Genomic DNA, 72,089 nt, shown 5'->3' on the forward strand with positions numbered 1-72,089 from the left:
TGCACTAGTAATTCTTCAGAGAGTACTAATTTAAATGCATTTAATTTCGAAACAAAATGAAACATTTCCATGATATATTTTCTGATATTACCATTACCACTATATTTTATTGAAATTAGGTGTATCAAGAGCGTACTTATTTCAGTCGATCTTTTCGTTCTTGACAAACATTTTTTCAATGTCGTAAAGGAACGCCTTGACCGTTGTTCTCGTTTCTGACATTGTTCCTTTGAATTTTTTTGGAACGACTTTTTTAATAATCATCAAATATAAGCGATTTGAATTCTCCCAACTTTTCTTATCTCTCTTTTCATCAGAGGTACTCTAATCTGTAAGAAGTGGTGGGGAATCATTTTTTAACTTAAGGTTGAGATCTATTACTCCAAAAACTATCAAAAAATTTTCTTTTCAAAACTTGAAATTTGTGCCATTCAGCATAGAAATATTATTGATATTGGTAGTAATATTTGTAAGATCATTCACAATTGAATAGAAAATATAAAATAATTAAAATAAACTCACATACACCAAAAAATAATAAAATTTAAATAAAGAGAATCCCATCTCAAGATACTGATATTCCATTAATATTTTATTTTTAGACAAAAATATTAACTTCTAAATGATATCTTGGCTCAATAATAAATATTGATAATAATAACATGTCAAAAATAAATTTTTCTTTGAGTTAATTTATCATTCGCATGAAAAAATTTGAATAATCATCACGTGTTTATTATCACAAATTCACATATAATTTTGTTAAATATTGACCTTCCCTTGAGTCAATTAATATTCATAAAATTACAAGTACGCAACTAATTATATTTTACAAGGCACGAGAATACTTGCTATTATCAAATTAGGGTTCTCTCAAGCTGTGCAGCGCACGTATTGGTTGGCTGAACGGCTGGTCGCTGCCGCCGGCATGGCGGCACCGCTGGGTCCTGGGCTTGAAGGCTATCCACGGCCTTCGAGCAAGACCTTTGCTGATATCGTGGCTGGAGTGTCCTCTCCGACACCAGATCTGGGATCTCTGGGCAAACACCGTGGCGAGCCTGCCCTCATGCTTACGAAACAAGACTTGGCCTCTTTGGCTGCTCCCTACAGCAATGTGTTGATTGGGAGGTTTGCGTATTCTAGGCCGCCAATGGAGACCATCAGGAAATTTTTTGCGGCTGTTGGATTGCGAGGGTCCTGCGACGTCGGACTGCTCGACTCTAAGCATATACTCATTCGCCCTTCTACGGAGGAGGACTACGCTAGGATCTTCCTCAGGAGGACTTGGTTTGTCCAAGCTTCACCCATGGCAATATCCAAGTGGACAATGGATTTCAGAGTTAATCAAGATTCTTCTGTGGCGCCAGTTTGGGTTGCCTTGCCAGGATTGCCTCTTCCGTTCTTTGAAAAGAAATACCTGTTCAAGATAGGATCTCTTCTTGGCCGGCCATTACAGATAGACTCGGCAACCCTCGCTCTCAAAAGGCCGTCGGTTGCGCGAATACTGGTTGAGATTGACGTTGCTTGTCCGCCGGTTAAGAGGATCTGGATAGGGGATGAGGAGGCTGGGCAATGGCAGCAACTGGATTACGAAGACTGGCCGGCATATTGTGGGTTCTGTGAGAAGCTTGGTCACAGGGAGGCTGACTGCTTCGCGAAGAATCCAGCGCTCAGGCCAGCACCTGCAAAGGCCAAGCGGGCCATATATCGCCCCAAGGCGCACACTGCTGAGGGCGGAGAAACTGCGGCAGAGGGGCAGCAGGGAATTCTGGGGGCAGTGCAGGGTGTTGGGGTCCAACAATTGCTACTTCCAGATTCCAACCCTGCTGAGGCGATTCACGGGGTGCAAGCAACAGCGGAAGTGGGGGCGGCGCAGCAGAATGGGATGGATGCAACGCAGGGCGGTACTCTCTTGATTGACCTTCCGCGGGTAGAGACACCGCCACCTCCGGGGGCAGCGCAGGCGCAGCATGATGCTGGGATAGGGACGGTGACCTGTTCCACGGACCACCAGGAGCCATTGGGGGTGACAGAGGTGCCTCCGGTGGCGCATCTGGACGCACTTCCGGTGTCCAACTCCTTTGCCGTCCTGGGCATGGACCTGGTTCGGCGGGAGGGCGGCTTTCTTTCTGCTGGGCAGCTTCCCTCTACTCCTCCGAGCGCCAAACCTCTTCGTCGGAGCAAATCATGGGACAACAGGACGGGGGAAGCCGCTCTCGCTTCTGGTTCGCTGCCACTTCAAGCGGGCCTGAGCTGCCACTTGCCTCAGGCAGCGCAGCTGGAATTGCCAAAAGGAGCGGTGATTGATGCGAAGGACATTGAGCTTCTCAACAACCTCTCTAGGAAATCTGGACGGCCAATCAACTACAACAGGAGGTTACAACACTACCTATCTCAAGCTAAGTCATCTTTAGTCTCCCATGATAAGTCCCATTAACTTTTTAGTGTGGAATATAAGGGGGGCTGCCCGGGCAGACTCCCAACGGTATCTTCATAGACTACGTAGACAACATCGTTTGCGGCTAGTAATATTGTTGGAGCCTATGGCTTCCAATGATACTTTGATTTTGCTTGGACGAAAGTTAAATTATTCCCACGCTCAGTCGTTCCTGGAGGGGAAAATTTGGGTTTTATCGAATGATGATCTGTCTGTGGTGCCTCATGAGTTGGGGGACCAAATGGTACACATGGAGATTTCTTGGGTAGGCTACTCCCTCCAGGTGTCAGCGGTGTACGCCAAATGCACAAGAGTGGGTCGGCGGGGCCTATGGCAGGCAATGGAGGACGTTCACGAGAGGTTTCCAGGCCCATGGTTAATGGCGGGTGACTTTAATGTGGTCTCGAATGCCAGCGAGAGGTCTGGGGGGCCCCACCAAACGGGCGAAATATGGAAGAATTTAATGAGGCCATTTTCTCATGTGGGCTTGCGGATGTGGGCTTTGATGGCCCCCAGTTTACTTGGACCAACGGTACGGTCTGGCAGCGTTTGGACCGGGCTATTGCGAACTCAGCTTGGATGGACACGTTTGACGTGACGAAGGTGTCCCATCTAGTGCGGGGTAGATCTGATCATGCCCCTCTCTTGATCAAATGTGGTATGCATAAGGCGCATAGCTCATCTTTCCGTTTTCTTAATGTCTGGGCCAACCATTCGAGTTTCATGGATGTGGTTCGGGACGCTTGGCAAGTACCTGTCCAAGCTGGGGGTATGCTCGGTTTCCACCAGAGGCTGTCAAGCGTTAAACACAAACTCCGCTGCTGGAGCAGGCAGTCCTTTGGAGATATCTTTCAGACAGTCCAAGTGGCTGAGGAAACCTTGCGGCATTGCCAGGAGGAGTTTGACGCGGCTCGGGATGACAGCTCTCGGATGCAGTTGCGGGAGGCTCAGGCTCGTTACGCTCGAGCTTTAGGCGTGGAGTGTGAGTACTGGAGGCAAAAATCGGCAATTAGGTGGATCCAGCAGGGCGATGCCAATACCAAGTTCTTCCATTCCATCGTGAAGCAGCGAAGGAATGCCAACTTTGTCTCACGGGTGAGGGATGGTACGGGTTGCTGGCTAGAAGAGGAGGAGGACATCAGAAACTCGGCAGTGCAGTACTTTGAAAAGTTGCTCACGTCGGATCGGGAGGACCGGGCTACCCCAAGCCTGGATTTCCCGCTCCCCTCAATAACAGCTGCGGACAATATGATGTTCCAGCAGCTGCCGTCGCTACAGGAGGTAAAGGAGGTAGTTTTCTCGATGTCGAAAGATAGTGCGCCGGGGCCGGACGGATTCGGGGCAGGTTTCTACCAGGAGTGTTGGTCAATTATCCACAGGGAGCTCCTCGAAGCAGTTCAGGAATTCTTCAAGGGGGCCCCCCAACCCAGAGGCTTCTCTAGTGCATTGATTGTGTTAATCCCAAAGGTAACGGGAGCGGCCAAATGGCAGGAGTTCAGGCCGATTAGCTTGTGTAACCAAAGCTCCAAAATTATCTCCAAAGTGCTAACAAATCGCCTCAACCTGATACTCCCTAATCTTATCTCATCTTGGCAGTCAGGTTTTGTCCCAGGTAGGAGCATTGCTGACAATATTCTAGTGGCACAGGAGCTAGCACAGGATATTGATAGGAAACTGACATGTCCGAACTTGATGCTTAAGCTAGATATGGAGAAGGCGTATGACAGGGTAGAATGGAGTTTCCTTATATTTATGCTCCGCCGGTTTGGGTTTCAAGAGTGGGGGGTGGATCTCCTATTTCGGACGTTGTCAAATAATTGGTTCTCGTTGCTTATCAATGGCTCCTCGGCAGGATACTTCAAATCCTCTAGGGGGGTGCGACAAGGTGACCCACTCTCTCCAGCATTGTTTCTTCTGGTGGCCGAATTCTTGGGTTGGGGAATGCATCACCTGTTCTGTCAGGATGAGAGCCGATTTTATGTCTCCCCTGGGTTGCGGGTCCCTTATTTGGCGTTTGCAGATGATACCCTGGTCTTCACACGGTGCTCTGAGGGGGGGCTGACTTCTCTCAAGACATTCTTTGATTCGTACCAAGCGTTCTCTGGTCAGAAGATTAATGCCCACAAGAGCTGTTTTATTCTGTCTACCCGGGCGTCCTCTACACATGGGTCAATGGTGGCTTCAACGCTACATTTTCAGCAACAGTTCCTCCCGTTCACGTACCTGGGGGCCCCAGTCTTCAAGGGACGAACGACGTGTGTTTTGTTTGATCCCCTTGTGGCTAAGGTGCAGGCCCGGCTATCTCATTGGAGCTCGCGATTGCTCTCGTCAGGGGGTAAATTGGTGCTTCTGCGGCATGTTCTTACCTCGATGCCTATGTACCTGCTGCAAGTTATGGATCCTCCTCGGGCAGTTTTGCTCAGGTTGGGAAAATTGTGTAATGCGTTTCTTTGGGATAAGCCCGCTGGCACAAGGGGCATACACTGGACTTCTTGGGAAACGATCTGCTTCCCGGTGGCTGAGGGTGGACTGGGTTTTCGCTCCTTTGCAGACATGTGCTCGGCCTTTGCCTGTAAATTATGGTGGCGGCTACGCAAAAATGAATCACTTTGGGCGAGTTTCATGCACGCCAAATATGTTCGAGGCAAGCACCCGATCCAAGTGACGGTAGCCAGGCCTTCGCCCACATGGAGGCGGCTGGAGGGAATCAGAAGGGTTGCGGAGAACCACATCAGGTGGTGCGTGGGTAGAGGGTTTGTAGATTTGTGGTATGATCGTTGGCTCTTTGAAGTCCCGCTAGCCGACCTTGTTTCCATTCCTGATCCGCCCCACATGCTGCTCGCAGAATTCTTTGACGACAGGGGTTGTAATGTAGAGAAACTGCAGCAATGGGTACCGGCTCAGTTGGTACATCAGATCCAGGATATTCAGTTATTCCCCGAGCAGCAGGATCGAATGGTTTGGGTGGGCTCACCCACGGGGGAGTTCGCAACCAAGGCTGCTTGGGAGGTTACTCGGCTCAAACATAATGCCTCGATGCTGGATGGGTTCGTTTGGACAAGGATTGTGCCACTGAAAATATCATTCTTTGCATGGAAGGTTTTACGTAACTTGATCCCCTTGGAAACGGTTCTGCAACGGCGAGGAGTTCCCCTGGCCTCACGCTGCCCGTGTTGTTTATTGGAACAAGAGTCGCTAGTCCATCTCTTCGTCAAGGGCCCCGTAGCAAGGGAGGTTTGGCGTTCCTTTTGTCAGAGATTTGGGATTATTGATCCTCGCTTCTCATCAGTATCTGCGATGGTATTGGCATGGCTTACCTCGACTTCATTGGTATCTCGGGACCATATCAGGACTGTCGTTCCAATAGTCATACTGTGGTTCCTATGGAAGGCTAGGAACAAGGCGCTTTTTGAGGGTGAAATCTTTGAGGCTCGTAGGGTGGTGTCGGCGGTCGACGAATTCGTAAAGCAATTGGGGGCGACAGCAAGACTTTCGGCAGCACATTTCCGAGGTGACATGGGGGACCCATGGATCGGACGCTGCACCCGACCAGTGAAACGGAAGACGGCGCAGGCGGTGTCTTGGAGCCGCCCTCCGTGGCAACATGTCAAGTTGAATACGGATGCTAGTGTTTCTAACAAACGCGCGTATGGGGGTGGTTTGCTTCGCGACTCGGACGGTCAATTAATTTTTGCCTATTACAAGGAGTTTGGGGAGTTGGACGTTCTCCTGGCAGAAAGTACTTCATTGCTACATGGACTTCAGCTTTGTAGTGACCTAGCCCCGGGACCCTTACTGGTGGAGGTGGACTCTAAGAGCCTGGTTGATCTGCTCAATGCGGGAGCGACGTCCAATTGGCCCTTGTGTAACACGTTGCGTCGTATCCGAGCTCTGCTTTCCTCACTTTCGGCAGCAGTATCTCATATCTTCAGGGAGGCAAATGCGTCGGCGGATGCGCTCGCTGGGTTGCGGATGCCGTCGGAACTTTTTTGTACTTCGCTCCCTCAGCTTCCGCGTGGTGTGCGAGCTAGGGTATGCCTAGACAGCCGCGAGGTCTCTTCCCTGCGGTGGCAACCCGGTTAGGTCTTTGTGTTAGGCTTAACTGATGTACTTCAATTTTCATCGCACCATGTACTCCTCTGTTTTCAATCAATAATATAAATTTCTATTTAAAAAAAAACAAAAAAAAAAAACAAAAAAAAAAAACAAAAAAAAAACTAATTATATTTTACAATAAATTAATTTTCACAAAAGATACCACTTTGGTGGCATATTATTTCAATTAATTTATTCTAAAAAATATATAATCATATCAATATTCAAATTTAAAATTACACAAATTACACAAAAATTTTGATTAGAATCAACTCTGATCAACTTTGGTCAAAATGTGCTCAACCCAGTCAAACTAGTCAAATGAATTAAGACTTATCGGACTAAAAGTCTATATCTATAACTTGATCCAATTTTATCATTCAAATCCAAAATTTTTTTGAAATTCATAAATACCTTATAAGACTATATATTTATTGGACCAACCTTATGGACTTTTTTTAAAGGTTTAAATGTGTTGTTTAACTTTATTAAGGTTCACACAAATTAAAGAAACCCTAATTTCCTTAACATATTAATAAGTTGCATACCATGCAGGCCCTACCAAATATTATGTTGATGAAAACTTTTAAATGAATAAACTAACAAAACAAGCCCCAAGGCTTTCTGTTCAAATAGGGGAAAGACGAACAATTTTTCAAAACCAGAAATCAAGTTAATTTATATCATGGAAAGTATGTGAATCCCACATATCATGACTTGTGTGAACTTATGAAGAGTTTTATAAAATTCAACAATTAAGCAAGACAAGCATACGTAATTCTGGAACCATGTGTACTTGAATCATGTGCCAACTAATCATAACAAACAAAGGAAATATGTGTACTTGATTGTGCATCATGTTTATTACCCATGGATTCATATGTAACCAAAAATAATGAATTGGACAGTGCAAATTTATCGAAAACATAAGCAAACAAATTACATTAAAATCAAAATTCAAGATTGTCAACCGCCGCACAATCAAAATAAAAATAATTCTAGTCAGAAAAAAATTTGAAAACTATGAATTATTAAAAATCAAATTATTTTCTAACAATCAACCATATCCTATTCTGATACCACTTGTTAGGTGGTTATTTATATTAACCTTTGGTAAAAATTATTACCTATTAAATCCAAAACTTTTATAGTGATTATTAAGAAATAAATTAACAGTGAAATTGCGAAAGCGTACCTGGATTCATGTTAACTAATTGGTACTTGAATCTTTAGAGATTTTGGGATGGTCTTTCAAGTCAACATGTATTTACTATTCTCTTGAGAGATGCCTTTAATTTCTCTCTGGTACCTTTTCTAACAATAGGATATGAGGGAAGAGTTATTTTGTAGTACTAAAAATACGATAATAAGAATAATGTGATCTGAAAACCATACTCCTATTTATAGATATTTTTCATGTTATCTTTTGCATTTCTATTTCAACCCATAATAGAAATAAAAATTACTCTTAAATCTTTACACATTAAAGACCCATATCCTATTAGATACATTAAAAACTAAATTATATTTGATCACTTTTATTGGACTTAATCTTATTTGATAGTTTGCAACACATAACTATTCATATATAAATCCAACGTTGGGTTAAGGATCCAACATTACCAAGTTACTCAAATTACCAATTGAACTTGGAATTTCACTTTCGATTCGACAATTACTTGCACCAAATGATTCGAGTGAGCTGGAAGATTTCCGGTGGACTTTGGAAGGAAGCCATTCAGTGGATTCCCTCCAATCCACAACTTTCTTAAATTTCTGCAATTTGGAAGGGATGTGATGAAGCTCAACTCTTTGGACCGTGAGTCCCCAGAAAAATCATTCTCTGCAACAACCAAGAGTTCTAGCAATGTCAAATTTCCGAGAGAATGAGGAATTTCGCCGGTAAAATGGTTCATAGCTATGTCTAGTCTTCTGAGCTTCGAAGCATTTGAGATGGATGTTAGTATAACTCCAGTAAATGTATTCTTCCCAAGAAAGAGTTCCTCAAGATTGGGTAAACCTAAAGTCGATGGAAGCTCGCCAAAAAAACTGTTGTTCCCAATGGAAATAATTTGTAGAGTTGAAATGTTGAAAAGCTTCAGTGGGATGGGACCTCTCAGTCTATTGATATGATTTCTGTTGCCCGCAACTTGGTAAGGTTACCGATCTCTTGAGGTATGATACCTGATAAATCAAATTGGCAACAAGAAACTGAGTTATTTGACTTGTAATAATTTGGTCAAAGAAAGAGGCAAGTAATGAGAAATGGACATATGTAGGAAACACATATAACTAAGAATTGGGGAAAATCGTTCAAAATAGCCTTACATTTTGCCGAATAAATTTTGTTGTTCTTCACTTTTAAAATATTAAATTTATATCCCTTATAAATTTAAGTTAACAAAATTTAGACTTAATAAAAGTTTCCGACCACTAGTTAATCTAAAATTACCATGTGACTCACATGTAACTATTTTTTATGTACAAAAAGGTTAAATTCCACTTTTTACTGGCAAAAATATATATATGGATTGATCAAATCCTAATTTTCTAAGGAAAAAATGAATATAGATTAAGTTAAATCCTACTTTTTAAGCAGTACAATGAATATAAATATGGTCCTTTGTTTAACTACAAATATGATCAAACTTTTTTCCTCTAAAAATTGATCATATATGCGTCGCATGATGGATTCAGGATTAAAAAGTTGTCGAAAACTTAGGTTGGAATCAAATTTTACTGACATAATTTTGTAAAGGACATAAAGTCACTATTTTAAAAGTAAATGACAAAAATATTCATTTGGCAAAACATGAGAGATGTTTTGAAGAATTTTCCCCCACAACTATGGCTTACAAGCTAGCAAGCATTTGGGTACATAATGATAAAGACAAGTTCATGTAAATCCTTATTGATGAACTAAGCATAAAGTAATGTAGCTTAAAAACATCTTTTCTCTGCCCATTTGAGCATCTATCGAATCATTGCTCATGTAAAAAGCTGACTGGCTCAACATATCTAGTTCACAGTGGTCAGTCAATTGATGTTATTTTGGACCATGTAACTCAGAATTTGTCATCCAAAGCTAGGCTAATTACAGTGGTTAAAGCATGACAACACGCCAAAACTCTTGGGTATCATTTATTCATGTAATTTAATTTCTTTTTGGGTGGTAAAGGCAAAGTGACTACGGAAAGGGAAGGATCCAATAGGAGCACAAGAAAACAAAGGGAGGCAGAATCCACCTCCAGCCCAGATTGGTTCATTACTACACTGGCTAAGCAAATTCCAGAAAAATCCTGGGAGGAACGCAAAATCCTATTTTTTAACAAGTTTGCCTATGTATCTCACTCATCTAAAGACAAGTAACTAAACTTAATGAAAGGGGAAACATTTCAAAAAAATTCTTTCGTTTCAGAGCAATCAATTGGAGTCGAATGATATATGTAGCATATTAAGATCAAGCTGATCGAACTCAGTTTGAATGCCTAAACCCGTTTACCTTATGCCATGCACCAGTGTGAACTTGCTTCAGTCGAACTCATATTTGACTTTGAGAAACTACTGTGACAATGCAATAATAAAATAGATCTTATTTCAAAATGTATCAAGTTTTTGTCCTGCCAAGTTAGCATTTGGTGTAGCTAGTTCATCCAAATTATAGAGATTGCCAATGGCTTTTGGGATTTCACCTGCCAACAAATCATGGCATCACAATGAAATTTAATAAAGGAAGTTTGCACCAATATTACTAAAGTAATTAACGACTGCCAGCAGCAATCTTTTTTATGTAAGTATTCCATGTAAATTATAAATTTAGTCTCAAAATCCTGTAAAACATAATCAAAATTTCTTATTGGGTTATGAGGATTGTGAACAACTTTCATGGGGCTATGATGGAATTTCAGTCTAAATTCATAATTAATGCGTTAACTTACATCAATTAGTCATGGACGACAATTGCCAGTTATAGCAAAGAACTTTAGAAATGTTGTTGCAAATTATGATTGAATAAAAGGAAGATTTTTTTTTTAAATTTTTGACAAAATAAAGAAGCAAGTTAAGAAATAAGAAAAATAAAACAATTTAGTTTGAAATGAATATAGATAACGTCAAGGATGCGGTCAAAACTAACGATACTTCAAGTAAAAAATTGACATAGTGCATGTCAAGGTAGAATTGTCTTTTTCAACCCAGACACACACACACAAAAGCAATTATTTGCAATGAACTTTTGAATGTTAAAATATATTAATACATATTACTATTCATAATATTAATACATATTACTATTAATACATATTGTATATATTATTATTCATTAAGACTAAAAAAAGGGAAAAAGAATAAATTAATTGATTCTCAATTGATACAATTCATAAAGTTGAGTGACTAGAGTAAACTAGACAAGGCCCAACCATTGGGGCCGAAACACAATAGGTTTCTCGAATATGTGTAGCCTAAATATTGGGTACTGAAGCCATCAAATCCTGAACAGATTTGTCGTTGAATTTTCTTGTTTATTAATTTTTGTGTTGTTAAATCAATATTCTTATCCTTGACCAACTCAAAAGTTTAGAACACTTATTTTTTAATTGTTGCATGACAAGACCAGTTTTGACAAAGGTGCAGAACATGTGCTTGTATATCTTGGCTCATATACGTGGAATGTAGAACTGCTACGGTATATCACGTTTGGAGGCTAAGGAGGGGGGAGTAAAAGGCAGATCAACCAAAGATCCAATTTCTGGATTATTATATGATGATTTTTAACTTTTCATATATAGAAAAGAAATATAGACTAGAAACGACATCTGTTATGTCAATGACACCAAAGGATATTAAATGAATGAAATTGGGGTATGGATGGAATATAATGAAATAAGTTATCATACTTGCATATCCATCATTTGAGTCTCCAACAATTATTCCAATAATTACATATCCGATTTGACCTATGGACGAATATGCAAGCATACGTTTCATGCTTGTTTGAGTAATAGCAATGAGATTTCCCAATATCATGCTAAGAATAGCTAGAATTTCCAGAAGAAGATGCCATCCGTTTGATGAGAAATAAAAAGGAATATCAAAAATTCGAGTGGCTGAAGCTGAAGCAGCTGCTTTCGAAGTAACAGAAAGAAAATGTTGCTTTGTTTATCTGGGATTGGAAAAATTAATATCAATTAGATCTATTGAAATATCCGCCTTTTGCTTTTAGTTTTCTGTTTTAAAGAATTCCTGTGAGTGAGCTTATAGGAATAATTTTATTTCGATGAACCAACTTGTTAGTTCCAAGCAACAAAGAATAATGAAGAAATAAAAATTATACAATTTCATTTTTTGTATATTCACCATGTACGAGGATCCCCGCTAAGCATCCATGGCTGAATGGTTAAAGCGCCCAACTCATAATTGGCGAATTCGTAGGTTCAATAAAATTTCCATTTATTTGTGATCTAGGCATAGGTAGCAATCCATTCTATAATTCTTCTCATTACCTCTCGCGAGAAAATAATCCCACTAAAGAAAAGAATTGTACAGTACGAAATAACATAAAAACAAATTTATAAAGAAACAAATCTATTCAATGAGCAAAAAAGGAGAGAGAGGGATTCGAACCCTCGATAGTTCTTTGTTCAAAACTATACCGATTTTCAAGACCGGGGCTATCAACCACTCAGCCATCTCTCCGAGAGACAATTTTTATTTTATTCCTCCGAATAGAATATGACCATAGGGTAGATTCCCCTTCTATTTCTTTACTTTTGGTAGGATAAAAACATATGTGGGTGGATTATTACAATTAGTAGTAGCATTATAGTAAGTATTCCAAGAAATACTGAGTCTGCTTTTTCGATTGTTCCCGATCCGTGGATAGAATACTGTATGTTTTTGGGGGGGGGGGAGGGCACGCATACACAAAATGGAATTCACAATCAAAAATGAATTTAACTTTAACAAAATTCTTCTGATAGATTAAATAATTCAATTTCTCTTTCTGACTCTGGTTTTGCGTAACCTAAATTACTAATTGAAAAAAAATACCTTTTTGATCACTCCAAATTGACACATTTTCAGAGGGAAAATCCTCACTAAGGGTTGAGTTGACAAGAGGAAATATCTGGTGAATCTTTAAAGTAATTCCTATAAAAAAATAAAAAGTACGAAAGAAAAGAATAAAATCAATGAGGGAAAAGGATATAGGCCATGCCATATTTTAATAAAATCATTAGCAAACATTCCGAAGAAGTAATTGATTGAAACCATCAACAGTAGTTCCACGGGCACTTCTCGGATTTCGAAACTGAAAATCCTCACTAAGGGATGAGTTGACAAGAGGAAATATCTAGTGAATCTTTAAAGTAATTCCTATAAAAAAAATAAAAAGTACCAAAGTTATTGCAAAGGATTTTAAAGATTTTAATCTATTAGTTTTTTATTCAACCCTTTAATTAAAATAACTTTTAACTAAAGGTCTTATCCCTACTCTTCTAAAAAAAGAGAAATTTTTTATTAATCTAACTTTGACAAATAGGTCGATGGGGAAATAAACCTCCCCATCTTAGAAATGAGAAAAAGAAAGGTAAACCTTTTACAAAGATTTGTCAACAAAATTTTTATTTTTTTGGTCAATAAAAAAGTATTAGGATTTTTAGAATAATTCAGTAATCAAAAAATTATTATTTTTAAAACTAAAAGAATGAACTTAATTTCAATATGATAAACTTTTGAAGTCTGCTACATTTGATAAACTTTTGAAGGATATTATGGAAGCAGTGTGCTTTTGTAGCAAGTAGTTGGTCAAGCTTTCCTAAAACACGTCAAAATTGGGAGATTGTGCTGAAGTAGGGTGTGGACTGAAAATGCGTGTCAGAATAGAAAGTAAAGGATAAATTGTAAGTAGTTAGGGGGTGTAATAGAGGTGTTAGCCAGAGTGTACAAACTTTCATTGCTGATTGATGCGACTGCCGAGAGCACAATCCGAACTGAGCACCGGGGGTGTGCTCGAACTGAGGAGAACCGAACTGGTACTAGCGAGGTGGTCTGAACTGACCTACAAAGAGATGAGTAGCAGGACTAGCTCTCTGTTGTGACTCCGACGTTCAAATCAGTTATGGCTGTCAATAAAGCAATGATATTAACTACTGTAAATGGCGTACCTTACTTTGTTCCTAGAAGTTTGTGTTGTATTTATAGAGCCCCTAGAAGTTGTTTCCTTGTAGAATTATGAGCCCTATTAGGGATGGACTCTTTCTTGGATCTTACCTCCAATCCGGTCCCGAAAGGCCAGGGAGCCTCAGTCCACTCGGCCCACCTTGCGAGGAGGCGGCAGCCTCGCCCGAACTGGCTGTCGTACCAGTTCGAACTGACATGTCATTCGTCCGAACTGACACGTGGCCTCGGTGGATTGGCTCCTCCACACTGATCAATAAAATTCCTTATTATTTGCCCAAAAAAATTAAGAAATTAGGCATGCATATATGTAGTCCAGACATTATCTGAGAAACTCTTCCCCTGTGGATATTGTAAAAAGTGCAATGAGTATGAAGACTCGCCATACTCTAAAAAATATTCTAATTATTTTGGGTTATCTCTATCTTACACCTTTCAATTATACCTCAATTTCCACTTAATTCCATTTTTAGTTAACAAAAATTGATAAACAAGGATTATCTTGCCTAAGGTTCCTCCACCAAAACTTAATTCCTTTGACAGTCATTCAATGTCACCTGACAATGAAAATCTTTGGGTATATTGACCAAGAAATGGGATGTGACGATCAAATCCAAATGTTCATGCTCATGCACTTTTAGGCTTCAGCTCATGAATTGGCATGGAACTGTTTATCAATTAACAAAATAGATCAGGCCGTTTTCCAAACAAAATAGATCAATTAACACCTTCAGCTTATATAACAAAAATAGATCATAAAAACATCTAAATACGTCCATGGATTCTGTTTCCAAACAAGGAGGGGATGGAACAGGCTGAATTTTTTTAATCCCCAATGTCAAAGGAATGTATGAATTAGATGGGGAATCTCCAACGTCAGAGAAATGCACAAATGAAATGTTCCCAAATCACCTACAATCCCGTGAAGAGCTCCAACAAAAGTAATTTTTTCAAAATAGAGCTATTTAACAAATGTTCCCCAGCTCAAGGAAATGGTACATCGTTATTGTTCACAATCTCCCACCATCGTCAACACCAATTACAAATTTGAGCTTCAGGTAACCTTTATAAAGTGTTATTAATTTCGATTAGGTAGTAATTGTTGGACATGAAACTACTTTGCTCTCTCTGTTCTGTGCAACTTTAAAATGTATTTTGAAATAAAATAAGGTTTTTTTAACGGGTGCCCCTAATCTACCATTTATATATGCATACTAACAATTACTACCATCACTTACATTTATACATTTTTCCTAATTAATCTCTTTGTATTTATATGATTTTCCCAATTAATCTTATATTTCTAAACATCTAACACATATCTTAATGAGTGCACTCATTGAGCACCCATTAGTCAGACCGATAAAATAAATACATGAATCTATATGCCGTATGCATGCTTTATATTTACAAATACATATGCGTATGTGTATCCTTATATGGTGATATATATCGACGATCAATTTGTTTCTCATTTATTTGCAAAAGTTGAAAAAGGGAAAGATGGATCAATAACAGAAAGTAAATCATCAACTTAATTGCTATATATGTATGTCAAACATAAACACCAAGTAAACTGCTTGGGCTTTCATAACATATAAATTGGGATTATGAACTTGAGGTCTCCACATCTGTAAACAAACTTATTGGTAAATACAACATATCTCATTCCTGTTTTCAACCTTAAGCATTTCAGCGGTGACAAAGTCAAGACAAAGATTCCCCAAATACATTTGCACCTCAGGACTCTGCAATGTATTTAGGAGAAAAACATAAGTACTACTTAAATGAATAGTAATCCTTGGAATAAGCTTTTGTTATACCATAAGATTGAAGAATAAGTTGCTACTGGAATATCTCATAAATAATGGTTAATACCTGCTTCAAGGAGCGATATCTTTAATAAACTGAAGTTTGATCTTCTGGAGCGCTCTTAGAATCTCTTTCATGTTTATTCTTTCCTCAGGAGCATATGTTGTACAACTTAAACCAAGTTGCAAGATAGATAATATGCATTCAATCTTCCTTTGTACCAGTCCATCTTCATGATGAAGTAAATCTACATCTATAATCTGAATTATTGAATCTGGTAAGCAATCTTGTACCCAACGCCTAAGGCTTAACTCTTCTGTAAACATCTCATCCTTGGGCTTTCTTTTCATAAATGCGTCCATCAATATAATCCCAAAGGTGTAAGCATCACTACTTGTTGAAACCAATCCTTCCAGTCCATATTCTAGCATCAAAGTTTGAAACTCATTGTTAAAGTCAAGTACAGGCATCAGTTCACCAACTTTATGCATTTTTTTCGAAGTTCTTATATTTCACATACCGTACTAGTTGTTGAAATTTGAAAGTTGAAACATTAATTTGAATGACATAAAAAATTCGAAATTGTAATCAAGAAAAGTCACCTAGGGCAATATATCCAAATGTGGCAAGAGTCTTTGTTTGTACCACAAACTCTTCATCTCCCAACAACTTTGCAATTCCAAAATCACAAACATGCCCAACCATGTCTTTATCCAGTAGAATATTGCTAGGCTTCAAATCACAGTGAACTATCGGAGTTGAATAACCATAATGGAGATATTCCAAACCACAAGCCACATCTATCATAACATCTAATCATTGCTTGATATTTAAGAAATGATGATTTGAATGTAGCCATTTCTCAAGGCATCCATTGGGCATATATTCAAGCACCAAAGCCTTAAAGTCAGGGCTAGAGCAAGCACTAATTGCTCTAGTTAAATTTCGATGACAAAGGCAGCTTAAGACTTCACATTCTCTATCAAAGCTTTTAAATTTCGAATACTTTTATGGCCCAAACCATCCCATTTTCACGAATTCCTTTGTAAACTGAACCAAAGCTCCCCGAGCCAAGTAAGTTACTCTCGCTGAATCCATTTGTTATTTGTCTAAGTTCATGCAAGGATGCCCTTTCAAATGTCGCCATGGGAAGCAAGTTCTGAGTCTGAGCTAGATTTTTCTCTCTTAACTTTAACCGCATTTCTGAGTCGGAGCTAGATTTTTCTTTCTTAACTTTAACCGCATCAAAAAAATTGAAATCACCATGGCTAAAATGACAGAACCTGATGCCAACAGAACAATCATGACTATCCTTTTTGTCCTTGATTCATGTTGAAATGTACTTGTACAAGGTTGGAGCCAAGGAGCGCCACACAATGCTTCATTTGAGAGAAAAGATAGGTTCGTGAAATTTGTGAATGGCCCTCCATGAGGAATTGGTCCTCTTAATCTATTGTAAGACACATTAAAGTGTAGGAGATCTGATAGTACCTGTAGTGAGCTGGGAATTTCACCTTCCAGATTGTTAAAAGATAGATCCAAATGCCGTAACTGTAGCATATTCTTCATGGAATTTGGTATCGATCCTTGTAACTTCTTGTGCTCCAAGGAGAGTTCTTGTAAATCCTGTAGTGCTCCAATGCTGCTAGGTATCTCACCCAAGTATTGATTATTTGAAAAGTTCAATGTGATTAATACCTTGAAGCTTCCAATTTCAGTGGGCAAAGAGCCAGTCAAATAATTTGCTGACATGTCCAGCTCCAAAATATCTCTTAGGATCCAAAAGCTTGCTGGTATGTTAGAACTTATATTGTTGGAATTGAGATAAACATATCTTAGTGTTCTAACATTTCCTAAACAAGAAGAAACCGTACCAGAGAGCTTATTTTTTGCCAGATTTAATCCTTCGAAGTTCAACAAATAACAAAGCTCACTTCGAATACCTCCTTGTATCTGATTGTCATTTAGATCTATCATCTGAAGCTTCAACAACCATTTGGTTGTAGTTGGAATTACTCCTGTCAAACTATTGAATGCAAAGCTCAGCACTATTAAGTTGATCAAATTACCAATCGAACTTGGAATTTCACTTATGATTCCACAACGAGTGGCAGAAATGGATTGGAGTGAGCTGGAAAGATTTCCAATAGACTTGGGAGTAAGCCATTCAGAGGATTCTCATCTAACCACAACCTTCTTAAACGTTTGCAGTTTGATAGGGACATGATGAAGCTCAACTCTTTGGATAGCGGGTCGCCAGAAAAATCATTTTGCCATATAGCAAACTGTTCCAGTAATCTCAAGTTTCCAAGAGAATGAGGAATTGCACCAGTAAAATGGTTCGTACTAAGTTCTAGCGTTCTGAGCCTAGAAGCATTTGAGATAGATGTTAGTATAGTTCCAGTAAATTCATTTCCCCAGAGGTAGAGTTCCTCAAGATTGGGTAAGAAAGCACCTATAGTTGATGGAAGCTCGCCTGATAAATCATTCTGCGCGACAGAAATTACTCGTACAGTTGAACTATTGAACAGTTTCAGCGGAATGGAACCTCTCAACCTATTGGACTCCAAGTTTAGTAGTTCCAACTTGCTAAGATTACCAACCTCTTGAGGTATTATACCTGACAAATGAAATTGGTTAGAAGAAAATGTGAAGATTGTTTGTTGTCCTACTTTTAGAATAGAAATGAGGAGTTATATTTTTGTATTTACGCCTATTAAAAATATTCTTAACTGTATCACTAGATAGTCTAATCAATAGGAATATTTGATTTTAAATATCTATACACTAGTATGAATACCATTAGTATTACTAGTGATAAAGGGCACACTCAATTTACATGCAATTTTTTAAAAATCACTTTTTATAGGGAAAAAATTGAAATAAAATTTTAATGAACGAAAAAACTTTGATCTTTTAAAAGCTTTTTTAATATTATTATAACGAATTTGGTAATTATAATGTTTGTGGTTGGTCATTAGTGAAAGTTTGTTGTGCTATTGGTTGACAATACATAGGCAACATGTTAATCAGATGATAAAAGTATTATTAGGTGATTGTGATGATAATGTTGAAAAATTTAAAAGTGACAAATATGATCTAATTAAATTTCAACTCTGGTTATTATGTCATCAATTCATTTGCATTAATTTTGTCTAATACCATTACAAATGCATTTTTTAAAATTTCTTTATGTTATACGCACAAATATAATGAACAATCATGCAACAACGTCATATCATTTCTCCTACAAATATTCCATCTCAACTAATTAATTAACCATTCGTTTACTCCCTCACAATTATTAATTTAATAATTAATAATTATTTCTCTTATGATTGGTTTAATTAATTGTACATATTAATTTACGGTCATTTTCATCCTACCCGTGATTGGTTTAATTGCCCTCGTCAACTGCTTTAACCACTAACTCTACCCACCATAACCAAAGCAGGACAACATTGCAAAACTTTTGTATCTCACATTTAAAGTCGAGTACCTAAATTTAACGAAAGAGGAAGCATATCAACATATTCAAGGGTAAAGATAGGAAAGCAAGTGGTATAATTCATTGACAATTTTGGAAATGGCAAAACATTTTGAGACAATGTTTCAAACAAATTCATGTCAAAATGTATCAAGTTTTTTACCTGTCACATTAGCATGCCCCATGCCTAGTTTCTCCAAATTATAGAGATTGCCAATGACTTTTGGAATTTCACCTGCCCAAAAATCACAGCATGATGATAAATATAATTAACAGCATGGCATAATTATATGTATATAACATATATGTATTTCGGAATTCTAAGGATCTTCAATCAAGTTTCAAATAGTATCATTGAAATTTCTCGTAAATATTGGCAAAATGACGATTACATACACTCCCAAATATTGGAGGTTATTTTGGTGGCAATCTCTATGCGTATGTTGATGGATTTTTAAATGTGTGCATAAATTAGAAATAAAATTGATATAAAATATAAATATGCATATCAAAATTAATTTTTTACATTTTCTTTCATAGACGGTAAAGCCAGGAAGTTTCAAATGTCCGAAAATTTTAAGGGGAAATTGCTCAAAACCCCCATGTGGCTTGAAAATATACTTTTAACATCCTTATGCTTTGGATTGAAAGGCAAGAGAGATGTAATCCATCAAAACCAATGGTTTTGTGCAAAAGACAACTCTACCCCATTAACTCTACCCCATTTGACAATTTTATTTCTTACATCAAACAAAATTGTGTGTTTGGCATAGTCATTAATCCCGGCCTAGACATCAACCCGGCAAGGCCATTGGTATAACAGGTTAGCGGCTTAACTATAGATTTACTGATCCAGGCGATGTTTCTAAAATATTGTACAATAAAATATTTTGATTACTAAAACATAGTATTTTAGATTTTATCGATTGAATTGGCGAAAATTATTGACTAGTTAACGATTTCCTTCCTCATTCAGTCCAACCACTAATCCAAAATCACTAAGTTGACCAATTGAACCATCGGATTAGGTGAGGTTAGGTTTAGTAACTCTGTGTTCGCCATGTTTTGAGTTTTTTATTTCCTAACTTTTGTCTTTATTTTGTTGAAAACAAAAACTTCTTTATTCAGATGAAGTTTGCACCACTACTTAAGTAGCTAGCGATTATCAGCAATAGTGAATGTGTGATGTAAATTTTTCATGCACTTATGAGTCTAGTTTCAAAATCCTTTAAAACCCAATGAAAATTTCTCATTGGGTTACGAAGGATTTTCTGTCTTAATTTGTACTCTACACAATAAACTTACATCAATTAGTCGTAGATGACAATTCCCGGCTATAACTACTTGCTTTATAATGTTGTTGCAAATTTTGGTTGATTAAGGAAGAATATTTTTCATTTTACATTTTTTGACGAAATAGAGATGAAAAAGTTGACGAATAAAAACATCAAAACATTGCAAACTAACAATTCAGTTTGAAATAAATAAGGGCAAACTCCATTTTACCCCCTTGTGGTTTAGCGTTTTTTCACATAACCCCCCTATGGTTTCAAAAGCTATACATAACCCCCTCATGGTTTGGATTAAAGTGTCAAAGTAACGGAAATGGTCACTCGTAACGGCGTCACCTAAAATGTCAAAAATACCCTTATGTAAGGTTGAAATTTATGTATTAACCAAGGGGGGTTATGTGTATATTTTGAAAAGCATAAGGGGGTTATATGGTAAAGTATTAAACCATAAGGGGGTTATATAGTAAAATATAAAAATCATAGGGGGTTAATGTGTCATGTATTTATAAGGGTAATTTCGACATTTTTAGAAGTTCCGTTACGAGGGACTATTTCTGTTACTTTGACACTTTAATCCAAACCATGAGGGGGTTATGTATAGCTTTTGAAACCATAGGGGGTTATGTGAAAAAATGCTAAACCACAGGGGGGTAAAGTGGAATTTACCCAATAAATAAAGATAACGCACAGAATGGGGCCAAAACTAGAAATACTTTCAAGTAAGAAACAAAACTAAGAAAAAAGGATGAATTTACGTTATGTATGTTAATCGAGTTGTCCTTTTGCACAAAGCTGTTAGTTTGTATGCATTTCATCATCTTAGCTTTCAATCTAAAGTGCAAAGGGTTTAGCTAGAGGTTAGAGTACCACACCCCATGGGGTTCTTGAGTAACGTCTCTAATTTTTAACTATTATTTACCTATGTGAAAGTATTCCAAACATCCCCATATAATCATTGATGAACAAAGAATGCAAAAAGAAGGGATCATTGCTTATATCCAGTCTACTTAAACATTAAGTTTGAACTTAATCTACTCAAACATTAAGTGTGTCTCCACACATACGCATCTAAACACACAACCCTACAAGCATTTAAATCTGCGATCAATTGGTGGTCGAAATACACAAGAATTTTTCAAAACAAAGTGAAGTTGGTAGCTTACCTGTCAGGTCAGTCCCACCCAAATGTATTTGTGTAAGCGTGGTTAGATTCCAAACTCCTTTTGGTATATACCCTCTGAATTTGTTGGAAGACAAGGATAAAACTTGGAGTCTTGAGCATTCTCCGATGGCTGATGGAATTTCACCTTCAAAGTTATTAAGTGATAAGCAAAGCCCTTGAAGTTGTGGGAGATAATTGCAGATGTGTGCTGGAAGGTAACCCGATAAGCTATTATTCGTAAAACCAATAATTTGCAATGAGGAGAGGTTAAACAAATCCCATGGCAGAGGGCCAACAAGTTGGTTATGTTGAATGTCCAAAACTGTCAATTTCGGTAGAGCGCTGAATTCTTCTGAAAGATTTCCAGTAAAAAAGTTGAAACCCAAACTGACGGTCTCTAACTTTGTGAAATTAGAGAGCCTGCCTGATATTGAACCTGAAAATCCGTTATCTCGGAAGGAGTATTGGAGTGCAGTTAAACCTCCCAACCATGACGGTGGCTCTCCCTCAAAGGCATTACCTTCCAAGTTGATGTACGTCAATCGGCGAGATAGCTCGGTTGGAAGATGTTCATGAAAGCTGTTATTCATAACATTCAACCTGACGAGAAAAGAAAGATTTCCCAGTTGTGGAGGTATGGTTCCCACAATTCCCATGTAAGAAAGGTCAATGGCTGCGACTCTGTGATGACGAGCATTACAAGTGATTCCAATCCAGTTGCAAAGAGAGGAAGAAGTGGACCAGTTGGTTGGGATAATCCTTTGAGGATCGAAAATGGTGGCTTTGAAGGCACGAAGTGCATTCAGATCACTAGCACTGTTGTTATGGTTATTGGCAATACTTATGCTAGCTGAGCTAGTTGTGACAAAATGCAACGCTATGGCACCGAGGACAAGAAAATAAGTTCTCTGCATTGCTTATAGAGGTAAATAAAACTTGAGGAATGCCAAACAATTAATAAAACATGAGCATAAATTGTGACTTATATAGGCATATACTTGTGGTTCAGTTAAAATTTTTCCACAACGTATTGTAGTTGTGTTTCCATTGTAAAACTGGATTACTAGGTTGAAGAATTTTAGATATAAACGTTGAAAATAGGTTGCCGATTATGTGTTTACACATGTGAATTGGTAAATTGCTGTTCTCATTACAGTATCCTTCTCCCAAGTATTAAAAACACACCTAATTACTTCCCAAAATTTACAAATCCTCATTTATCATCCTGTCCTATTTTTAGTTACATTCTCAAAGGTAACCTTCTTGGGTCCCTGATTGGCCCTCGAGATTTCCTTAGACTAGCTTTTTATGTATTTGCTTTGACTTTAACTGTTGAGTGTTTTGTAGAGTAATTGACGTAACAAGCAATGTCAAGGTCATAGTTATAAAATCTGGCCCGATCCAGCAGTCGAATCGGTCAATCCGGTGAGCCCATCATAGGACCGGATCAAGTCACTAATTAGATTGTTCCAACAAAAAACCCATTGACTAATTAATGACTCAGCAATTTAACCAGTGATTGGAAAAAAATCACTGGTTGAACCGTTGGTTGAACCACTAACTTAAAATTTTTATAATTTAAGATATATTATTATATTATATAATATAATTAATATACAACCCACAGTTAACCATCAACCCGGTGACTCGATCATTTCTCCGGGAAGAGTTTTGGGTCAGATTTCATAACTATGGTTCAAATTTCCTTAGACTAGCTTTTTTATGTAATTGGTTCAATTTTTGCTGTTGAGTGTTGTAGAGTAATTGATGTTACATGCAATTGCGCTGCTTTAGCATTCTATGTGGCAAAATTGAATTTTGAGTATAACAATGTTCCAAGAATGATGAAAATGATACTACTCCAAGCCAAGCTAAAATTATTAAGTGTCTGAAAATTTCTATATAAAAATAAATTGAAGTATAAAAGAAGAGAAGATGTAGAGTAAGTGTCCTATTCTTCTATGGGCCTGTACCAGTCTAAGGCATTCATTGCCTCACTAAGACCCACCACAATTATGTCTGACCTTTAAGGTATTTTTTTTTTGGTCAATTGCCATCCCTACTCTTACTCCTACTCCTACTCTAACTAGGTGGGAGGTTCAACTGAGCCTACGGGGGACTGATGGGAACAGAACCACCATCGGACTAGACGGGTGCACTACACACCCCTCTGGATTTGAAGCAGAGCTACAAGAGTGGTATTTTGGTGGCTCCCACCCCACCAAAGCCTTAAGGGCTTGGTGGTGGCCGCCAGCCCAAGGTCAGCCGGGTGCGCTAAGGCATTCATTGTGTGGAAATACAAGTTTTGGTCAAGAACTCTCCAGTCCAAGTCCTTATGCTCCAGAGTCAAGAATTGGATCTATTCACTCATTTCCGTGTGTTTGCTTCCAACCAAGATGGAAAAAAATTCACTTTTCGTCCCTAAACTTTGAAGTAGGGACATATTTCATCCCCAAACTTTTAGATGCACCACATTTAGTACATGAATTAATTATTTTTTGCCACATTTAATCTAAAATGGTAAATTGCTTTATTTGGATGGAGAAAGTCAGGTGTTTGGCACGTGGCCATTAAATAAAAATAATTTTTCAGTTAAAATCAACGGCCACGTCAGCTTTCTCCATTCAAATTGAATATTTTACCCTTTTTGGACTAAATATGGCCCAAAATAATTAATTCATGTACTAAATATGATGCGTCTAAAAGTTTGGAGACGAAATGTGTCCCTAACTCAAAGTATAAGGATGAAAAGTGAATTTTTCCCAACCAAGATGGATGCCAACCCAACGAAAGAAGATATTAGTGTAGTCTCTCTACATGAATGGAAGGCAGTTGACTGGAAATTCTTGTGTGAATCTAGTCTATGGTATAAGGGGGTTAATTATGTTTATCTTCTCGTTAAATAACAAAAAATGAACCTGTCGGTTGACCAATCTGCATTTATCCCTCTAAGTAGTGATGGTGTTCAAACCAAACTCATGAAATGAAATAAAGGAAAAAATACAGTGTTAATCCTCAATATTTGGCTCGTGTGCCAAACTGTCCCTAATGTTTCAATTAAAACAAATTTGGTCCCCAAATATGCTATTAACAAACTTTTCTCAGTTTTAAAATTTTCCTTATACCCTGACTACTACGGTGAAGTGTCCTTGATATTTTTTTTTTGGGGGGGGGAGGGGGGAACCAAGCTCAATTAAATATGGCTAATTATCCTACAATTGGGAGTAAACATATATATCTCCATGTTTACTAACTTTTTCCGAAACATTAGACAATTTACCGTCTTCATCTAAAACATTTAGAAGTAAATAAATATATAAGGAAGAGCCGACGCTCTGAGATTATCAAGATGAAAAGTTTTAATGATTATGTTCTTAAATATTGAATTACTTTCAATACTCGAGTAAATTTTACTTGATCAAGACAAAGGATCCTTATATTCTTTTGACTTATAGTAATTTGATTAGATGGGAGAGAGCTCCACCTAAAGCCAAATATGCACATAGTGCTAAACCTAGATGTCTAGTTTATACGTTACCCGAGTAAGTATCCTCTAAGCAAAATGGGAGAGAATTATTGACTTCGAAGTCTGAAGCGTTATTCCTACGGGGGTGCTCCATAGCGGTATCCTTTTCCCCATGGTCAGGAGCCCAAATTGGACTTGGCCCTTTCTCATCACCTTCTGTTGTTCCTTTAGAACTTGATATGCACGATCAACCTGTAAAACGAAAGTCAAAGAAAGAGGAGTAGAGTAATTGTGGTTAGGTGAGGCGCGGACTAGGTCGCTCTTTTAAGACGATTCGCGCCCCTCTCGGGATTATGCTCAATGTAGAAGGTTGATGGCATGTTCCCTCTAGGATACAACAGCCCAGCCTATGTCGTTGCTTCTACTATCTACACAATTTAGAGAAGATAAGGCTCTTCTCAACACCTAACTAATGCCCAATAGAAGTGAGAGGAAGATCGTTTTTTGAGATAGCAGGAAAAGTGTGTCAAACTTGGTTGATAGTGGCCTCTATTTATAGGCTAAAATTTTAGGAGTATTAGAATACCACCATTAAATGGAATAAATGTGTCATATTTTTCAGTTACAAAATTTGAAAAGGTCTAGGTCATTGTATAATAGTCAAAATTTAATAAATCAATTCTTAAAACCTAATCATTACATAGGTTACAAAAACAAGACATAAATCTCATAAGTTACATTTTTAATGGTGATCTTGTAACTGAAAATTCATTTCAAAATTTGTAACTCATTGCATTTGAATTCAAAATAAGCATGTGAATAAATTCAAAATAATAATGATATTTTTATTAAAATATCCAACAATCCCCCACTTATTTTAATAAAAATAGTTTGGGCATATAGTGAGAACATCATGCCTTATGAAAGTGGCAATGCCTTTAAACTTCCACTTAGTGTTTCAGTTTTCCCGTATTAGAATCATAGTGGACTTAGCCTTTAAACTATGATTACTTGAGGATACGTAGAAAACTTAACACACATGACATTCTAGGTGTTCTTAACCGAGCTTTTCAAGCTAGTACATTATGGCCATGTACTTTACCCCAGTGTTCATGAGTGCTCTAGAGAATTAGCCCAAATTCTCATAAGGGCGGCCACACCCTTACACTCATATAGGTGAGTCTATCCAGGATGTTTCTGTGACTAACACATCTCACCCATAAGGGCTATAGAACTTATTAAGAGATTAGTTCTCAACCTCTCATATTCGTCACAGAATTACATGCATAGCATTATATGATTGGACTAAAAATTTGCACGTATCACAACAAGCGACTCTATGATTCGTCTGTCTCCAGCCTAGTTCTTGGGATCTCCAGTCCCTAGGTGGTTGTATCCTCATAGGTAGTTTTTACATTTTTGGGCTTTAATCCAATCTCTCTTGATGCTTTCCAGATCTTTTCTCTAGCCAAAGCTTTTGTAAGTTGATCGGCAAGATTATCGCCCGATCTCACAAAATCAATGGTTAATGAACCATTATTTAAATATGATCTCACAGTACTGTATTTTCTCCTTATAGATCTGGATTTTCCATTATAATATTTATTGTGAACTCTGCCAATAGCAGTGGTACTATCACAATGTATTAAAACAGGAGGTATCGGCTTATTCCACATTGGAATTTCAGATAGTAAATCATGTAACCAAGCTGCTTCTTCACATGCAGAAGCAAGAGCAATTAACTCTGCTTCTATGGTGGACTTTGCGATTATGTGTTGCTTTTTGGATCGCCAACAAATGGCTCCACCTCCCAATGTAAATAAATAACCAGTATTGGACAAAGAATCACTAGATTGTGAACTCCAATCTGCATACTAAAACCTTCAAGTACAGCAGGATATTTTTTATAAAATAGACCATAATCTAAAGTTCTCTTAAGATATCTCATGATTCTATGAATTGCATTCCAATGTGTAGAGTTGGGTTTACTAGTAAACCTACTAAGTACACCAACCGCATATGCAATATCAGGTCTAGTACAATCAGTTGCATATCTCAAACTACCAATTATACTAGCATACTCTTTTTAATTTATTACATCAGAATCATTTTTAGTAGGAAATAAACACACATGAGAGTCAAAGGGTGTACAAACTGGTTTACAATCAAAATAATTATATTTTTTAAATATTTTTTCAATATAGTGAGATTGATCAATAAAAATTCCTTCTGAATTTTTTGTAATTTTCATACCAAGTATGACATTAGGTTCGCCTAAGTCTTTCATTTCGAAATTACTTTTAAGTAATGCTTTTGTAACCTCAATTACTCGCATATTAGTCCCAAATATCAATAAATCATCAACATATAAACAAATTATCACATGAGAGTCTTCAAATGATTTATAATAAATGCACTTATCACTTTCATTTGACCTAAAGCCATTAGTCAATACACATTGATCGAATTTTTCATACCATTGTTTAGGTGCTTGTTTAAGTCCATATAAAGATTTATTCAATTTACAAACTTTATTTTCTAAACCAGGTTGAATAAATCCTTCGGGTTGATCCATATAAATCTCTTCATTTAAATCACCATTAAGAAAAGCTATTTTTACATCCATTTGATGTATTTTTAATTCATGAATTGCTGCTATAGCTATTAAAAGTCATATAGAAGTCACTCTTGTAACTGGTGAAAAAGTATCAAAGAAATCTATCTCTCCTTTTTGCTTAAAACCCTTTGCAACAAGCCTGGCTTTATATTTATCTATAGTGACGACCTGAAATGTCGTCACTAAATAGTTGTCATTAGTGACAACAATCCGGAAGTGTTTTATTGACGAATTGACCTTTTGTCAAAAATGCTCTACTTAAGGTCGTCACTAAAAAGCACCGAAAGCCATTGTATATAACTATTTTACTGATAACAATTGTCGTCACAAATGTAGCTTAGATTTAGTGACAGTCTCTGTTGTGACAAGGAGTTTTTATTTTCTATTTTGTGACAACTTTTTTTTGTCATTAGATAATTTCTCAATAGCTTAATAGTCATAATTTGGCCTGTAATCATTGCTAAATCATTGATTTTAAACAAACCATACAAATAAACATGAACGATTGATAACCAAAAGTATTTGCATTAGATTACATGGTAATAATATAGCATTCTCAAATGCCAAATTCAAGTGTACATTACCCAACTAATGCCTACAAAAATAACATTTGTCCAAAATATCACTTGTACATAAGGTACAAGTACAAAAGCAATCACAGTTTAAGAAATTGAAAAACATCTAAATGAACCACTCCATGAGCAAAAGGCAATTTTGTCTTCAACGTTCTTCAACCATAACCATAGATATCTTCCAAAAGCTAGTATGAATAGCATTTATCTGTCATAAAAGAGTAAAAGAAGTAGGTAAGGGGAGGAGTACAATAATAAAGAACAAGTAATGAGACTTAGATTATTAAGACAAAAATTACAATTCATTAAGAATCTCATATAATTTGGGCCCACATATTACAGCACCAGCAAGAAATTAGAAATCACAGTCCAATCTATACAAATACAACACTGCATAAGCTGAACTAAAGAGCTCTCTAAAACAGTTTTTTTTTTAATTTTCTTTCTTCTTCTTTAAATAGCTCAACTTATTGAACAATTAAATTGGACTCCCACAGTAATTATTGTTTAATCTTTATGCTTTTGGTTGTTTATATATTAAAACACAGAAACCAACTTATTGTACGAGGTGTGAATACAGGAGGTACTAGCCCTCTTTGATTTTAGGAGTTTATGCTTCATAAATCATGAGAGAAACGATGCCTCTGTAGGATTAAACTGTGCAAAGAGAATGAGTTATTTGCCTCACAATGTGAAAGTGAAGACCATCTAAACAGGTGAAACCAATCAAAGTTCACAAACGCCCCCTTTGCATTATATTCATTTCTTTCAAGTCACTACATAGGCAAAAAGAAGATTGCTATTCATGCATGGTCTGTCGCTTGTACTTGGAAATAATATACTATTGCAGATGAACAATCAGATTTTTACCTCTCTATTGATAAACTAACAGCACTATATACATGATACCTAGATATTTCCCAAAGAATAAGTTCAGATAACAATGATGCATAACATCAGCCCCAAAAAATCAAGTCGTCAATAAAACACTTCCAGATTGTTGTCACTAATGACAACTATTTAGTGACGACCTGAAATGTCGTCACTAAATAGTTGTCATTAGTGACAACAATCCGGAAGTGTTTTATTGACGAATTGACCTTTTGTCAAAAATGCTCTACTTAAGGTCGTCACTAAAAAGCACCGAAAGCCATTGTATATAACTATTTTACTGATAACAATTGTCGTCACAAATGTAGCTTAGATTTAGTGACAGTCTCTGTTGTGACAAGGAGTTTTTATTTTCTATTTTGTGACAACTTTTTTTTGTCATTAGATAATTTCTCAATAGCTTAATAGTCATAATTTGGCCTGTAATCATTGCTAAATCATTGATTTTAAACAAACCATACAAATAAACATGAACGATTGATAACCAAAAGTATTTGCATTAGATTACATGGTAATAATATAGCATTCTCAAATGCCAAATTCAAGTGTACATTACCCAACTAATGCCTACAAAAATAACATTTGTCCAAAATATCACTTGTACATAAGGTACAAGTACAAAAGCAATCACAGTTTAAGAAATTGAAAAACATCTAAATGAACCACTCCATGAGCAAAAGGCAATTTTGTCTTCAACGTTCTTCAACCATAACCATAGATATCTTCCAAAAGCTAGTATGAATAGCATTTATCTGTCATAAAAGAGTAAAAGAAGTAGGTAAGGGGAGGAGTACAATAATAAAGAACAAGTAATGAGACTTAGATTATTAAGACAAAAATTACAATTCATTAAGAATCTCATATAATTTGGGCCCACATATTACAGCACCAGCAAGAAATTAGAAATCACAGTCCAATCTATACAAATACAACACTGCATAAGCTGAACTAAAGAGCTCTCTAAAACAGTTTTTTTTTTAATTTTCTTTCTTCTTCTTTAAATAGCTCAACTTATTGAACAATTAAATTGGACTCCCACAGTAATTATTGTTTAATCTTTATGCTTTTGGTTGTTTATATATTAAAACACAGAAAGCAACTTATTGTACGAGGTGTGAATACAGGAGGTACTAGCCCTCTTTGATTTTAGGAGTTTATGCTTCATAAATCATGAGAGAAACGATGCCTCTGTAGGATTAAACTGTGCAAAGAGAATGAGTTATTTGCCTCACAATGTGAAAGTGAAGACCATCTAAACAGGTGAAACCAATCAAAGTTCACAAACGCCCCCTTTGCATTATATTCATTTCTTTCAAGTCACTACATAGGCAAAAAGAAGATTGCTATTCATGCATGGTCTGTCGCTTGTACTTGGAAATAATATACTATTGCAGATGAACAATCAGATTTTTACCTCTCTATTGATAAACTAACAGCACTATATACATGATACCTAGATATTTCCCAAAGAATAAGTTCAGATAACAATGATGCATAACATCAGCCCCAAAAAATCAAGTCGTCAATAAAACACTTCCAGATTGTTGTCACTAATGACAACTATTTAGTGACGACCTGAAATGTCGTCACTAAATAGTTGTCATTAGTGACAACAATCCGGAAGTGTTTTATTGACGAATTGACCTTTTGTCAAAAATGCTCTACTTAAGGTCGTCACTAAAAAGCACCGAAAGCCATTGTATATAACTATTTTACTGATAACAATTGTCGTCACAAATGTAGCTTAGATTTAGTGACAGTCTCTGTTGTGACAAGGAGTTTTTATTTTCTATTTTGTGACAACTTTTTTTTGTCATTAGATAATTTCTCAATAGCTTAATAGTCATAATTTGGCCTGTAATCATTGCTAAATCATTGATTTTAAACAAACCATACAAATAAACATGAACGATTGATAACCAAAAGTATTTGCATTAGATTACATGGTAATAATATAGCATTCTCAAATGCCAAATTCAAGTGTACATTACCCAACTAATGCCTACAAAAATAACATTTGTCCAAAATATCACTTGTACATAAGGTACAAGTACAAAAGCAATCACAGTTTAAGAAATTGAAAAACATCTAAATGAACCACTCCATGAGCAAAAGGCAATTTTGTCTTCAACGTTCTTCAACCATAACCATAGATATCTTCCAAAAGCTAGTATGAATAGCATTTATCTGTCATAAAAGAGTAAAAGAAGTAGGTAAGGGGAGGAGTACAATAATAAAGAACAAGTAATGAGACTTAGATTATTAAGACAAAAATTACAATTCATTAAGAATCTCATATAATTTGGGCCCACATATTACAGCACCAGCAAGAAATTAGAAATCACAGTCCAATCTATACAAATACAACACTGCATAAGCTGAACTAAAGAGCTCTCTAAAACAGTTTTTTTTTTAATTTTCTTTCTTCTTCTTTAAATAGCTCAACTTATTGAACAATTAAATTGGACTCCCACAGTAATTATTGTTTAATCTTTATGCTTTTGGTTGTTTATATATTAAAACACAGAAAGCAACTTATTGTACGAGGTGTGAATACAGGAGGTACTAGCCCTCTTTGATTTTAGGAGTTTATGCTTCATAAATCATGAGAGAAACGATGCCTCTGTAGGATTAAACTGTGCAAAGAGAATGAGTTATTTGCCTCACAATGTGAAAGTGAAGACCATCTAAACAGGTGAAACCAATCAAAGTTCACAAACGCCCCCTTTGCATTATATTCATTTCTTTCAAGTCACTACATAGGCAAAAAGAAGATTGCTATTCATGCATGGTCTGTCGCTTGTACTTGGAAATAATATACTATTGCAGATGAACAATCAGATTTTTACCTCTCTATTGATAAACTAACAGCACTATATACATGATACCTAGATATTTCCCAAAGAATAAGTTCAGATAACAATGATGCATAACATCAGCCCCAAAAAATGTTATGACACAACCATCAGCCCCATAACCATAACCATAAACTACACAACCATAATAAAAAATAGTCCACAATTTGTCTATGCTCCCTAAATTTTGCTTTTCAAGAATTTGTCTATGCTCCCTAAATTTGTAGTAGTAGAAGTAGTTATATATTCTATCAAATGACTTTAATTACAAGCAATGAAGAACATATTATAGAACACGACATAGATTTAGCATTAAAGTATATTATTACCTCATGTAATCATCTACTTCTTCACAATTTTTCAAGATGAACAGGTGTATTCTTTGCAATTCAACCTCACTTAGATAACCAATCAGTGCTGCCCCAAAGGGCCGAGCCAAGCTAGAAAATATAGATAATTTTCCAGCAGCTTCGTGTTTCTCCATATTTCGTTCCGTTTGATTAAACCTGGTCGGAACATCATGCAAATACCTGGAAATGAATGTAAGACATTCATCATCCAAGTAGCGCTCAGCTATACAGCTTTCAGGTCGTGCCCTATTATACACATAGCCTTTGTATTGACCCATTTTTCTATCCAAAAAAAATTCAGCCCGAGTTGTTAGAAAATAAGAAAATTGAAGGTAAATCAAATAGGCATTATTAAAAATAAGAGGCATGTACCTCTCAAATGGAAACATCCACCGGTATTGGGCTGGTCCAGCAATCTTGGATTCAGTGGGTAAATTGACCATTAAATGGATCATTACATCAAAGAAATTTGGAGGAAAAATTTTCTCAAGTTTGCATAGTATTAAAATAATATTTTTTTCCTGCATTTCCAGCTCATCTAGATAGAGAGTTCGAGAACAAATTTTTCGAAAAAAAATTGCTGATCTCTACTAAAATCTGAGATACATCTTTTGACAGCATTCCTCTAGTTGCTAGTGGAAGAAGTCGTTGTATGAACACATAGTAGTCATGACTCTTCATTCCTAAAAGTTGACACTCCTTGGTCTTCACACACCGAGGAATGTTTGAAGCAAAGCCATCCGGGAACTTGATAGTGCTCAAAAACTGGCAGAAATTCTTTTTCTCTAGGCGTGATAAAGTGTAACATGCAGGTGGCATAACTTTAGATGTGCCACCTCCCGGTTGTAGATACAACTCTTCCCTTAATCCCATTTCTTTTAAATCCTCCCTAGCCTGCCATGTGTCCTTAGTTCTCGAAGGGATATTCATTAATGTACCTACCAAAGATTCACATACATTCTTGACAATGTGCATAATATCCAAATTATGTCTAATTTTATTGGTACTCCAATATGGAAGTTCAAAGAATATGCTCATCTTCTTCCAATTTGAACTGTTCTGCACGCGTTTTCTTTTCTTCTGTTGCAGCAAATCAGGTGCCTTGCCAAACTCAACTTGCTCAATACGAAGAAGTTGTTGGAGGACTTCCTCACCTGATAGGGTCCTAGGAGGCTGTCTATGTTCTCTTTCTTCATTAAATTGCTTTTTTTCTCGACGCCATTTATGATCAATAGGCAGAAAACGGCGATGGCCCATGTAACAACATTTGTGACCATTATTAAGATATAGACTAGTCGTCTCATCTAAGCACACAGGACATGCCTTGTACCCTTTTGTACTCCATCCCGACAAATAGCCATATGCTGGAAAATCGTTTATTGTCCACAAAAGTGCTGCACGTAACATGAACTTCTCCTCCTTGAAGGCATCATATGTCTCCACACCAGTGGCAAATAACTCTTTTAACTCATCAACTAGTGGTCTAAAGAATATGTCAATGTCATTTCCAGGTGCTTTGGGACCAGGAATAATCATTGATAGGAAAAAAAATGGATCTTTTAAGCATTTCCAAGGAGGTAGATTGTAAGGAACAAGGATAACAGGCCATATACTGTATGAATTGCTCATGGTTCCAAAGGGATTAAAGCCATCACTAGCAAGTCCTAGCCTCACATTTCTAGGATCTTCAGCGAAGGACTTGTGATTTCTATCAAAATCCTTCCAAGCTAATGAATCAGCAGGGTGTCGCATCATGTTCTCATTATCTACACGTCTCTCCTTATGCCACCTCATATCCCGAGCAATCTCTTTGTTCACAAGCAGTTTTTGCAGCCTTGGTTTTAATGGAAAATAACCCAACACCTTTCTAGGTATTTTGGAATTTGGAGATTTATACCGCGGTGCTTTACATTTTTCATTTGGACAATGATCAAGGCCTTTATTTTCATTCCAAAAAAGTGCGCAATCATTTTCACAGGCGTGGATCTTTTCACACTTCAGCCCCAACTCACGGATGAAATTTTTTGCCTCGTAATATGAACTGGGAATCAAAGCTGTAGGAAATACTTGATGCAAGAACTTCAGCAACATATCAGTAGATTTACAAGTCCACCAATTCATTGTTTTCAAGTGGAGGATATGGACAATAAACGAGAGTTTTGAATACTTTTCACAGCCCGGGTATAGAGATTTTTCAGCCTCCGATAATAATCTGAGAAACCTACTTGCTTCTCCTTCTTTCTCGGTACAAGCACCCGTATCAAGTTCCGGTGAATGTCTCCAACTCTCACCAAAGTTAACAACTCCTACATCATTTAACAGCTCCTCCATACTGTCAAAGTCACTATCGTTGTCATTTATTTCTATGTCATCATTCTCATCATCAGATTCAAACCCTTCGCCATGATATATCCACCTAGTATAACTATCAACAATTCCTCGACACAAGTGATTGGCCATGACTTCCTTAGTTTGATCCTCAAAATTATTGCATACTTTGCAAGGGCATGGCAGTTTACAATTAGGATCCTTGCCTAGAAAAGCAAACTTAATAAATTCATCAACTCCATCTAAATACTTGGGGTCTAGGTAGTTCTTAATAGACATCCAACTCCTGTCCATATTGTTGCAGCCCTTTATCCTACCATAAAGAATATGACCGCCACATTAGATAGAAAACAAATGCAATGCAATATGAACTAAATTTAAACTCCTCAAATACCAGCAATGGGATCCAAGGTGTAAAACACATTTTTAGCAAAAATCAACCATCTCAAGTACAAATGCATTAGTAAGGCAACAAACTAAATAGAATCTGCAGCCACAGTATACATGCAAAAGTTTGGCAAACAAAAGATAAAGCCATAATATGAATAATCAATTTCATAGGCTGATTTTGCTAGCTAACAGCACACTACATGTTCAAAAAACATAGGATCAGGCATCATATATTTGTAAAGGGAAGATGCCCAACGCAGAAATAATAGAAGAGTAAAGCACAAATATAAATTTCAAGCCTAAATAATGGTAAGAAGGAACAGTACCTGAAACTCAGACCACTCAATTGGTTTCCTTTTCCTACCAAGAACAGGAGCTATTTGCAATCTTAGCACCGCTCCAGATGCAGCAGTATGTGCCTTTACAAGAACCTCCTTATATCTGGTCTGAAATGCAACTGGAAGAAAACGTCCAGTGCTTTTCTTACCAACCCTGTTTATCAAGAATATCCCCAATTATATGGTAAGCCACTAATGTAAGGACTTGAATACAAGGCATAGACCTTCTCCACCAGCCTCTTTAACATCCATTAAAGATAAATTTAGCATCTCCTTTTAACAAACTTAGAATCTGGAGTATCTTGAGGAAAAAGGGGACTTTGAGCATAATCAATTTACTAACAAGAAAGACAGGTTTTCAAATTGCTCATATCTTTTAAGGAATACGTGACTTTGAACTAAATATGAGAACATCCAATTCCAGGTTAGTGAAAGTCCTTAAAGCTTCCACTGATGGCTATGCGCTTTACAATTAGCATGAAATTGACTCATCACAGTTCCTAATGTCCTACCTGAGCTCGGTCAAGTAAATTGAAAAACAAACCATAGCTAAATGAAATTGTAGTCACCGGCTAAGATCAGAAAGTCATTTAGTGATGTGATAATATGTAGGACAGCCTGGATTAAAAATATTGTAGAATATGTATATCTAATATCTCCATAGAGTGGTTTAATAGTCTAGTGCCACTTAAATGTTAGAGTAATCAAACGAGGACCATTTATTCAAAAGCAAAACGTTAAACTTATTGTAGAAAAATTAGATTGTTAGCTTATCTATTTCTTCAGTGATTTTTAGAAAAGAACAAAAATTAGATTGCTGGTTCATTTTTTTTCTTGATCATCCTAACTGGTATTTTTGGGAAAAGAATAAATATATACACTGTTTAACATGCATACTTCTGAGAATTATACTTGAATAAAATATGACCGATTTGACTTTATCAATTTGTCAACTAAATCCATAGCTTATGCTCCACTTCGGAGGATTAATGCTGTACATAATCAATATAACTATGCTACTTATTAAGCCATCAAAAGTGCAGATTTCAGATATAGGGTGTTAATTTAACCCTTCGATCCCTATATACAAAAACCAGAATTTTCTTTTTAAAAAAACAATACCAGAATTTATTGCAATGCAACTGAAAATATTAGACAAAATATGTAAGTGCCCGGTGCAACCCAATGAGTACAAACAAATTCACAATGATGCACAAAGATATATCAAATTTAAGCACAATAAAGAAAATTTAATTAAAGAGAAAAGATAAGAAATGCAAACCAAATATCAATCCAATAGCCTCTTCAATTGATGGCGATGCTAACCAAGATGTACAAGTGAAGGCTCACTCCTTCCTCACCCCAAACACACTTTGGTTGAGCCAAGGAGTTTTACAACAATTCTAGTTAACCCTCAACAACCTACACTTGAAAGATCACTCACCCAATTAAGAACTATTTTATACAAATGAGGCAACCTTCACCAAGGTTTTACCACTCCAAGTGATTGGTTCACCTTCACCAAGGTTTTACTACTCCAAGAGAGTAACCTTCACTTGAGCAACCTCACAACCCAACTTCCCCAACCCCTTATACAACCAACAAAGAATCTTTCTACTCAAAAATCTCACTTGTAAGCTTGTATTTTATGTTGGCAAAAGTCTCTAGTCTTCTTGTGCTTTGGGGTTTTTATAGAAGGTGAGAAATGGCTCCAAAAGACTCTCCAACGGTCAAATATTAATTGCTGTCAAAACTAGCCGTTGGCCTGTCGGACGTCCGACAGGTGCCTGTCGGACGTCCGAACCACCTGTCGGACGTCCGAACCCTGCGTCCGAACGTAGGCAGAGAGTCATCAAATCTTTGCGAAATTTCTCGGACGTCCGATGCGATCGATGTGCGTCCGAGGCGTGCGTCCGATCCTTCCGGACGTCCGATGCTTCCTCACGAGCGTCCGACAGAGTTTCCTTCTTGATGTTCTTCATCCTTTCGGACGTCCGATAGTTTCCTTTTGGCCGTCCGACATGAGTGACCTGATTTTGCTTCTTCATTTGGTTGGTTTTCTTTCCTTGACACCATTGAACCTGATTCTAACAAATTTCTCACATAAAAACATTAGACCAAATCTACATTTTGGTTTGTTAATCATCAAAACCAAGGATTGATCGACCAAGGTCAACAAAATAGACCCACTGAGACTAGAGTCTTGGTTGCTGCTAATTCACAAGAACTGGGCAGTGGACATAAATGATTCCTTCATCCATTCCCTCAATTTTTGTCCCCTTTCATGGCAACCTTATCGGATAAGGGGATATATACGCAAGAAAACGAAAAGATTTTGGTCACGGTTACACCTAACTCTCAACCAAGACATGTATTACGTAATTAGCAATAGGGCCACAAAAATTTAATATATCAGTATTTCCAACGACAGCAAACCAAAACCATGGAAGCTCAAAACTTCGCTTACTGGGTAAGCCTACAAAAATTAATTGCGCTGTCAATGAAATAACCTTGAACTACTCACCTAATTGGCCAGTTATTTAAACAAAACTCGATCCCTTCTCTCGGAATGCCCAACATAGGCAAAATCCTTCCAATTTTCAACAATTCTGTCTCCCCCCTCTTTAATGCATTCCAGAAAATAAGGAGCACCGGCTCCTCGGACCATCCTAAACTACCCTAACCTGTGGTCAGATAACCCAAAATATTGAAGCTAAAACAAGTAGCTACACAACTTAATCCAGGCGACTCAGTAGCAATAACAAAAAGGATCTTACATATTAGGGATTTGGAAAAATTGGGAAAAATGTATAGGAGAGAGAAAAACGAACCTTTCCAATGAAAACCTTGTACTTTAATGCTGGACAGCCATGGTGATGCTAGTGAGAAGCCAGAGAACGGATTTGTTGTGTGGGTGAAAGTATCAGGCCCTGCGGAAGCTCTGTTTTGTGCTCAGTGCAGAAGCTTGTTTACTTCAGCTTGGTGAAAGTTTGTGTTGCTCAAGTGTTCTGTTGCTTTAAGTCAGACCAAGTGTTCCATTGCTTTTGTTTTCAGAATGTGTTCCGCTGCTTTGGTCTTTGCTTTGCTTTGGATATTGTTTTTGTTGCGCGGCACTTTCACTATGATTTGATCAAAATTTTGACTTCACTCATTTTCCCTCCATTTGATACCAAAAATCATGTTTTTTTCTAGATTTGTAATATGGTTTGAACCATAGATTTTAATGCTATAGTATTATTCTTTATTTTTTAGCAAAAAATAAAAATTTTCATCAACATAGGTGGCAAAAATTGTTAATTTCATATAATTGAAAATGTACTTTTATAATTTGCTAATATTTTATACTAATTTCTTATAATTGCAGCACTAAAGAACATCTTGTAATTGAAAATAATTAAACTCAAATTATATGGTTATAACATAGTTTCAATAAAAATAATCATTTTCCCAACATTTGAGACCAATCATCATGCTTTTTTTATTTTTAATTTGGTTTGAAGCATAGATTTTATTGCTATAGTATTATTCTTTATTTTTTAGTACAAAAACACAAATTTTCATCAATATAGGTGGCAAAATTTGTTAATTACATATAAGTGAAAATATACTTTTATAATTTGCAAATATTTTAGCCCTGTAATTTTTTATAATTGCAGCACTAAAGTACATCATTAATTGAAAATAACGAAAGTCAAATTCTATGGTTATAACAGACTTTCATTAAAAATAATCAAATGCTATTAATAAGACATTATTGTTAAGTCAAAATCAAAGAAAATTTAGTGATGACATAATGTTATCACTAATTTATTCAAGATTATAATGACAAGAAAAGTCGTCACTAATTAAATTGCTAGTTTTTAATATTGTCAATTGCTAGTTTTTAATACTTTTGTGAAAATATTGATAATGGTTGAGAAAATTTTGTTACATTACTGTAAGTGATAAATGTACTTTTGTTCTTTTTCAAACATTTATTTTAATGTTTAATTTTGTTTAAAACTATTGTACTAGTATAGATTTGCAAGACAAAACTTAAGTTCTCAATAGTTAAAAAATTCATTATAGAGAAAACACAAAGTAGTAGTTGCAAAATGTGTATAAATTACAGATATTTTAATGTGTATAAATTACAGTTTAATTTAATGTTTAATTTTGTTTGAAACTATGTTACTAGTATAGATTTGCAAGACATAGATTTATGGATAATTTCTTTTTTTTTTTTGCTTTCACATATTTAATTTATCTTAAATACAAAACCTACCAGTTTTCCTTTCATAAAAATATTAGTGCAACACTTTTTGAATTTTACTTACAAACATTTATGTATTTAACATAAATTAAATGATTCAGAGTGAAACGCCCATAAAGAGCAGAATATTTGTTCATGTAATGGAGGAAACCCACAAAGAGTTGGTACTTTATGGGCCATTTCTTTTTTTTTAAAAAATTTAATTTATGTTGAAAAGATAACCTGCCAGTTTTCGTTTTGTAAGAAATCAGTGTAACACTTTTTGAATTTTACTTACAAACATTTATAAATTTATCATAAATTATATGTTTGAGGGTAAAATGCCCATAAAAAGTTGGTACTTTGAATAGATAATGCTCATTTGCCCATAAACTACACTCCCTGAAGGCTATTTTGTTAATTACTTTGTAGTACTTTGTTATTCCTTTGCTAATACTACTTGGCATGTAGTACAAAGGATAAATCTGGCATAAATTTCTTATTCCATTGATAAAAAGACCTGGCTGCCTTATAACTATTGTAATGAAAGATATATCTTTAGAGTTTATAACAAATTATTACTTAAGTTTGAGAAAATTATAAAATATTTATGCATAGTTTATCAAGATACCATTCGCAATTTCCTAATAAAAAAATAGGGGATAAATTGTAAAAGCTAGGGTGCCATAATAGAAATAATAAAATTGGTGTATTACATATGGAGGTTAAATTGCAAAAGTTAGAATGCCATAGTAGAATTAATGAAATTGGTGAATTACATATGGGGCTAAATTACAAAAGTTAGGGAGTAATAATAGAATTAAAGAAATCGGTGTACTATATATGGGGCTAAATTGTAAAAGTTAAGGTATCATAATGGAATGAATGGAATTTTTTACAACATTTGGGGCTAAATCGCAAAAGTTAGGGTGGCACAGTAGAATTAATGAAAATGACTTAGAAATAAGTACTTTAAACAGTGACGATTAATTCTTGTCACTAAATCCGAATCGGTAGAGTGACAGTGACGATATTACAAGTTGTCACTATATAGATCATTTTAGTGACAACATTTTTCAAGGTCGTCACTGAAAACTTAGTTGCTTTGAGCAATTATGACAACTATCCTTGTCGTCACTAAACAACCACGTTTTGTGATGACTTTTGTCGTCACCAGAAAATGTTGTCACTAATGGCCATATTTCTTGCAGTGTAGTTTGTGACGAAAATAACGGGTCGTCACTAAATATTTAGTTGCTTTAATGCAATTGTGACAACTTTAAGTGTCGCGACTAAAGAAGCTTCTTTTGTGACGACTTATTGTCATCACTACAAAATGTTGTCACTAATAACTTTTTTTTTGGTGATCAGTGACGACAACAAAAAGTCGTCCGTAAATAGGCCAAGCAATAGTGATGATGCTCTTAATGTCGTCACTATTGTGTGTTCTAAACACTCCCGCTCTTTTGCTAAAAGTCGTCACAAATGAGTTGGCTCCCATTAGAGGTTTGTGACGAGTTAGAAAGTCGTCAATAAAGGATCCCCTTTTGTGACAACTTTTTTTCGTCACAGAGAAAAGTTGTCACTGATGACCAATTTTCTTGTAGTGGTTGTATGTGAATCCCCTAGCAAAACTTTTGTTTCTTTTTCAATTGGAGAATAACTTTTGAACCAAGTTCTATTAGAGCAAACATGCCTAGAGGCACTAGAATCAGCCCACCACCCTTCAGTATTTCTAACAAAATTGATTTCAGAAACCATAGCCACAAATGACTCTTCAATTAGTTGAGTCACATTAGTTTTGTGGCTTAAAATTGGGTCCAAATTTTTCTAAAACGACAATTTTTTGCACGATGATCCAATTTTCCACAAACAAAACAAGCTCTATTATTCATATTATTTCCAAATTTGGAGTATTTGAAACTTGTTTTGAAGGGGGTCCTTGATTTGACTTTTTCTAGTTAAAATAATTTTTTGAAAACTTGTTTTTCATATTCTTCCCTCTAGGCTTCAAATAGGCATTATGTTTGTCTTGTTGGCCCTTAGAGACATTCTCACTAGAAGTTAGGAAGTTTACCTTAGTACTCCCATTGAACTCTTCACCTTTGTCTTGTTTTCTAGCTTCTTCTTCAATGCGCAACCTTGCCATCAGATTTGCTATTGTCAATTCTTGTTGCTTATGACGTACGTAGCCCTTTCTGAAAATATTTCCATGATGTTGGAAGTTTGTCAATGACGGATGCAACTTGCATTTGTGGATCGACTTTGACTCCTTCAGATTCAATCTCATGGACAATCATTTGCAAGTCATGAACTTGCTCTAGTACTAGCTTATTTTCCACCATTTGAAACTTGAAATAACGGCTACAAGCATATTTTTTCGAGCCTGCTTCTTCAGTATCATATTTTTGTTGCAATGCTCTCCAAATTCTTTTTGCTGAAGTATAAGATGAAGAATAAAAATCATAAAGTTCATCAGACAAACAATTAAGGATATAATTTCTGCAATCTTCCTCATTATTTTCCCATTTTTGAAGTTGTTTGGCATGATTCTCCCTTTCCTCATCAGTCATGGAACTGGTGTCTATCTTTTTAGGATTCTTTGTGGCTAAGACCCAAGCAACCTTCATTAGCTTCAAATAGAACATCACTTTCTTGGCCCACTTTTGAAGTGTTGGCCACTAAAGCGAAATGGTTTGTTAAGATCACTAGATCTAATAGTTGTACCGTTTGCAACATTGCTTGGAACTTCCATGGTACCCGATTTGTCTTAAATTGTTGTTCCTTTAGAACTTGATATGCACGATCAACCTGCAAAACGAAAGTCAAAGAAAGAGAAGTAAAGTAATTGTGGCTAGGTGAGGCGCGGACTAGGTCGCTCTTTAAAGACGATTCGCTCTCTCAAGATTATAAAATAGTGTAGAAGGTTGATGGCACGTCACATCTGGGATACAACAGCCCAGCCTATGCTGTTGCTTCTACTAAATCTACACAATTTAGAGAAGCTAAGCCTCTTCTCAACACCTAACTAATGCCCAATAGAAGTGAGAGGAAGATAGTTTTTTGAGATAACAAGAAAAGTGTGTCAAACTTGGTTGATAGTGGCCTCTATTTATAGGCTAAAATTTTAGAAGTATTAGAATACCACCATTAAATGGAATAAATGTGTCATATTTTTCAGTTACAAAATTTGAAAAGGTCTAGGTCATTGTATAATAGTCAAAATTTAATAAATCAATTCTTAAAACCTAATCATTATATAGGTTACAAAAACAAGACATAAATCTCATAAGTTACATTTTTAATGGTGATCTTGTAACTGAAAATTCATTTCAAAATTTGTAACTCATTGCATTTGAATTCAAAATAAGCATGTGAATGAATTCAAAATAATAATGATATTTTTATTAAAATATCCAACACATTCTCCTTAGTTGTTGAAAGGAATTCAACCCAAGCAACCAACTTGGTTTAATTCGTATAGGGTATTCATCAGCTTAGATCACAATTAATTGAAATGCTATAATCATTGGCTTAAATAATGAATCATTGGTGATTCAAGATATTCCGCTGTGATGGTGCCAAAGTCTTTTATTTTCGACAAAAGACTTCAACAGTAATCCTGAGGACTTAAAAACGCGGAACATGAAGTCCATAACATGACCTGAGCGAAGTTTATGATAAATGCATTCAGGTTAATTAGACTACACCAGAGCCATTTTCTTTATGTTTATTTCTATTTTAGATTTAGAAGATGAGTGAAGGATGAAGCAATGAAAAGAAGGTGGATAAAGAGAATCAAATGCTATCTAAGACTGGAAAAATGTACTGTCAAAGAATTAATAAGTGGATAATGAACCAATTGTTAAATTCAAAGCTAGGGATTGACATTACTAGAATAGTTGTTGTGACACTTTTTATAGTTTGATCTATGTGAAATAAAATAGTGGTTGGAATGATAGAAAGATAATTAAAAAATGTATTTGTGATCCACGTAAAAATTTTTTTCCAAATAATAAAGCATTAGCCATATTAATTTACGCAAATACGATCTAACATGCATGATAGTAATATGTAGGGCTTGTTTCGCAAATGAGTTTTTGGCTAAATTTGTGTCTTATCAGTTTTTTAATAACTTTAACTACAATAACCCAAAAAAACTTCTCAAAAATTTTAAACTATACACTTCAAAATACCCAAAATACAAAAAAAAAAAAAAATTCCTTTCTCCTTTCTTCTTCTTCTTCCTCCCCCACCTCAACCTACCACCATCTTCGCCACCGCCCGGCAACTTTTCAGACGCCGACAGAAATTTTTTTTGGATAAAATACATTAAACCCCCTTGTGATTTGAGTTATTGTTATTAAACCTCCTCATTGTTTAAAAATTCCCAAAGAGCCCCCTCGTGGTTTTGACTAATTTGGCCAACGAACGGAAATCATCCAATTTAACAGAAAATATGAAATTCCTATATTAACCTTGTTTCAACCTATACTAAAAGTTAGTTCAAGATTTACATAAGATTTTAAACTTTCTCACTTCATTTGAGAATAAAGAAACATCAAGTGGCTCATTTAAAAATTTCAAAACTTATCATCTTCTCCAAATCTCCACTTTTTCCTTCGACAACAGTAGAACATCCACCAATTACCACCGCCACCATTCAACTGAAAATCCAAATCAAGACGGTCGGAGAAGGAAGAGTGGATATTAAGATCAAAGGCCTTGACTGAGAGCACCTTTCTCCTGACCAGCTCAAGGCAGAGAGCGGAGCCCACGAATCCAGCCCCACTCGTCACCACAATCCTCTTTTTCTCCATCCCTTCGTTCTCGCTCAAATGCATCATTTTCCTCCTCCGATTCTTTTTTTTTGGTGTCCTTTCTTTTGGGGTTTGTGCGTGAAATCTGAGAAATTTTACTCCGTCGCTGGCCGACCAGAACTCTCAAATGGATGATGTCTGGAGTTACTTATAATTTGGGTTGTCGGAGAAAAAAGAATGCGACGCTGGTGGGGGCTGCGACGCTGGTGGGGGCGTCGACTGACTACTACTTCTGTTGTGCTGCTCTTAGATGGCATAGTAATTTAAAAAGCAAAGCCCAGTTCCATTGGAGTACCAAACAAAAAATAGCTCTTTTTTCTTGTCGTAGATGGGAGAGAGAGGGAAAAGAAATAGAGAAGGAAAGAAGAAAAAAACAAGTAAGATTAACAAAGGTTGGTGTTGATTTTGCTTCAGTTTTTCTACTCCTTCAAGATAAAGAAAAAAAAAGGAAGATCAAGGAAAAAAAAAAGAAAAGAAAATGTAAAATTATGACATTACCCTTGATGTATTGTTATCACACTCGCTTGTCAAGCGTGTGTGATTCACTTTCCATCAAACTGGATGATTTCCGTTCGTTGGCCAAATTAGTTCAAACCACGAGGGGCTCTTTGGGGGTTTTAAAACAACTAGGTGGTTCCACCGCGCTGTTCGTGGTGGTATATATGCCCAGTTAATCTTTAGCTATGAAAAGTAGTGCTATAAAATGGGAATATATTATACAGGAATATTAATGAAAGTCAGCAGTACTGGAAAGAGGTGCAAAAAAACAAAAAGTTTAGTTTTCATCCTGAATGTTTAGGCTGTGGAAGTTGAGCTGATGAATGCCTAGAAGGTCATCCAAAAAGTATGAAGTTATAATGTTGAATGCAGTTGCTTGAGACAGCCTGATTGTTGAAGGAGGAGGTTGAATGCAACAAATAACAGTTCTTCCGTGTAATTTTGGTGCAATGAGGTTGCCAATGTTAATATTCTGTTTGATAGTCAAAGAAAACAAGAATGATGTTAATGGTTAGAATGGAAAAGGAGGGGTAAAAATTGTGCGTGCTAATAAAGGGAATAAATATTCACCTGTTGGTCTGCATGATAAAGCTCATTTGTTGAATATCCAAGTAAATTTTCAGCCTGAACATCGATGGCAGTGGCATATAGGGAACCAGTTATATCAGAAAATGAAAGGGAAATACATGCTCTGTAAAGGAAAAAGTGATAATGGTTATAGGAAGATGAAATTGGTTCGATTATGAATCTGAAGATTTATAAATAATGCAAGAACCTGGGCAACAGCTGGACACCATGTTCGCAATGTTGACAGAATGTTCGGACTATATATGTAGAATAATGAGGCTCTTCACAATTAGGACATGTCATATGGTATATTTTATTATCTTGATAGCCTATTTCAGCAGAGCCTCTAATCCATGCCGTGCCAACTTCCTAATAATCAGGTATAGGATTGGGGAAAAATATAAGTGGTGCTAAAGTAAATGTGAACAGGATAGCACTGAATAAAAGATGAGTTTGGAGCGTCACAATTTGTTTTGCAGCCGCAATATGCATGATTTGATCATCATTGGGAGGCGGAAGGAGGACATTGGGATTAGCGTAAGCTGTGTTGATTGGGTAGAATTAGCAGAAAACTTGATTCATGCATACAAAAATTACCGAGAAAGTTTAATAGTAAAAGTAGATGATATAAAAATTGCAAAATTACCAGTTATGTATGTTGACTGCTTCTTGAACGTCTGGATTTATGAGAATGACCGATGATCTTTCAGTTGACAAGCTAAGATCTGGTGCCAGGCGAAAAAATTGGTGAGTGAAAGAAAAGCACTAAAAATATTAAGGAAAGAGAGAAATATGTTTGCTTACAGTTTTTCGTTGTGACTTTGATCCTGATAGCAATAAGAACTGGAAAGGCTTCAGCTTGGGAAGCTATAATAGGTCCATGGCTTTCTTCAATTTGATCACAGAGAGTGAGAAGCAATGGGCGGAGACTGTATAAGCATAAAAAAAAGAATGATAATTGTTATGGTTGTAGTATGGTTGAAAGGCATGATGAGAATGTGAATTTAAAAAATGGATCCTAACCTGTGATCAGCAATCACATAATCTCTACTGATGGCTAATTTTCCTCGAACATTGTTTCTCTTCTAGGCAGGACATGTAGGACTTTTCCCATGATATCTATTGGAGTTATATATAAGAAACAATTTAAAATAAATGTTAAAACAAGGTTTATCTTGTGTAGGGGAAATTAATCAAAGAAAATGGAAATGGTATGTGTACTTATCAAATGATTTGTATTTGCAAGTGCGTCCAACATGGCAAAGGGGTGTAACTGGAAAGAAAGTGGAAGATAAGGTCATTGTAATTGTTGTATTTGGTGAATGCGTGTTTGCTTGGCGGCAACCCAATAGTATGGGTATTCTTCGGCAGGGACATCAGCAAGGGATGGACGGACAATTGTATTTGATATGTAGTATGTTTTAAAAGGTAAAAGGAGACTGTCTAGTTGTTGAAGATACTGTGCAGGTGCATGCATGTTAACTCTAAGTCCTTGTATTCTAACATTGTTAGCATTTGCTAAAAGCTAAACGAAGGAGAAAAGAAAAACCTGAAAAAACAAAATTGCGAAACCTGTGAATCAGCAAGTGCATACTGCTAATAATGAGTCTGAGGTCCACCGAAACGAATGACATGCATTTTTTCAATAACCTGGACTACTGTTATCCAATCTAGCAGATTTGGATCAATGGTTGAGAGCGGAACGATAGTATTTTCCATGGGGGGAAAGGCTGCAGTAAGATGAGGAGCAGGAAAAGTTTGGATTATCTAAAGTTATGAATAATTAAGATTAGATTATAAGTAATTAGCGTAAAAAAAGTCAAACAGAGAATAGAAGTAGTAGGGAAAATATAAAGGAAGAAAATGCACAGGGGCTTTGTTTGTTGAAGCTTGATTAGTGAATTCAGCGTAGAATTATCATAAAGATGGATGCATAAAAAAATTATAAAGGAAGGAAAAAATAAATAAGTTAATAAGCCTGCAGATTCTTTCGGTGAATACATGGAGAAAGCAAAAAAACAAGAGATGGGAAAAGTAGAAGAAGGATAATCCGAAGGGGGAAAAATCAGTAGATATGCTATGCAAAATAGTAAGAGGATAGGAAAATGGAAAATAACGAAAAAGAGGGGAAAGAAGATTACCTTAAGAGTAAGGGAGTTGAGCGGGTAAGGAGAAAATTGGTGTGGGAGAATTTGGCTGTGAAAAGCAGACGAAAATAGTTGGCAAGGGGAGAAATTTATGAATTGGGTTCTAAAGGGTTTGGCAGAGATGTATCGCGATATAGGAGACAACTAAGTGATTCATGTATTTACGTGGGTGTGTATTGGAAATGGATAAATGACATAGCATTGGTGTCTGACAATCCCGTGAGCGTATACACGTGAAACCTAAAATTGTACGGCAGGGGACACGATGCTGCTATTTAGATGAGGGTTGGCAGGTGTATAGTGGGCCGGGTTTTGGAACTGTTTTGAGTGCATATGAGAAAGCTTACCAAAGGAAAGCAACGATGGTTGGTAATTTTGTTGTGTAGTGGGCCGGGTTTTGGAACTGTTTTGAGTGCATTATGAGAAAGCTTACCAAAGGAGAGCAACGATGATTGGTAATTTTGTTGGTAAAAATTCATGTTTTACCTGATATTAGTCTCGGAACTATGCTAATTCATAGTTAGTGATAATTTTTTTGTTTGCGATTGATTTGTTATTTTGGTGTACAAAGAGTGAGTCAAAGTATACATGAGGACTGTACTATCTTTGTAGTCATGCTGGTTATTTGTTGGATGGCTTTAACGAGTATTTATTTTTCGGTGTGAAAGGGGGAAAGTGGGCTGTCTAAAGCTTTAAATTTTGTGTTCTTTATTATTGGGCCTTCCTAATTTTGTTAATCTGTTGCTAACAAATTCTTGGAATGCATAACGTATAGACTGAATATGCTTGGAAATTTGTTAATCTGTTGCTAATAATTTTGCATATTTTATTTGGAGGGTAACATGTTATGGATATATTTTGATAATTTTGCATATTTTCTTTGAACATTGTTGAATGGAGTTGTGGGCAAAACAACATGGGGGATAGTAAGGATTGTTTGTATGGCAGCGTTATTTGTAGCCTAGCTTTTATCAGTTGCAAGTTGGATTCAAGTTGGATTTACAGTTGGTGTTCTCAGGGTTAATTGAAATTTTCTTATTTAATAATGGAAGTGATAAAGTACAGCTGGTGGGAAGCAGTAAAGATTTGTAATTATTTAGGTCTTACAAGTTGAGAGTTTTATGGGGAGTGAATATTGAATTGATAAGGTGCAAAAAGCGAGAGGAGATGGCACTGACATCATGAATCAAAATAAGGTTGAAGGTTAAAATGGAAGAAGAGAATATCAATAGCATCTGGACTGGCATCTGAATAAAGTTAACAAATTCCACATCATCAAAGATAAGAATGTACATAGTAGTTATGATACCAGGGGAAAATTTTTTCGGCTCCATCTGTCTTGTAGACCTGCACGGTAAATGAATTTTTTGTCTCTAGTATGAAGACTAACTTCTCGTTGAGCTGCAAATCGTGTTGCAAAACAAACGAAGGCCAGTTGTCGCTGAACTCTCGACCCTTCATCTTTACTTGAAAAAGTCTATATCCAGCTCTGAGAGTGAGTTCCGGCGTTGTTTTTTCATTTAGGAAAACGCTAACGAACTTTGGTATTTTCTAGTATGGAAGGAAAACGAAAATAGTAAAAAAGCATAATAAAAAAATACAAATTAAAATATGCGAAATTGAGACTTACGAATTTGGCTCTGTTCATTTCATTGTAAATCTAGTAAAATGATATAGAATTCATAATGTCATGAGTTATATCTGGTTTGATGGAAGAGGATATATGCTAATATAGAATATATGGTGGCTTGATATCACCTGAGATGAGAACCACTAAGTCAAAAAGCCAGAATAAATGTCTACGTACCTTCGGCAGGAAAAACCAGGCTAGTTATGCTGACCATCAATATTTGCAGAATATTGCAATTGCAGAATATTAGCAAGGGGAACTGTCTATCTAAGATAAGTGTGCATTTTAAACTTTGTGAACTGAATGATGTCAAATTTTAAGTTGCCAATGTGGCGTAGCAGGATATAGCTATCTTGGTCAAGCAAGTTATTTTTTTTAAATTCTGTCCATCCAGCTGCAAATTTTTGGTCTGTAACTTGAACAATCCAACTTTCATTTCCTTGAATGATAGTTATGCTAGTTTTGTTATGCAGTTTCAGGATATAGTGAAAGCTGGAGGCCAGAATTTGCAAGTTGAAAGCGTAAAAGATGAAGCAATAGAATAGAAGTTTCTTTGCGGGTGCATTTATTTATACACGGGAAAAACAATTTTACCTTTTTATGCTGGGTGCATTTGAAGAAAAAACATCCTTTAGTGACATATGAAATTATTAGGTGATTGGTGGGAGGAATTCCTGCTGTGAATGTTGATTGCCATGGAGTTTGATAAAGGCCAAAAAAAGAATTCTAGGATTAATGGTATAAATAGGAAAGAGCTTAGTTGATAGATTGTAGAGAAAAGGAAGAACCGGCTCAGATGGTATTATGAAGATCATTCAAATGTGGTTGAAAGGAAATGAACTTGTTAGTGATATATATTAAGAAGTACAGCTGGTCAGCATGCAGGGAAGGAAAGTCATGAAAGAAAACAGGAATGCACAATAATTATTAATGTGTGGAGCACAGGCTTCTTGAAAGTCAATAGAGTTGAAGTTTGTGCAGACTGAGAGCAATAGTAGGTTTACTAACTTATTTATGAAAGACAACTGATCTGAAGTTTGTGCAGACCAACACGAATAACTTGTCACACTGAACTACCTATGGGTTTTCATAAGCAAAGCGACAAAAAGAGAGAAAAGAAACAGTGAAAGCTCTCTATAATCAATTTGTACTTCGACAAAGACCAGGGGAAACAGACAATTAATTTTTTTGCAGCTGGATTATATTACTGGGGGAGATGGATAAAGATTGTTTGAGTGGGAAAAGAATTAAAAAACGTGTATGGTAAAGTTAAAAGAGGGGAAATTGCTTTTTTTTTTTATTTAATGTGTATCGTAGATTAAAAAAATAATGGTTGTCACATTTAACGGGAGGATGATTAATTTATGTACATGAGCATTTAATTAAATGAAGATGATAGATTCCAAGAAGACTGATTGAGGCATATATTTCGTGTATCAATTTGTCCCGTGAACATTAAAAAACAGCAAAGTCAAATATCTTTGTTGATTCATTACTATTGTTAGAGCAGACAGAATGAGCAATATTTTTGTTCGCTAGAAATGAAAGAACCAAGATTAACAAGATGAAGATATAACCCCAATCAAACTTACAAAATATAAGGCAAGTCAAGCTAGGTATGTTTTTTGCAATTGTCATATCAATAAGATAAGAACGGCCAATTTCATCCCTAAACTTTGTTGCTAGTGCCAAGAAATGATAGCATGAAACCAGCAGGTTAGCACCAATGCTTGCCGTGCGAAAAAAAGTGTCATAGAAGCAGAGTGCAAAGATAGGTTGAACATGCACTCGTTTATAGCCAGCTTATGACAAAAGAAGCAGGAGCATGTCTGTGGAACGAGCTAACATATAATCAGAGCAGAATGCCAAGCCAAGGATAGGATGGAGCGAGTTATTTGCAGGATAATGGAAAATAGGCAGGTTCAACATGCAATCGGTTATATCCAGCTCACTACAAAAGAAGCAAGACCATTCCTCTGGAATGAACTAACATATAATCAGAGGTAGCTAAATACAGCTGGTGCAAAAAAACAAAATGGCAAGAGAAGTTTAACATGGAACTGGTTATCTCCAGGGTAAGACAAAACAAGCAGTATCAGTCATCTCGGATGGTGAACAAAATAACATGCTAGCAGGATGATTGGGGAAGTGGCCGTGCAGCTCTAAGATAATTTGGCTTTTTTAGGGGAATTGGCATCTTCAAGCGGTGATGCAGATGAACAGTCACCTTCTGACTCTTCAAATCTTTTAGTAAGGCACGATTTAATTCTTGAGAAAGAAGGATTGTTTACTGCTATATAAGAAAGGGAAAAACGGTTTTTTAGATTGCAATGAACTGGGATATGTAATGAGAAAGGGGAAATGCAAAAATTCAGTAATAGGACCTGATGCTGCTGAATCACTGTTTCTAGCTTCATCAAAGGTTAATGCATGAGCAGGCCTTTCCTGGGTATCTAGTAATTGAGCCTCCAGTTGGTCAGTAGTTTCACAATAATATATAACTGTGTAACGTTACTTTGCATCAGCTAGCATAGACCGAACAGGAGTAATGTGAGCCAGGAAAATCTTCTATTTTAGTGCAACATGAATCTTTTCTAAGGGAAGCTCAATGTTCTGGTAGTTAAAAGACAGAAGGAATACAGCATAAGAAGTCTAAGTATAGGAAACTATGTGAAGGAAAATATGTAAATATATACAGAGTATAATGTATCCAGATGGTAACCTGAGTGAAGTGGTCCATTGCTTCCAATGCGGTGAAAGTAAGCAAGTTTTCAGCTAATTCACCAAAAATGGATGCAGTGATTGTGCCTGTTGGATCACTCAAATCAATGTAGAATCGGCATCTGTATATATTGACTAAAGCTAAGCAGAAGAAATGCAGGAGCAAGACGGAAAAGAAGTAAGAAGAAAGTTTAACATGAAAAAAGAGAGGAGATAAAAAAGGGGCAAAAACTGATGGAGTATATAACTAACGACCTTGGTTCTGCTGGATGCTTTTCTTTGCAGGAATTACATGTAAAAGCCACCCTATGTGAAGCTGATGTAGAGCGAAAGCATTTTTTGCATCCCATATACCAGAATTTTTGGAAGATGTGCTCAAATGAGAAGGAAACTTTGACCCAGGAGCTCTGGTAAAAAAATAGCAATGGAAGAGAGGGAAGAGACAGTTTTGGTAAATGAATGTGAAAAGGGGAGCAAATTGCATAATGGAGAAAAAATACGAGCTTTTGTGTAGGCTTCAAAAGCACAATCTTAGTTATCTTCTGATCTGGTTTAAGAGCCATATTAGGATTGTACTTCATGTAAGCTCCATCAGTAACAAGATCATTAAGGAGCTGAACATTTTTTTTAGCCCTGTGGAAAAGCTGACAAAATTATCAGTAATCGTAAGTGTACACGATGAGTATGTCTAAGACAGGGACAAAGTAAAAGGACACATAAATAACCATTTTTTTAGGTTTCCAGCTTCTTCTATAGGAGGATCTATAAGGATTGCAGAGTCAAACCAGGTAGACAGTGTCACTCCTGAGGGGAAAGGTGGGCAGTTGTTAGGGGAAAATTAGCAAGAAGAAGATATATGAAGATGAAAAGGAAAAGTGACTAGTGAGTGTTTAAATGTAAGAGAAATATTACAGAAGTGCTAAACTGTATACCATTGTAAAAACTAACTTTTAGCCAGCGACAAACAAGAACAGGCTGATTCTGGATGTTACGTGTGATTTGATGGCCTTCGTTAGTTACAAAATTATCCCACAATGACAAGACCACAATCTGTGCACTAATACAGAGAAAAGAGGAATTTTGGAAAAGGCAAAAAGGTACAAGTTCTGATATAATAAACATGAAATCTGTAAGGTAAAATTTACAATGACGAATTTCTGAACAACTGAATCTTTTCTATTTCTTGTGATATGTCTCACATCCAGTGCCTGAACAACTATAGCAAGAATATCTGGTGCAGGATAAAATAACATTAATCAGGGGAAAATGGATATAATGACCGAGTAAATGAGGAAACTACAGTGCTGAAGCTTACCAATGGATTTTTGTTTGTCATCCATGAAGTTAACAAGATCACTGAATTCTGTGCAGTTAAACTTCATAGGCAGAAGATCGTCATCATCTTTGACTGGTTCAATGACTGTTCAGCTGGTGATAACCCACTGGATTTTCAGTTCAGGAGTTTGATATTTCTCTGGAATTAGCCTGACAATGGCATTTGAAATGAGGTATTTTTTATAAATCTGAAGGCGAGGGCTGACTTTGGGGATGTCATTATTGAAGATAATCCCCTCTATCTGTGAACCCTACACAGATAGAAAATATTTAGTAACATGCAATATTTAACCATGCAGAATGAAGGAGGATATATCAGCACAGTAGAGAGAAGACCTCTGAATCCAGCAAAATAAACTTTTGTTTTTTTGTTGGCGTTGATGCTGAGCCGGTTATTTGCTGCTTCTCTTGCACAGTGACTTTGCAGGTCTAGCCTTGAGACCTAGGCAGCACGTCTCTGACTGGGATAACGTCCTGCATTCTGGATGACTTTGTAAAAAAGAAAACAATGGGAAATTAGCATGGCTAACTGAATATGTAGATGATAAACTAATAAGGAAACAATGGCATGGGTAATCAGACCTTATATATTATATGTCAGTAAATTGAAAGATATCATGAAAGACAACATTTCTTGTTTGACGATCAACTTTAACGTCATCAGAAGTACCCGAGGCAATTAAAACTTTAACTGTCAAAGAATCTCTAACTCTAGAGAGAGCAACATAAAGCTAGCCGTGAGAAAATACAGGCTCACGGAGATAAATGCCAACATAGTCAAGAGTTTGACCCTGAGATTTATTGATTGTCATGGTGAAGCATAAATGGACAGGAAACTGTGTCCGTATAAATGGAATACCATTCTTTTCAGTATCACAAGTCTGCAAAGGAATTTTTGGAATGAAGACCTTTTTCCCTTTATGAGGACCATAGACAATTTCGGCACAAATTGCGTGTTCATCGAATTATCTATAGATTAACCGTGTGTCATTGCAAAGACCATCCGTTGGATTCACATTTCTTACTAGTATTATAGGATAGTTTTCTTTGAGCAAAAGTTCATGAGGAGGCAGACGTTTTGGATTTAAAGAGTTTAGAAAGTCTTCATAATATGCTTGGTATTTCCTATCAACAGTTCTATCACAGCTTATGTATCTGTGAACATTTCTAGGAAATTTTGCAATCATCAGCTCATTGATCTCAGCAACCGAGCTAGTTTTTAGATAAAGTACACATCTATCTATCATTTGATAAGGATCACATGAGTATAGATTTAGATCAGGAAATACGGTCCCAAGTAACCTGGAAGATTTTATACGTAATTAGAACATGGAGTTAAAACAGATGGATAGAATAAATCACTAATAATGCACTATATGGATATAACCTATCAAGTGATTTTTCTTTGTTGCGATAAGGGATAACCATATGAGGGGGCAGAGATATCGGCCGTGTTCATCAACAGGTTCAGTGCCTTCGCCTACTCTAAGCAAAAAAGCTGAAAATGCTGGATCTAAGGCAGTCCTTACATTTTTTCGCAATTGCAGCTTATATATGTGAGACCATAAATGCGAATATAGAACAGTGGATTCAATCAAATCTGGTGCAGCAAGGTGCTCAATAACTGGCAGGGTTTGGCGAAAATCACCGCCAAAAACAATAGTTTTTTCTCCAAAGGGTACATCAGATGCCTCTATTGTTTCTCTTTTTGCCATAGAAGCTTCATCCCACAAGCTTAATTTAGCAGAAACAATCAGCTATGCAACACTACTCTCCTTATTCAATTGGCAAGTTTTTTGTTTTGAAAAATCCAAAGGAATCCTAAACCTTGAGTGTGCAGTTCTGCCAACATGGAAGAGAGATGCTGCGACATCAGATGTGGCAACTGCAATTGCCACATATCCTTGGGAACAAAGAAAAGCGACGAGTGCGTGATATAAGAAAATTTTTCTTGTGCCAGCTAGACCATCTATAAAGAAAGTTTGGCCTTTTGAGCTCGATATTGATTCCAGAATTAAATCAAATGCATGCCGCTGGTCAGAATTAAGTTTTTCAGGAAGAAGCAGATCTTCTGGATCAATGGGTATGGCCGTTTCACTTTGAACTTCTTTGGTCAGCTGGTCACGATAACAGGACGTAAAGGAATGTTCAAGAAAATGATAATCATCGAGGGTCTTCCCCATTTGCTCTAGTGTTGCATTAATATCCTGAAGAACTTTTCTTTTAATCTCTATTGGTGTGTAGTGGTGATGCGTGGAGCTTTGTTTGTAATCAGAAGATAGCTGCTCTTCGAATGATTCCCAAAGATGTTTGGGATTTTTGGGAGAGCAATAAAATAGAAGCATTGCGAACAAAATACCGTAACAAATAAGGCATCTGGAAAGTAGCAGCATCCTCTAATGCTTCTTCTATGTAAGAATCAGATTCCAGCAATCCTAATTGCAGACAGGCTTCTCTTAAAAGAGGCTGTTTTGTGACCTCAAACCATAAGCAAGTCATCGAACGATGTTGGGCCTGGAATATGGGTAAGTAAAAGCCTTAAGTAGTATCTTTCTCCCTCTCTAGGTTCAACAGTTACCAGCCTCCCTATGACCTTCCTATGACTCCTTTCTGACCATGTCTTTGCTTTTTGTGTCCATACAAAATGCTGAGGAAAATCTCTATATAAACACTTCAAATGCTGAGTTGAAAAATTTAGTCAGCATAGTCTTTGAAAAATCAATTTTGCGTAAAAGATACCACAAATATGAACTTTTATCAAAAGAAACAGATTGTTGGTCAGGAAGATGAACCTGCAAGGTATAAACTGCTGGATTCATTTCTGTTAGGTGAAATTCATAGATACGCCACAGAGCTTCCGGAGGTGAAACCCTACGGCCTTGCTGGAACCGATTAATCTCATCAATGTTACCAACAGATTCTTGATCAAGAAGGCTAAAACCGATAAGGTCACGACCTTTAAAAATATATTAATAAAGGTACTTAACAAGCTTAACAGTGGAGCAAACTTCAACATTCATGTGGCAATCAAATAAAGCTAACAAGTATGGGTTGTAAGGTATAACCCATCTGTTGTCAAGCTCATGCTTGCGGACCTTTATTTTTCGGCCATCATCACTTCTTTTGTAGCATGCATAGCTATCCTTGCCATGAACTGTATAAGGCGCAAAGTTCTTCGGATAATGATTTTTGCATCTACCACTTCTCATGCAGGGGCTTTACTGATTTTTTTCACCACACGGTCCATGGATCATATGCTTAATGACAAGGGAATATAAATGCCTATTCTTGTCAGGGTTTGGAATTTCGGCAGAAACAATTCTGTCATATGATTTGAGATTCAGTAGCTTGGAGCCTGGTTTAAGAATGAGCAGCAAGTGAACATGCGGAAAGCCACGTTTTTGGAATTCAATAACATAGACACAGGCTGCAACCTCTCCGAAGATCTGTTTCTTAAAGAGTTCAATCTTTAAGATTTCAAACTTAGCTCTAAAGACCCTAGCTAGCAAATCAGGTCTATCCTGTGGTTTTTCATGGTGCTGAAGATTTTGCTGGATTTCTGGCCATATCGGATTGCAAGTCATGGTAAGAAATATGTCAGGCTTGCCATATTTTTGAACTAAGGTCATTGCATCAAGATATCTTCTCCTCATGTTCCTCGGGCCGCCGATAAAAGAAGCAGGCAATACTATTCAGCGGCCAACTGTAGACCCTTGTGTCTGGCCTATAGCAACACTATCTATGACCTCTTGAAGAAATTCAGTTCTAATCTGCTTCTTCCTATGAAAGTCTAGCCTAGATGTTTCAATTTTTATGTAGGTACCAACAACAAACTGCTAAAATAATCTCTGGGTATGAAGCAACATAGAATCATCATTGTCTCTTATTTGCAGCAGATAGCAATAGTACTCCCTAGCAGATACAGTATAATCCTGTTCGGTTTTCCGCTGAGCAGCTAAAAGGGGGGAAATGAAGGTATAATATGACTGAATATATAGAACATCATAGCAAAAATAATATATAAGTATAAGAAATAGACATGCCTATATCTTCAATGCTGAATAAGTCAACAGGATTTTGAGCAGAAGGGAGATCAACATCAACATCCAGGTCGAAAGAATCAGTTTCGTTCCTTTTTGAATAGATCCTCTTGATCTCACGATGCCAACCAGATTCGCCTCTAGGGAATAAAAGAGGGTACTGAAGTGGATCATAACACGCGTAATATGATTGGACTCTATAACTTGCGTTCGAATGGCTATAAACTTGAATGTGCGGGCTCTTTTCAACAAACACATCATTTCTCTCGGTCCAGATAACGGGTACCTGAGAAGCAGTAGGAAGATTAAAGACACGTTGATCAAGACCAGGATAACACTTTAGAACTATAGTATGGTTCTCAAGGGCAGGCACATCCCTAAGATTTTTAAAAAATCTAGTATATGGATTTCCTTGGAGGATTGTCATCAGCAGCCTAAGAGTGGTCGGTCAAAGCTTATCAGAAATCTGAACTCTGTTTGTGAGTTCTTCATCAGTGTCAAAAAAAATATAGTTGAATGCCTGAGGATTTATTAGATGGAGAGATTAGGCCATCCAAGAAGTGACACACCTGGCCTTGGACCCGAAATGTATAGACCCTTTTTGTATTTTTTGTCAATTCACGGTCATATTTAGCACCATAAGATGTGAATGCCACATTATTATTATATGTCCGGGAGTTCTTTCTAAAGTGCTCACATTCCTCATTATCACCAGTGAATAGGCGCTTCAGAGCATAAGGCATAGCACGAGCAACAACGAAAATTTCACCCTCAGAGCAACAAAAAGAAGAAGGTTCTGAATGGAAGCGTTTAGCACCACAATGTTCACAATTCAGAGCAGCGGGAAGAAGAAGAGACTGAGTTGGGACATTTTCTAGGCGAGCTAATCTGGAAGACGGATGATGAAGATTCCTTCCTGGAAAGATCTGAACATTATGGCAAAAGTATAGGAATACGAGGAATGTGTATGATGATAAATGGGAGGAGTCAGGCATTGTGTTTGAAACACCGGGTAGCTTGTTATTATTCCCTTAAAACTGACAGTAGCAAAGGACTTAGCATGTTATAGAGGGAAAAATAGCGGGAACCTGTACAGATGGCAAAAGTATGAACTTGATAGAAGAGGCAAAAAATGTTTTTCTCCTGGGAGAGAATATCAGGGGAATTGGTAAAGCACATAAACAGAGCAATCAACCTGGGCAGCAATAAGAAGTTCGAATGGAATATGTAGTACAGCTTACAATGCGTAGCTGGTTCCATACAAGGGAAATTTGATAGGGAAAAACTACAGGCAATAGCAACGAGGACTCAATAGGTCACAGACAGAAAGTAAAAACCACAGGATAAGAGGAGGGAGGAGGGAGGGTGGGAAATATAGGAATGAGGGGCACGTAATGATAACTATACCTCAAGGAAGTACTGGCGGGGAGCAGTTTGGTGCAGCAGAAGAATCTGAAGCAACATATCTGGATTGGTTGAGAACCAAATTATTCGTGGTAGGATCTAACGAGCCTGAATCAAGGAGGGAACTATCCACAATATCAACCAAAAGAACGCCAGTCTGGGTATAACCTAAGGGAGTTCTAGAGAAATAGTCATGGTTATTTTGGCCAGGCCTCTGAAACCGAGTTGCCTCAGCAGAAGAAGGCATAGCTGGGCCGTTTTTTTTTTTTTTTGAAGTATTTCGCTCACGCCGGCGACGAAGAAGGTCAGCTTTCTGGGCATGTGGCATTTCTGCATACCTTTTACGTCTTTTAGCATTTTTATCCATCCTTGGATAATACGCATTGGAGAAGCATTAAAACGGAGAGCATGAACATATATGTTTGGTAGGAAATGCAAAAAAACTGTTTAGAGGTGCGCAAAAGGGGATGTAACAGTGACAAATGCAAGCTAAGTGTAGGAAAAGGAAGGAAGCATAGCATATATAATCCAGCGAGACAACTGAAGGAAAGGAGGGGGAGGGGGAGGGGGAGGGGGGAGGAGCAGGAGAAGCAAAGCTAATAATAGCAACAAGAGTAGGTCAAAACACACCAGCATGATATGAAAGTAAGCAGAAGACAAAATACCTTAAGCAGTAAACGGAGGATAACAGAAGAACACGGTAGAGGAGCGAGCTGAAATGGAGCTGCATAAACAAAACGAGACAAAGGTTAAAAAGATGCCGGAAAATAGGGCATATACCAAAAGGGGAAGCAAGTATAAGAAGCACAAACAGCAGTGAATAAATTGCAGGAAAAAGGAGGAAAAAAAAGCACATGAGCAGCGTACTAAACGCAACTTGGGGGGAAAAGAGAGCAACAGCTGGGAAGAACACAGTGATGGCAACAAATGCTAGGCAAGAGGGGGGTTATGTTCAGCGGTAACCCGAGGACAATTGTAGGGCAATTATTCCTACCCAAGAGGGGCGAGGGGGTACCGGTGGAGCGAAAGACTGAGGTGAGCTATTTCGAAGCAAAGGAGTTTAAGCAGCAGAATTAGCTTAGAGCTGTAATGGACAATAGGGGAGGGGGAGGGAGGAAGTAAACCAAAACCGCAGGGGGCAACAGAGGGAGAGGGAGGGGGCGTGCAAGGGGGGAAGCAGAGCAACGAAAGAGCAGGAGAGATCACCTGGTGTAGCGGAGAGGGCAATGGTGAGGAGCAGCAGCAATACCAGAACAGGAACAAAATAGCAAATAGCGGTTTGTGAGGAGCAGGCAAGAGGAGAAGCACAAAGGTTCATGATGGTAGTCACCTAATCGGTCAGGATGCAAGAGGTTAGAGCAGGTTGGCGAAGACGTGTAAGAGAGTTAAAGGAACAGTATTCTGTGAGGGGAAGTGGCTGCAGAGCGCGGAGCAAAGGGGGGAAGAGCTAAGGTAGGGAAAAGTAGCATAAAAAGGGGAAAAGACAGATGATAAATTGGGGGGAGAGAGGGGGAACTTGTGGCCAGCCAGGATGGAGGTAGGATGGAGTGGGTGGAGATGGGACTGGGGAGCAGGCAAACAATAAAAATGAAACATGGGGCAGTGAAACGGGAAGGTGTACAAGGCCGGAAGGTAAAACAGTAATGTGGGAGTGGGAGCAGCTGGAGGACGTGGCAACCTCAAGGGAGCACCTGTAAAAGACCAAAGCAGAGCTAAACAGTGCCAAGGGAAGAGGAAGAAGAGAGACGCAACGACCACACCCGGCAAGTGAGAATATAAAGGGAGAAATTCACACCAATCACGTCGCGCCACGTGGCGGACGACCACGTCCAACGTGGATACCGGGCGTTCGCCCTTAGTACTATATGGTTAATGAGGAGGTTTTATGACAATAACCCAAACCACAAGGAGGTTTAGTATATTTTACCCTTTTTTTTCTTTCTCTTCTCCCTGTCCCTTTCCCTCTCCTCCTCCCCTTGCCACTCCCCTCTCCCATGTTCCCTTCTCCCTTCTCCTTCCCCTTCCCAGTCACGTGACCAGATGCTATGCCTATACATAGTCCACTTATCTTTTGCATTGATGGATTGGGGCGTAACCAATTTAGTTGTAGCAAAGTGGACTAAAATTGTAGTAATGTGATTAATATTATAAAAGAATTTGTTATATATATTTTTTATTAGATACTCAATGAACACTCATTAATATGTCTAAATTCTGTAATAGGTTAGAGAGACCACTAAAAAAGAAAAAAATCAGTAAATTCTTCAGAACGCAAAACATGTGATCATGGTTTGCGTTTAGAAAGAATTGTAATTTTAGTCCCCAATCTATAGTACATGCACATAATCAATCCCCAATCTATTTTGTAGATCAATTTTGGTCTCTAATCTATTCAATTTTGCATGAAAGTGGACAATTGATAAAATTTCTTCAATTTCAGTTGGAACCAAGTCAAGTGAGGACTCTTAAAACCCTTTTTTTTTTCAATTTTTTTAATCTCTGAAACACGATTTTTAATATTTTCAGCTTTCTCTTGCCTTTTGTTTTATTAAACAAAGACATAAAAGGTTAAAGTTCAAATAAAAGGACATCATTAAGATTCCCAAGTTACAGGTTCACTTAGCACAGTAACTAGTGCATGTACAAAATGGCTCTCTACTTTATAATAGTTCTCTTTATAGCTGAAAGATAGACCTGACATGAGGTCACTTTTAGGAAGTTTTTGTACATTGAATCATTATCAAAAATTCATAATTTAAACTGTAAAGAAATTAATCCGTGTAATTATCCAGGAATTTTACGTCAAATGTTCATGCCAAGTTTAATTTGGTTCACTTTTTGGTGATGGATCACATTCGGTTCTATATTCTGCTTCAGCTAAAGAGGCATCAACTTATAGCCAGTTTTCTGGCAATCCAAATAACAGGTTGTTGCCTTTTACTCTTCATTTTTGTTAGAGATTTCTTGTAAGTTAGAAGCATTGGATGCATTATTAGAAGTTTAGCCAATTTGTAGTCATGGCCTTCCCCTTGGGATTGCCCCAACTTAGTACCTTAAGGTTCATATTTGGCACATTTTGCATCTTAAGGTTCACATTGACAAGTTTTAACTTATCCTTGTGGTCGGAATTTGGAATTAAGTATGTCCTCAGTTGTTAAAATACATATTTTCTCTATTATATTTTATGTATCTCAATGTGCAAGTTATCTATCAAATGTGCGTCTGTCAAGAATAAATTAATTGATTTCCACTTTACAGTTCACAAAGTTGAGTGACTAGACCAATTGAGACAAGGCCCAATTATTGGGGCATAAACGCAGTTACCTTCTCGAATATGTGAAGCCGAAAGAAAAAATGGTGGTCCAAGCATGGCAATTAACAAATTAGGCCCAAAACAGAAAAATAAAATACAAGTGAAAATTTTTTTTATTTAGTACATTTTGGTTCCAAGTGGAGTTTTTTTTTTTTTGAAAAACCAAGTGCAGCTCTAAACAAAGTCAAGATTGATCGAAGGAAAGTCACCATCTTTGCCCATCGTCGAGTTGATAAGACAAGGATAAATCTGAAAAACCACTTGATTAAATTTAAATTTGAGCTGGCTATTGGCGATAGAATGGCCCAGATAAACGATTTTGTGATTTTAGGCCCATGTATATGAATTGGTTCAATTCGATTGTCCAAACAAATTGAACCTAAAAGCCCACTTGTGCATCTATTAACCCCGCAAAATTTGCAACTAAACGGGCTCCTTCTTTTTGCATACCCAAAAAAAAAAAAAAGAAGTAAGGTGGCGTTTGGTTCGCATATCGGAATCGGAATCGGATTCGGATTCGGAATCGGATATCCTGGATTTGGAATGAGGTCATTCATTCCAATATATTTGTTTGGTTCAAGTACCTGGAATGTGTATCATTACTATAGTTGATGTTTGGTTCGGCAACTCTTTCGGAAGGGAATATAATAAATATATTATAAACCATATCGTAAATGATAATTATTGGCTCTTTGTAAATGAGATATAAGAAAGTTTCACTAATTAAATGTATTAGTAAATATATTAGTATAAATGTATTAGTAAATTTAGATAATAATATTATCATTATAAGTTTGTAACTAATTATATTAAATATTATATGTATAATTAAATATAATTATATAATTATATAATATATACAAATATTAATTATACTAATATTTTATATAAATATAATATATATTACATATTAAATATAGTTATTATTATATATTATTATATTTAAAATAATAATTATTATAATTATATAACTTATTAATATTACATACATGTATGTATTATAATTATATGCACATATAATATACATTTATAAATATACATATATATTATAAATATAATATTATATAATATTAATAAATTTATAATATATATTATATAAGTATAATTATATTTAACTAAATAATTATAATATATAATTATATAATACAATAACATCATTATTATAAGTTTGTAACTAATTAAATTAAATATTATATATATAATTAATTATAATTATGCAAACGCTATAAAATAAATACATAATTATAATTATATAATATATAAATATTAATTGTACTCATATTTTATATAAGTATAATGCATATTAATATTAGATATAGTAATTATTATATATTATTGTATTTAAAATAATAAATATAAATATAAATATAATTATATAATTTATTAATATTATATACATGTGTATATTATAATCATATGCACATATAATATGCATTTATAAATATACATATATATTATAAATATATTATTACATAATATTAATAAATTTATAATATATATTATATAAATATAATTATATGTAACTAAATAATTATAATATATATTTATATAATGTACTAATATTATAATTATAATATATTATATATATGTATATATTATAATATATAATATATATAATATATATAATATATATAAATATTAATTATATCATTGTATAATTATAATATGTAATTGGATTTGTTTCTTGGAATCAAACTTGGGAATCGGACAAAACCCACCAAAATACTTGGGAATGGAGAAACACCAAATTTTTAGAAATCATTCCAAGATTTCAATTCCCATTCCAGTGAACCAAACACCATTTATGGGGTTCATTCCATTCCCCGAATCCGATACCCTCTTACCAAACGCCCCCTAAGTTTAGAGATGTGTTCTTTGCCATGTACTTTTTGGGTAAAAACTAAAAACTTGTGTAGGTATAATCTACGGTGGCCTCACTCGTAGATTGAACAGTAAAGATTGTGCCACATCATGAAAGCAAAATTAAATATTTAGAGTTTCAGCCTCCTTTTCCTATCTTCCTAGTTCCTACTCCGTCCCAAAAATAGAGACAAAATACTCTTTTATATTTTTTGGCGGGGAAGGAGAGACTTGGGTTGAGGGTCTAAATGGGTCAAATTGAACTTGCTTGGGGCAAAATAACAAAAAAATAAACCATGAACAATACCTACACACCTCAAATGATTCTATTTTCCAAACATCAAGGAGGTGGAACATGCTGAAATTTTTATAAAAAAATATCTATCTACTGTTAAGAGAAGGTATGAAATGAGTTGCTCCCTGAACCACCAACAATTCAGTGAAGAACTCCATTAAGCGTAGTTTCTCAAAATTGAGCTATTTAACAAATGTTCCCACCATTTTCTAGCTTGAGGCAATGGTAAATTATTAATTTTAAGATTCTCCAACTATTGTCAACCACAATTACAAATATAACCTTCAATTTTTCCCTGAATAAGTACTATTAATTTCTATAAATTAAGTAGTAATTGTAGCACAGAAAACTACTTTGCTATCTTTGCTCTTGGCACCTTTAAAATGTAATTTTGTCATTAACTAAATGCATGAATCCAAATGCCACATTCATGTTCTGTATGTATAAACACATATGCCTATGTGTACCTCTATATGGTGATACATATTGATAATCAATTTATTTCTCATTTATATGCAAAAATTGAAAAGGGCAAAGATGTATGAATAACTAAATGTAAATTACCACCTTAATTGCCATTTATGTATGACAAGCATAAACACCGAGTCAACATATAAATTGGGATCCTGAACTTAAGGTCTCCATAAACAAATTTATTGGCAATACAACATATCTCATTCCTGTCTTGAACTTTAAGCAAGACAAAGAATTTCCCCCATATAAATTTGCACTCCAGGGCTCTGCCATATATTCAGTAGAAAAACATGAGTACTACTTGAATGAATGGTAAGCCTTGGAATGAGATTTCGATATACTATGCAATTGCAGAAAAAGTTGCTAATGGATTATCTCATATATAATGGTATTACCGTCTACTTCAAGCTGTGATATCTTTGATAAACTGAAGTTTGATCTTCTGCAATGCTCCTAGAACTTCTTTCATGTTTATTCTTTCCTCAGGAGCATTTGTGGTGCAACTTAAACTAAGTTGCAAGATAGACGATATGCATTCAATCTTCCTTTGTACTGTTTTATCTTCAGGATGAAGCAAGTCTGTGTCTATAACCTGAATCACAGAATCTGGTGAGCATTCTTGTATCCAACGCCTAAGGTTTAATTCTTCTGTAAACATCTCATCCTTAGGCTTTCTTTTTGTAAATGTCTCCATCAATATAATCCCAAAGCTGTAAACATCAGTACTTGTTGAAATCAATCCTTCCAGTCCATACTCTAGCATCAAAAAATTTGAAACTAGTTGTTAAAGTCAAGTACTAGTACCAGTTCACCAATTTTACATTTTTTTCAAATTTTTTAAATTTCACATACTGTACTAGCCATTAAAAGTTTAAACTTTAATTTGAATGACATAAAAAATTTGAAATTGGAATAAAGAAAAGTCACCTGGGGCAATATATCCAAATGTAGCAAGAGTCTTTGTTTGTATCACAGATTCTCCGTCTCCCAACAACTTCGCAATTCCAAAATCGCAAATATGTCCAACCATGTCTTCATCTAGGAGAATATTGCTTGGCTTCAAGTCACAGTGAACTATAGGCATTGAATAGCCATAGTGGAGATATTCCAAACCAGAAGCCACGTCTATCATGATACCCAACCTTTGCTTGATACTTAGGACATGATAGTTTACATGAAGCCATTTCTCAAGGCTTCCATTGGGCATGTATTCGAGCACCAAAGCCTTAAAGTCAAGGCTAGAGCAAGCAGTAATTACTCTAGTTAAATTTCGATGACGAAGGCAGCTTAAGACTTCACATTCTCGATCAAAGCTTTTAAATGCACCTTCTAGCTGCAAATCGAATACCTTTATGGCCCAAACCATCCCATTTTCACAAATTCCCTTGTAAACTGAACCAAAGCCCCCCGAGCCAAGTAAGTTACTCTTGCTGAATCCATTTGTTATTTGTCTAAGTTCATGGAAGGACACCCTTTCAAATGTCGCTGTGGGAAGCAAGTTCTGAGTTGGAGTTAGAATTTTCTTTCTCAACTTTAACCGTATCAAAAAAATTGAAATCACCAAGGCTAAAATGACAAATCCTGATGTCCACAGAACAATCATGACTATCCTTTTGGTCCTTGATTCATGCTCAAATGTACTTGCACAAGGTTGGAGCCAAGGAGCGCCACACAATGCTTCATTTGAGAGAAAAGATAGGTTTGTGAAATTTGCGAACGGCCCTCCATGAGGAATTGGTCCTCTCAATCTGTTGTAAGACACATTAAAGTATTGGAGATCTGGCAGTACCTGTAATGAGTTGGGAATTTCACCTTCCAGATTGTTAAAAGATAGATCCAAATGCCGTAACTGCAACATATTCTTCATGGAATCTGGTATCAATCCTTGTAGCATGTTACGTTCCAAGGAGAGTTCTTGCAAATCCTGTAGTGCTCCAATAGTGCTGGGTATCCTATCCATGTATTGATTATTTGAAAGGTTCAAATAGACTAATACCTTGAAGTTTCCAATTTCAGCGGGCAAAGAACCTGTCAAATAATTTCCTGACATGTCTAGCTCCAAAATATATCTGAGGCTCCAAAAGCTTGTTGGTACCACAGAACTTAAATTGTTAGAATTGAGATAAACATATCTGAGTGTTGTAACGTTTCCTAAACAAGAAGGCACCATACTCGAGAACATATTTTGTCCAAGCGTTAATTCTCCTAAGTTCACCAAATTACAAAACTCACTTGGAATAGCACCAAGTATTTGATTGCCGCTTAGATCTATCCTCTGAAGCTTCAAGAACCATTTGATTGTAGTTGGAATTAACCCTGTCAAACTATTGTTTTCAAAGAACAGTTCTACTAAGTTGCTCAAATTACCAATCGAACTTGGAATTTCACTTTTGATTCCACAACTACCTGCATGAAAGGATTCGAGTGAGCTAGAAAGATTTCCGATAGACTTTGGGAGGAAGCCATTCAGAGGATTCCCATTAATCCTCAAAGATTTTAAATTCTTGCAATTTGCAAGAGACGTAATGAAGCTCAACCCGTTGGATCGCAAGTCCCCAAAAAAATCATTGTTTGTTACGGACAAGACTTCTAGTAATCCCAAGTTTCCAAGAGAATGAGGAATTGCACCAGTAAAATGGTTAATGCCAATGTCTAGTACTCTGAGCCTAGAAGCATTTGAGATGGATGTTAGTATAGCTCCAGTGAATGTATTTCCCCCAAGATAGAGTTCCTCAAGATTGGGTAAGGAAACACCTAAAGTCCATGGAAGCTCGCCTGAAAAACTGTTTTCCGAGAGGGAAATAAATTGTAGTGTTGAACTATTGAAAAGTTTCAGCGTGATGGGACCTGTCAACCTATTTGAGCTCAACTGTATAACTTCCAACTTGCTTAGATTACCAACCTCTTGAGGTACTATACCTGACAAATCAAATTGGTAACAAGAAAATGAGGTATTCGACGTGAAACAATTTGGTCAAAGAAAGAGGTAAGTAATGAGAAAATGGACATATACAGGAAATACGTAATATTAAGCACTACGGATTACAAGCTAGCAAGCATTTGAGTACAAAACGATAAAGACCAGTTTATGTAAATCCTGTTCCTAATGTAGATGAACTAAGCATAAACTAGTGTAGCTTAAAAACATCTTTTCTCTCTTCATTTGAGTATCTATTGAATCGTTGCTAATTAAAAAGCTAACTCCCTCAATTTATCTAGTTCACAGTGGTCAGGTAATTGGCGTTATTTTGCATCTTGTAATTCGAAGTTTGTCAACCAAGCTGGTAACAAAATTAAAGCATGACAACATGCCAAAACTCTTGGATATCATTTATTTAAGTATTTTTTTTTAAAATTTTTGTGGTAAAGGAAAAGTGGTTATGGGAAAGGGAAGGATCCAATGGAGACATAAGCAAACAAGGACAGGAAGAGTCCACTTCGAACCTAGATTATTTTCCGAAACAATCCTTGAAGGAACACAAAATCCTGTTTTCTAACAAGTGTGTGCACAAGTAACTAAACTTAATGGAAGAGGCAATTTCAGTAAAATTAATTGAATCAATGGGTAAAGTTAGGAATGCTAATGGTAAAATTCATTGACAACTTTGGAAATGATAAAACATTTTGGTATGGCTTAAACTAAACGTATGACATTGGCAAGTGGAACACGGGAATATTTAACTTTTCTAACTCCAACATCCACGCTCTTGCTTCTCCACCATATATACCCTCTTCCTAAGTGCTCCCTCGTCTTCCTATTTCCCATTGCATCGTCTGTAAGCCCTTAATCAGATTTAGTGCAATCAATTGGGGTTGAGTTATATATGGCATATTGAGATCAAGTTGATCGAACTCAGCTTGAATGCCTAAACCCGTTTTTGCTTATGCCGTGGACCAGTATGAACTAACATGTTAACAAATGAGAAAGTGGGAGACGCGCCTCACAAGTTCCGTTTCACACCATTTGGGGGTATATTAGTAATTTAAATCATACTAAAAAATATTTGCATCCACTAATGACAAAATCACTATACCGGATTTACATCCGAATCTAACTTGTTCACTCCCAAATCCAATTTCTTTACTCAAAACTCCAACTTTTGTATGCCCAAAATGATTTACATTAAAGTCATTCTGATTTATATCAAGAGCAAGCTTGTATGAAATTGTGCAAGACACAACTTGTGAGGCTCGGGATCCAAAAAAGAGTCCAATTTGTACTTGCTTAGTCAAGCTCAAATTTGACTTAAAGAAAACTCTTCTTATAATGCAATAATAAAATAGAGCTGATTTCAAAATGTATGAAGCTTTTTACCTGTCATATTAGCACTCCTTATGCCTAGTATCTCCAAATTATAGAGATTGCCAATGACTTTTGGAATTTCACCTGCCAACAACTTATGACATGAGAATAAATTAAAGGGCAAAATATACTTTACTCTCCTGTGATTTAGTAATTTTCACATAACCTCCTATAGTTTTAAAAGTTATATATAATTCTTTCATAATTTGGATTAAAATTTCAAAGTAACGGAAATAATTATTTGTAATGGAACCCATAAAAATATCGAAATTACCGTTATTTAAAAACTAAAATGGTTGAAGTGACCAAACTATATAAACAAGTATGCATGACACTCTAACCCCATATGGTTTTATGTTTTACCATATAACCCCTTCATGATTTTCAAAATATATACATAACCCCCCATGGTTAATAAATAATTTTCAACTTTACATAGGGGTACTTTTGACATTTTAGTTGACTCCATTATGGAATACAAAATCAGTGATTTTGATACTTTAATTCAAATCATAAGGGGATTATGTATAATTTTCGAAACTATAGGAAGGTTATGTGGAAAAGCATTACACCACAAGAGAATAAAGTGTATTTTGCCCTGAATTTAATTAAAGGAACCATTCACCAATATTTCTAAAGTAATTAGCGACCTCCAACAACATTCTTTTTTAATTAAATGTTCCATGTGAATTTTATAAATTTAGTCTAAAAATCCTTCAAAACCTAATGAAAATTTCTTCTTGGGTTATGAGGATTTTGAACAACTTTCAAGGGGCTAAGATGGAATTTCAGTCCAAATTCATAATTCATGCAATAAACTTACGTCAATACGTCAATTAGTCATGGATGACAATTGCCGATTATAGCTAAAAACTTTAGAAATTTTGATTGAGTAAAGAAGATTTTTTTTTTCTTTTTGACAAAATAAAGAAGCAAGTTAAGACATAAGAAAAATCAGACAATTTAGTTTGAAATGAATATAGATAACGTACAGGATGCGGCCAAAACTAAAAATACTTTCAAGTATGAAATGAAATAAGAAAGAAGGATGAATTGACATTATGCATGTTAGGGTAGAGTAGTCATTTTGCAAAAAAAAAAAATTATTAGTTTGAATGAATTTCATCCATATTACCTTTCAATCTAAAGCAAAAAGAAGTTAAATGTAATATTTGAAACCACGTGGCAGTTAGATGGCACATTACCTCCACATGAGGGTCTTGAGTAATTTCCCCAATTTTTTTAGTGCAAGTATCTGTACCAAAAGTATTTCAAACATTCCCACATCCTTGTTTTTTTAATTTTTTTTCTAATAGAAGGGGTGAGGTTTAAGAAGCAGACAGGGAATTATTGCTTAAATCCAGTTTGGTTAAACATTAAGTATTTCCCCACGCATGTGCATCTAAACTCATTACCACTTAAACATTTAATTGTGATGAATTGATGGCTCGAAATATGCAAAAGAATTTTTTCAAAATAAAGCCAAGTTGGTAGCTTACCTGTCAGGTCAGTCCCACCCAAATATATTTGTGTAAGCGTGGTTAGATTCCAAACTCCATTTGGTATATGCCCTCTGAATCTGTTGTATGACAAGACTAAAACTTGGAGGTTTGAACATTCTCCGATGCCTGATGGAATTTCACCTTCAAAGTAATTCCATGATAAGTAAAGCCCTTGGAGTTGTGGGAGATAATCGCAGATACGTGCTGGAAGGTAACCCGATAAGCTATTATTCGTAAAAGCAATTGTTTGCAATGAGGAGAGGTTAAACAAAGCCCATGGCAGAGGGCCTACAAGTTGGTTATATTGAATTTCCAAAACTCTCAATTTTGGTAGAGCGCTAAATTCTTCTGAAAGGTTTCCCGTAAAGAAGTTATCACCCAACCCAATGACCTCTAGCTTTGTCAAATTAGAGAGCCTGCCTGATAATGAACCAGAAAATCTGTTGTGTTCGAAGTTGATATACCAGACTGCACTTAAACATCCCAAACATGATGGAAATTCTCCTTCAAAGTCATTGCTTGCAAGGTTGATGTACTTCAATCGATGGAGACGAGATAGCTCAGGTGGAAGGTGCCCATGAAAGCTGTTATTTCTAACATTTAGCCAGACTAGGAAAGAAAGATTTCCCAGTTCTGGAGGTATGGTTCCTACAATTCCCATGTAAGAAAGGTTAATGGCTGCGACTCTTTGATGGCGAGCGTTACAAGTGATTCCAATCCAGTTGCAAACAGAGTTCGAATTGGACCAGTTGGTTGGGATGATCCTTTGGGGGTCGAAAATGGTGGTTTTGAGGGCTAGAAGTGCATTCAGATCAGCAGTGTTGTTATGGTTGCCGGCAGCAATTATGCTAGCTGAGCTTGTTGTGACAAAAGGCAACAGTAGCACGGCTGCAACGAAAAGAAAATAAGTTTTCTTCATTGCTTATATAGAGGTAAATAACACTTGAGGAATGCCAAACAAATATAGAACATGGGTACATTGTGAGCTTGGACAGGACTTATATAGGCATATATTTGCGGTTGACTTAATATTTTTCCACAACACCAGGTTGAAGAATTTTGAATAAAACAGGTTCCTGATTAATTAAGTATTTACATATGTGAATTAATAAATTGCCATTACTCATTGTCCATGAGGAAGTTATAAGATTTTGACAATCCTCATCTGTTCACCTAGGTTCTATTTTGATACGTTTGCTGGTTTAGATTCTTTTCTTCTTTTAAATTGCTACATATTCTGTTGGAAAACAGGAAGCAAAAAGCTTATAGTAAATCTGTTACTCAATTTGGTGAATTTAATATAGCCTTGACTCTTATGTCTGAGACATATGTTTTTAATTTTTTATAGTTTAAAACTAGGTAAAAATACGAACAATTGACTTGTAAGTGTGAAATTGTCATTTGTACCCCATGGCCGACAAGTGTCATGGTAGCTTTTCAAGTGTATTATCGATCTCTTTCCCGGTAGTTTTGGACAATTTAAGCATCTTGTCTTGATGAAGACCTGCTGCTCAATTCTCTGGCTAGAAATCAAATGCCCAGTGGGGGAAGATGAATTCCTCTCTTTGGACATCATTGGGTTAGTTCCAAATAGTAGTAATAATGGTTATGGAGAATTCTATATTACTTGTCTTGTCACGTTAGTGTATGCTCTCCTAGTCTATTGGTGATAATCACATAT

At 36.3% G+C, this 72,089-nt stretch overlaps 2 protein-coding genes and 2 long non-coding RNA genes across 4 annotated transcripts; 1 reads left to right on the forward strand and 3 right to left on the reverse strand.

Annotated features, from left to right (window-relative positions):
* The first annotated feature begins 2,887 nt into the window (after positions 1-2,887).
* LOC113715980 (uncharacterized) lies at positions 2,888-6,520 on the forward strand. The gene has a single exon (XM_027240283.2). It carries the CDS (start codon positions 2,888-2,890, stop codon positions 6,518-6,520), a length of 3,633 nt encoding a protein of 1,210 aa, XP_027096084.2.
* Positions 6,521-30,919: 24,399 nt separating this feature from the next.
* On the reverse strand, positions 30,920-35,379 carry LOC140016659 (uncharacterized). The gene is made up of 2 exons (XR_011822862.1): positions 35,257-35,379; positions 30,920-31,194 (listed from the first exon to the last, which is right to left on the reverse strand). It is a non-coding gene; the product is annotated as an uncharacterized lncRNA (long non-coding RNA).
* Positions 35,380-45,256: 9,877 nt separating this feature from the next.
* LOC140016745 (uncharacterized) lies at positions 45,257-45,473 on the reverse strand. Its single transcript, XR_011822949.1, has 2 exons — positions 45,388-45,473; positions 45,257-45,289 (listed from the first exon to the last, which is right to left on the reverse strand). It is a non-coding gene; the product is annotated as an uncharacterized lncRNA (long non-coding RNA).
* Positions 45,474-65,006: 19,533 nt separating this feature from the next.
* Positions 65,007-71,327, reverse strand: LOC113715982 (uncharacterized). The gene is made up of 4 exons (XM_027240285.2): positions 70,406-71,327; positions 68,919-68,990; positions 65,531-67,522; positions 65,007-65,359 (listed from the first exon to the last, which is right to left on the reverse strand). The coding sequence occupies exons 1-4, from the start codon at positions 71,325-71,327 to the stop codon at positions 65,007-65,009; spliced, it is 3,339 nt and encodes a 1,112-aa protein (XP_027096086.1).
* Positions 71,328-72,089: the final 762 nt, after the last annotated feature.

Source organism: Coffea arabica, chromosome 11c (genome assembly GCF_036785885.1).
Source record: "Coffea arabica cultivar ET-39 chromosome 11c, Coffea Arabica ET-39 HiFi, whole genome shotgun sequence".
NCBI lineage: Eukaryota > Viridiplantae > Streptophyta > Magnoliopsida > Gentianales > Rubiaceae > Coffea > Coffea arabica.

Coding starts and splice junctions, on each gene's coding strand:
- LOC113715980 (XM_027240283.2), top strand. CDS start 2,888: ATGGAAGAATTTAATGAGGCCATTTTCTCATGTGGGCTTGCGGATGTG.
- LOC113715982 (XM_027240285.2), bottom strand. CDS start 71,327: ATGAAGAAAACTTATTTTCTTTTCGTTGCAGCCGTGCTACTGTTGCCT. Junction 68,991..70,405: donor GGGTGGGACTGACCTGACAG/GTAAGCTACCAA, acceptor AGTTGTTGGCAG/GTGAAATTCCAAAAGTCATT. Junction 67,523..68,918: donor AAGGAGTGCTAATATGACAG/GTAAAAAGCTTC, acceptor TTGATTTGTCAG/GTATAGTACCTCAAGAGGTT.